This window comes from Rutidosis leptorrhynchoides, chromosome 9 (assembly GCF_046630445.1).
Source record: "Rutidosis leptorrhynchoides isolate AG116_Rl617_1_P2 chromosome 9, CSIRO_AGI_Rlap_v1, whole genome shotgun sequence".
Lineage (NCBI taxonomy): Eukaryota > Viridiplantae > Streptophyta > Magnoliopsida > Asterales > Asteraceae > Rutidosis > Rutidosis leptorrhynchoides.
In genome coordinates, this window is record NC_092341.1 from 6390018 (window position 1) to 6462106 (window position 72089).

The 72089-nt window shown below is 33.6% G+C and overlaps 4 protein-coding genes and 1 long non-coding RNA gene across 10 annotated transcripts; 3 read left to right on the top strand and 2 right to left on the bottom strand.

Annotated features, from left to right (window-relative positions):
• The first annotated feature begins 2453 nt into the window (after positions 1–2453).
• On the top strand, positions 2454–6109 carry LOC139867638 (PHD finger protein ALFIN-LIKE 3-like). 2 transcript variants are annotated; one of them, XM_071856000.1, is made up of 5 exons: positions 2454–2775; positions 2934–2966; positions 4045–4273; positions 5016–5151; positions 5625–6109. In XM_071856000.1, the coding sequence occupies exons 1-5, from the start codon at positions 2673–2675 to the stop codon at positions 5910–5912; spliced, it is 789 nt and encodes a 262-aa protein (XP_071712101.1). In that variant the 5' UTR covers positions 2454–2672; the 3' UTR covers positions 5913–6109. The 2 variants fall into 2 exon arrangements, with proteins under 2 accessions (XP_071712101.1, XP_071712103.1); XM_071856002.1 differs by having other exon boundaries at positions 5628–6109.
• A 4002-nt stretch (positions 6110–10111) lies between these two features.
• On the bottom strand, positions 10112–13738 carry LOC139866067 (uncharacterized). Of its 3 annotated transcripts, none has more exons than XM_071854194.1 (2): positions 12154–13738; positions 10112–10506 (listed from the first exon to the last, which is right to left on the bottom strand). In XM_071854194.1, the coding sequence occupies exon 1, from the start codon at positions 13250–13252 to the stop codon at positions 12167–12169; it is 1086 nt and encodes a 361-aa protein (XP_071710295.1). In that variant the 5' UTR covers positions 13253–13738; the 3' UTR covers positions 10112–10506; positions 12154–12166. The 3 variants fall into 3 exon arrangements, with proteins under 3 accessions (XP_071710295.1, XP_071710297.1, XP_071710296.1); XM_071854196.1 differs by lacking the exon at positions 10112–10506 and adding an exon at positions 10556–10646; XM_071854195.1 differs by lacking the exon at positions 10112–10506 and adding an exon at positions 11998–12041.
• A 1824-nt stretch (positions 13739–15562) lies between these two features.
• Positions 15563–18854, top strand: LOC139867395 (uncharacterized). Of its 2 annotated transcripts, XR_011765820.1 has the most exons (6): positions 15563–16048; positions 16213–16309; positions 16418–16462; positions 16545–16682; positions 17937–18199; positions 18653–18854. It is a non-coding gene; the product is annotated as an uncharacterized lncRNA (long non-coding RNA). The 2 variants fall into 2 exon arrangements; XR_011765819.1 differs by lacking the exon at positions 15563–16048 and having other exon boundaries at positions 16074–16309.
• Positions 18855–22025: 3171 nt separating this feature from the next.
• On the top strand, positions 22026–27342 carry LOC139866678 (uncharacterized). Its single transcript, XM_071854970.1, has 2 exons — positions 22026–23712; positions 23819–27342. Exons 1-2 carry the CDS (start codon positions 22026–22028, stop codon positions 27340–27342), a joined length of 5211 nt encoding a protein of 1736 aa, XP_071711071.1.
• A 1503-nt stretch (positions 27343–28845) lies between these two features.
• On the bottom strand, positions 28846–57120 carry LOC139867717 (midasin). 2 transcript variants are annotated; one of them, XM_071856080.1, is made up of 76 exons: positions 56854–57120; positions 56425–56768; positions 56158–56242; positions 55674–55978; positions 55257–55564; positions 54854–54963; positions 54640–54759; positions 54405–54483; positions 54197–54319; positions 54023–54107; positions 53771–53867; positions 53540–53674; positions 52994–53053; positions 52734–52910; positions 52197–52322; positions 50344–52098; positions 49797–49858; positions 49523–49718; positions 49320–49424; positions 48946–49236; positions 48294–48487; positions 48140–48203; positions 47897–48050; positions 47653–47726; positions 47375–47510; positions 47107–47205; positions 46863–46963; positions 46682–46771; positions 46507–46572; positions 46254–46418; positions 45551–45758; positions 44601–45454; positions 42681–44192; positions 42410–42578; positions 42241–42306; positions 42029–42111; positions 41705–41944; positions 41419–41554; positions 41255–41340; positions 41065–41150; positions 40692–40833; positions 40522–40593; positions 40308–40431; positions 40065–40219; positions 39862–39975; positions 39613–39762; positions 39331–39510; positions 39043–39231; positions 38847–38948; positions 38511–38741; positions 38311–38433; positions 38138–38219; positions 37917–38029; positions 37657–37824; positions 37354–37429; positions 37152–37264; positions 36900–36979; positions 36695–36808; positions 36499–36567; positions 36245–36380; positions 35986–36152; positions 35598–35701; positions 35296–35525; positions 34635–34901; positions 34174–34371; positions 33925–34077; positions 33192–33416; positions 32816–33097; positions 32592–32729; positions 32297–32491; positions 30429–32198; positions 29949–30230; positions 29668–29847; positions 29466–29564; positions 29235–29363; positions 28846–29126 (listed from the first exon to the last, which is right to left on the bottom strand). In XM_071856080.1, the coding sequence occupies exons 1-76, from the start codon at positions 56956–56958 to the stop codon at positions 29094–29096; spliced, it is 16236 nt and encodes a 5411-aa protein (XP_071712181.1). In that variant the 5' UTR covers positions 56959–57120; the 3' UTR covers positions 28846–29093. The 2 variants fall into 2 exon arrangements, with proteins under 2 accessions (XP_071712181.1, XP_071712180.1); XM_071856079.1 differs by having other exon boundaries at positions 47375–47513.
• Positions 57121–72089: the final 14969 nt, after the last annotated feature.

The window sequence follows — 72089 nt, forward strand, 5'->3', positions numbered from 1 at the left end:
AGTTCATATTCAAGCCTATCAAACCCTATCCAAAACCTCAAAATCAATAATCATGTTAGTGAAGCTTTCTTAATCAACCTACACATCAAAATGAAGCTAATGATGCTAGTAACACATTTAATACATGAACTTTTAACATTTAACAACATTTAAGCAACCAAATCACACAATCAAACACACTAACTTTCAAGTTCATGCTAGTTACACTAAAACACAAGATCGAGCATATAAATCATATATTCATGTTAGACTTGAGCCATAGACACTAATTAACACTTTTATAAGTTAAAAACATCAAGAACAAAGAATCTAGTGATTTTAGAAAGTTACCCAAATGCAATAAAGTTGGTATGGATTCGAAGAGGAAGTTGCAAGGATCCCAAATATACAATTTGTTTTGAAGAACGCTTGCTAGATTTAAAATGGATGATGATTCTTTGATTGAGGGTTTGAGAGTAAAAAATTGAAGTATTGAAAGAAAGAAGGAGGAAATGAATGGATGAGAGTGAGGTTGACCACTTTGACCTAGTCAAAACTTTAGTCATTTGGCAACTTTAGTCCCTCGAATTTAAAAGCGGGTGCGTGAATTACCTAAACGAGATAATTTAAAACGTGTATTAACGGAATATGTTATAATCATATAACGGACTTTAAATAATTAAACGGAAAGTAAACGAAAAAAGGCGGGATGTTACACTAACCCTAACCCTTAAACAAATCAAAGTAAAGAAAATCGAGTTTAGAACATACCACCACAATCAAAACGTAGCTAGTGGCTAGATGAACAAATTTAAAACTCGCGCTTAGACCCGAATCAAGCTTCTTCCTCCTTGATTTGAGCTTTCTCCCACTAGAACTTTATCTCTCTCTAAAATTTAAGTGGAAGGGATAAGGTTGGTGAAAGAGGAGTAAATGACACTCCTAGACTGATCTTGGGGCTTTAAAATCCGTCCATCTTGTGAAAATACGAAAATGCCCTTCATTTAAATAATTAAAACAATGGAAATTTTCGCCAGACACCAGCCGCGCCGATGGCCCATTGGCCGCGCCGCGGCCCAACGCTGAAAATGAAACCCGCCAGCAATATAAATATTTACATTATGTACATTTCGAACTTGGGTCTTACAATTTAGAAGGATGTTTTTCGAGTTTATGAACGTTAGTCACTTCCACTCCATATCTTGGATTCCGACGCCATGAGAACACCAATTTTTATGTACAAATCGAGATGCAACTGAACATTCCTTGTTTGTTTCTGGAGCGAGAATACGAGGGGAAGTTGAAGCCAGAGTGATACTATTTATCCACGGATCATACCAAATACTTGTCAAGGACTTGTCACCAATAAAAAGTCCAAGCATGGAAGTATCTAAAGTTTGTTGTTGTTAGATATTAATTATTACTCTAGTTATGGAGGACCAAGTACCTGATGCATGTGGCGAGCATGGAATGGTTGCACCTTTACTAGAACCATGTATAACACTGATTAAACGGGTCGAGATGGAGTCCTAATTTGAAACAAACCTCCACCCCCACTTGTACAAAAGAGTAAGATTAAGCGAGCTTAGGCTAGGGACACCTAAACCGCCACTCTCCAGAGGGTTATGAATCAGGCGCCATGAAAGCCAGTGAATTTTTCGGGAATTATCTTTTTCTCCCCCAAACATGTAATATGTCCCAACTGATCCGAGAACAAATTTGATGAGTGTGAGCCTTCCTCCCATTGAAATTAAATTCGATTTCTATGAAGCTAGACCTTTTTTTTTCTTTTCGCTTTCTCAATAATTAGGTCCTAACAACTTGACTTGTGCAGATTCCGGCCCACGGGGAGGCCCAAATGGTAAAAAGGGGTCGATAAAGCTAAACAACCCATTCTACTTGCTGTCAAATCAACACCAAAAAGTGATGACTTGTAAGGATTGATTTTTAATCCGGATACAACGTAGAAACAAGCCAAGATGATAAGCAAGTTGTCCGTTATTAAATCGTTCCATTCACCTAAAAATAAGACATCGTCCGCTATTAAATCGTTCCATTCACCTAAAAATAAGACATCGTCCGCATACGTAGAAAAAAAAAATCATAAGCACAAGATGGGTTACCGATTTGAAAGTTTAATTAGATTCGTGGATTTAAAGTTTCTTTATTAAATTTGAATTTATGATATACTCCGTATGTTTTTTTGTAAGAAATAAGAGGAGTTAAAAAGGGGAGGATATGAAATGACGATTTGATCCTCATGTGAAAGGCATATGACTAAATTTGACAGAGAATTTTAATGCTTTTTAACGAATGGACGATTCACGAAAAAAAATTACAATTCAAAACACTATTGATGAAAAAAGAAGTTTAAGCACAATTTAGATAAATCACAAGGACTATAAGCGTAATTATTATGTCTTTTTATAATAAATCGGACTCATCACCCAAGCATCAAATCAAATCAAATACATTTAAAACCCTCTTCTATCTATCATTGGAATAATAAAATCCGACCCCAATTTTCATTCATCTCTTTCTCTCAAAACCAGTAACTGCTCTGCTACAACACTACACCGTTGTCTCTAATTTCATAATAATTTGACCTAAAAATCTCTTCAATTTCTACATTTTACATATAATAATATTATTTATTAATTATAATTATATCAGCTGACCAATTGAAGAAAAACATGGATGGAGGAGCCGGTGCACAGTATAATCCGCGCACAGTTGAAGAAGTTTTTAGGGATTTTAAAGGTCGCCGTGCCGCAATAATTAAAGCTCTTACCACCGGTACTATTATTTTATTATATCTATATATATGTATATATCTGTGTATACATATTTTATGTTTTGTCCTTTACCTTCTTCGTTCAATCTCTTATTATTCATTATTTTTTTTTTTTAATAAAAACTGATTCTGAGGTTTTTTTTTTTTTAAATTGTTGTAGAGGTTGGCGAATTTTACCGGCAGTGTGATCCTGGTTAGGGTTCTTTATTTATTTTTTAACTTATTAATTAATTAATTACTAGATATTAACATTAGTATTTAAGTTGTTATGACTGTATCCTGCATGTCAAATTCATGCAATAAGCCAAAATCAGTAGAAAATTACTGTAGTAAAATTTTTAAAAAATTTACTAGAAAAAATCAAAATCAAAACCAGAGAGTGTTAATCTGTTAAACACTTAAACATTAATGGTATATTGGTATATGTTAGTATTATATAATCCACGGTCTCATCGAAAGTGGAAATTGGTATTTAATCCGTTTTGTGGTATCCCTTTTTACCACTGAGTGTTTACTACTACATCATTGTATATTTATAGTAATGTGGGACATGTTAGTTGTTAACACTTTGTAAATGAGGTTTGACTTATGGATCAATTGCTCAGTTAGGTTACTTTTAGAATCATGTAGATTTCGATATTAAGATTACTAGCCTAATACGCAGTACTCAACACTAGGATATATATGTAATTTCTGGAAATTGATACGGACTGGTAATTGTTTTTTTAAAGATTTATTTGGTGTTAAATACCAACAGAGGCTTGTTTAAAAATGTTACAACAAGTACGCGAGTATCATTTGACATTCCCTTGATGTTATCCTGTACGTTTATGCTCACTGAGTGACATGTTATAGTTTTCGTCATATGGTTAATAATCTCCGAATTTACAGTTGCATTAAGTACACATATACGAATTTCCTTAAAAGTTCTTTTTAATAATCTTACTCTCATTGTCCACAAAAGAAATGCAAGTTCTACCTTTTTATTTCATACCTAGGACTTTCCAAACATATAACTGATATGGATTCGGTTATAATTTTGTTATTTCCATCAAGTAATGCTTAACAACTCATATCAAGTATCGCGGTGTCAAACAAATGTATGCTTGTGGGTGAAATTGTTGGGGTCCAAACTCTCGAAGAGAGTTTAAATTAATGAGATTAATTAAAGAGGCCGACATTGTTAGCTCAATCTTAACCGGTTACATTACTTTTTAAGTTATTTTTTCTGCTCTTTTTGTGTGAAAACTTGTGGACTTTGGTTGGTACAGAAAAGGAGAATCTGTGTTTGTATGGTTTTCCTAGTGAGCAATGGGAGGTGAATTTGCCGGCGGAAGAGGTGCCGCCAGAGCTGCCTGAACCGGCACTGGGTATTAACTTTGCTCGAGATGGTATGCAAGAAAAGGACTGGTTATCTTTGGTTGCTGTTCATAGTGATGCTTGGTTGCTTTCTGTCGCCTTCTATTTTGGCGCAAGATTTGGATTTGATAAAGCTGACAGGTACCTCTTTTTACTATTCGTTCTAGTCTGAGGTGTCACTTTTCATGGAAGATAGGCCCACAAGTTATAAGCTTACAATCAAATGATGTTTCACTAAGTTGCTCTTTATGTATTGAATCATATTCCTATTAATTGATATTCGACCTTAGATAAGAAACCTAATCAGAATTAGAATGTTAGTCTTAGATGCATTTGTGGATTTTATATTGTTTTGATGTTAGTTTACCTCCCAAGTAGAAGGGGCGTGACTAAATATACTCGTGTTAAAGTTTCATGCGAATAGATTTGAAGCATATTTGGAAATCGCAGTCGAAAATTAGTCCAGTTATTGAACATTGCAGTGCTTATTTATTGAATATGTTATTTAGGGTAGAATGACTAGCATATATGTTACGTTATTTCATTAAAGTATCATATACTATATACACAGTTGACAGTTGATATGGCCCTTTCCGAAAAGTGTTTCTTATGCATGTGTTTTTTTTATTACCATATATTATGTGTGTATACGACTTAAATACGAAAACAATAGGACCATGTTTTCCACACAATTAAGATTGTGAAAAGGTGTACCCTTTTATCCTGGAATATATGAATCTTTGTAGATCTGATAAGTATCAAGTAAAGAAAACCAGTTTAAGATATCTATCATGAAAAGAAGTTTAATCCTTTTCTTCGATTTTTTGGTGCCAATTATCATAAGTTGAAGTGTTTTACATTCGTTTTCCACCCTATGATGTAGGAAACGATTGTTCAACATGACCAATGATCTTCCAACTATATTCGAGGCTGTAACTGGCGCTGCAAAGAAAAGCCTGGAGGAGAAAATTGCAGGCTCTAATCACAGTACCACCAAATCAAAGTCAAACTCGAAACCGGTAAACGGATCTAAATACATCCCGTTTCGGCTAGCAATAATTTACATTTATGATTATCGAGACCAGTCTTCACATTTTGCTTTAAGGCTGTTTGCTAAAGATGGCAATATAGGAAGACTGGATGGTTTGGGTAATAGGTCTCGTTGGTCAGAAACAGTCCAGTAAAAAAATATGATCTTTTTGGTACAGGTTGAAATGGGTTCAGACGTACAGTTGGCCTAAACACTTTATATCCAAAATATTGAATATGATTAGTTTGTCAAATATTGTTACAAATTAGTTACTATTTCAAAAACGATCTAGTATTTTAAAATTAAACTGGGTAAAATTACACTTGGTGTGACACTCGACCCGTTGACTTATTTCCTTTTATAAGTTGTTTTTAAATTTACCTGTTTGGTCTGCTAGACATGTAACAATGTCCCAATCGAGTTAATTGGACGTATAAATGTGTTAATTAGTTGGTGTCTTAGCAGCGGGAACCAGAGTCTTATGGGAAGTATCCAAAGCAGCAGCCACCACTACCACCAGCAATGCAAGATGATGATGATGATGATGGGTTGGATGATGATGATGATGAACATGGGGAAACGTTGTGTGGGTCATGTGGGGAGAATTATGCAGCAGATGAGTTCTGGATATGTTGTGACAATTGCGAGAAGTGGTTCCATGGTAAGTGTGTGAAGATCACTCCAGCTAGAGCCGAACATATCAAGCACTACAAGTGCCCAACATGCACCAACAAAAGAGCTCGTCCTTGATGTTTTTTTGTACTCATATCATGTTGTGTCTTAACTATTTACTTTGATACTCTCTAACTTGTGTCTTCGAAAGTCTAATGATGTTGTTAGCCCTTTTCTTGCATGCATATTTTGACCAGCGGATCTCAGTTACAGTCTAATTTGGTCAGTAATGTGGGTAAGTTATGGTAATTACTTCTCAAACTGTGCATCATTTCAACAATTCTTGAGTTGAAATAAGTTTTCATTTAATTTATACGTAGTATTATATTATTATATTATATTATATTATTATATTATCTCTACATTTTACAAAGTATGAAGCTTAATGCTGACGTGTCACTCAGATATTCATCCTCAGCCTCTTAATCCGGGTGTAATTTCGCTAATTAATCTGGATTAATGTTAATTAATCTAAAAAAATTACACCTGTCTCCTTTTAATACGGATTAGATTCAAAACCACCACTTATCATCTCAAAACTGTCTCTCTCTTCAAAAGTGAAACCCTAACCCATTTCACCAATACCCCCAAATCGCCCGAATCGGCCCGCCACCGCTGCAATAAACCGCGTCGCTACCATCAATTAATCCGTTGCATTTTTCTCTACAAAACCGTATAAATTTTGTATACTAACACCGGAAACCGCCGAAAGTTTCTCCGGTAATTAAGCCGGCGTGATGAAGATGAAGATTAAGTTTCTCCGGTAATTAATCCATTGTTAATTAGTTACTCCGTATTTCCTATTCTCGATCTCTATGTCTTTATATTTTTACTCAACTTTTTAATTTAAAATCAATTTACAATAGTTAATTAACTCTAACCACTAACATTGCCTTTCAAAAAAAAAAAAAAAAAAAAAAAAAAAAAAAAAAAAATTTACAATAGTTAATTTGCCCATATAATTGATATTTCTATTTTATCCCACATGTTCGTGTTACTGAGGATGTAACATCTTTAGAGAGATTTGCATCTTCTTGTATATGTAGAATATAAGAATCGAGTAAAGCTTTGGTGACATCATCGAAGTGGTGGTGTGAAGATTCGTTGGCCGAAACTCACTTATAAGATTTTTAATACTTGCGGACACAAAATTAATATTTCTATTTTATCCAACCGAAGTAATGAACGTCTTACCATTGAAGGTAAATAAATCAAAGTAGAAGTGATTAAACATATAATAAGCCATGGAATTGGCGAGATGCCCTGTTATATGTGATAGTTCAAGTTATTACAATATAGAAATGACAACAAAGCAAGTGGCTATTATCACATTTTGTTTCTTTAAATTTTATGATATTGATCAATTCACTATATTTGATTATATACTTGCATATTTAAAGTATATCTGATTTATGAGTTGTACGTTCATTACTTTGTTGTTACATCAACCAACTAGATGCTTACACTTATGATTTAAAAGGAATGAGATGAGATTTATTTATAAGGAATGAGATGAGATTGGAGAAGTTGGCCGATATTTTGGAAAGACGGTGGAGGAAGCTGCGGTTAGCCTTAAAAGGTAAGTTCATAATTTGTTAGTGATGTCAAGATGTGGCAATTTTGACCCATTTGACTACAATAACATATACGGAGTATTTGACTACAATCATTGTTGCATTCTAAGGTTATTGGTGGAAAGCGCTTACGAAACTCAATTTTACCATTTCTTTAATTTCAATACATATACTACTAGCCTGAAGTGTATTCATCATTTTACTTTTCAAATACTTGTGAAATTGTGTAATACGGAGTAATTATATTTATAAGCTGTCTGCTTATTCATGGTTAAAGTGTACTTTATTTGTGTTCAAAATACAATACATGTTCATGATATTCTTTTTGGTTTTGATGCTTTTTGTATATTGGGTTCCTGGACAACGGGCTCTTGCTTTGCTTCTTCTTGCATGTGTTCTTTATAGAGCACAATATAATATTTGCCAAAATCAAAGGGTTAAAATTGAAAGTTGATAATCAAAACAAGAATGTTGACTAGGAGGGTCTTTGGGGGTTTTCGTTAGGTCCAGAACCCGAACTTCCTCTATCTCTCAGGTAAATCTAAAAAATTATAAGCTTGAATTCCTGACTTTATTTTACAAAGGTTATCTGTATATGTGAATGGGTTTTGATATTTTTTGTTTCAAAAATAAAAATATATCCCTCTTTGGTGCTATATAGTAGATTGTTGTTCATTATCACTCTCTTTAAAGCTAAAATCATTTTTTTAGCTACTTCTGAGTTGTTATTTGATTTGCAGGATGTGTCTTGACGATAACAATAATTCGGTAGTTATTGCTTGTGCAAGAGTCATTCAGTGTGTCTTCAGCTGTGATTTCAACAAGCTCTTATTCGATATGTCTGAGGTAGATTTTTTTAATGATGAGTTAAGTACCATTTTCTTAAATTAAATTTCGTTTAGTTACTCACAAGATAACTATTTGCCATCCAGAAAAGTCTATGAGAAGGATATCTGCACAGCTCCCATATTCACAGAAGGATAACTGACTTTCCTGAATATCTTGCCACAAAATTTTTATCACTCTGTTTTTGACTATTTTAGTTTTGAACTATTATCAATAACTCATTGTCGCATTCTAAGGCTATTGATTCATAGCGTTTATGAAACTCATTTTACAATTTCTTTAGTTTTAATAAATATACTACTAAAGTGTTTCGTTATTAAACTGCTATCAACAACAAATAATGTTTTACAAATAGTAATGATTACGAAAAGTATTTTTTAGAGCTACCGTGCAACGCACGGGCTCTTAAAATCTAGTATTATATTATATTATATTATACCTATATCTAAAGGACATAAGTCAAATGAATAGTGCCCAGGGGTAATTCCGACTTTACACTTTTTTATTATTATTATTATTATTATTATTATTTAACCCCAGACTTTCTCCGAAAATTCAAATCGCCCCCCAAATAGGGGGTAAAGTGTCAAATAACCATTTTCATAAAAAATCTTAAACAAACTCCCTCCAAATCTTCAACAGGTCATGTCTTCTCGCAACGAGTTAAATTTTTCTAACACCATCGTTAAACTCGAAAAATTTTTAGGAACACAATGTCACTAACTATACGCAAAACGGACGCTTTTTAAAAAACGCTAAATATTTGGGTACTTTTCATACACGTTGATTTTGCGTTAAATTTTTAAAAGTCGACAACTCCATAACGAAACGCGGAGATGCACATATATTGTTAATTTAACATAACATTTAAATCTTTCACGAGCTATACCTTTTAGTTCGACTCGAGTTGCGCTTCAACGACATCATCGTTAGCCACAGAATAATTTTACAAACTAAACGCAATAAAATACATTGAAAACCGAACCCCCGCCGCGAAGAGAGGGCTTGAAAACTAGTTACTACCATCTTAAGATGATTTTTCGACTATAATAGTTAATGCGTTAGAAGGAACTATTTTTGTGTGTGTACGTGTTTGCACGCTCAAGCATAATTTGTGTAAGATTGTTCATTTTATAGAAAGCAAAAACCTATTTTGTAACAAAATTTATGAGATACTAGAATACTCCAATGTATTATGGAGTAGAAATTACTTGTAGTATTTCCAGCCTGCATTTGTATATTTTTATGAAGTATAGAGTGTCTTATATTTCATACTTACAATTTACTATATAACTTCGTAATGAAATTTTTTTATATGATCGCTAAAACCAGCAGAACTTAAAATACTTTACTTGTACATGGGTATTATGGAATTCATGGCTATATATCCACTTGGGATTACACAAAACTTTAGAAGTCCATCTATTTATTTTTTATTTTTTATTTTTTATTTTTTTTATTTTTGCTATAGGGAACTTTTTTTGTTAACAAATTTATATATACTAAGCTAAACGTGACAGTTACAAGAATCTAGATTTTACTCCTCTTGCTTCTAAGAGGAGTGTGAATGTGTAGAGTCGGAAATCTTGTTTGTAGCTACAGTTTATTATATTTGGCAAGATCGAAATGCTCGTATGTTTAAAGGCAGGAAGATGTCTATTGTTCAACTATTTGGAAATTTTTATGCTAGTATTAGTTTGAAGTTAACGTCTGTTCGATTTCAACGAGTTGTGGCAAGTTAAGCAATTAAAGATTGCTTGGAGTATAGGTAATTGGCAAAAATACACTTTTTTAAAAACTTTTCAAACAAAATATACTTTTTAAAAAAAAATTGGCAAAATACACCATCACGGCGACCAAAATTTTGGTCGACCACCTCATAACATGGTCGACCACCTCTTTTTCAAGGTGGTCGACCAACAACTTTCAAAGGCCTGGTCGACCACAATATAAGATTGGTCGACTATGTGTAGTCGACCATCCTTACATTGTGGTCGACCATTTTTAGTCGACCACCTCATAATCATATTGTTGCAGGTACTGTTCGAGAGTAATTATACAATTCTAAATCTCAAATTCTCAAATCACTCTCTACAAATCAAATTCACTTCAGATTTATGATCTATAATCTAAACCAAATATTGTTGTTCATCAGGTTACTCAAAAACAGCCTCTCTATTCATCTTCATGTTCGAAGCTTCATCTTCATAAGCTCAAAACTCAAAATATTCATTGATGATCTTCAACAAAATCTGAGTTCAGAAAAGTATTTACAGACTAAAACATAACCTTCGTGATTGATCAGGATCAATTAACAACAACAAATCATAGCTGAATTTGATCGTGTTCATCGTTCATCATAACGTCATTCCGGTTTAGTCTCCGGAAGAATCTGAGATGATATTGCAAAAAGTAAAAAATGTACAGTTGATCACTATGATCTAGTGAATCTTTCTGCAAATTGCCAGATCCTAACTTGCTATATTGAGCTTGAATTTCGAAGTCAAAGCTTATAGAAAAAAGTCAACAGCGAATTATATAAATCAATTGGAGTGATATTTTAATTTTTTAGGTGTTAAAACCTATAAACGAGTGTTTGTTGGATCATTTTGAATATTTTTCATTCAGTAACAAGTTGCTAATTCGATCAAAATCTTACAGAGTGATGTTTGGAAAAAAAGTGTCGTAGTCGACCAATCTTATATTGTGGTCGACCAGGCCTTTGAAAATTGTTGGTCGACTACCTTGAAAAAGAGGTGGTCGACCAAAAATTTGGTCGCCCTGATGGTGTATTTCGCCAATTTTTTTTTGAAAAAATGTATTTTGTTTGAAAAGTTTGAAAAAAAGTATATCTTGGCCAATTTCCCTGGAGTATAGCTTAATTGTGACTGGGTTTGGTGTTTGATCCAAATGTCTATATGATGTATTGGGTTTGTTTCTTGGGTTGCAAAGCACGATTGTAACTCTTGGGCTGATTTGTATCTGTTTTTATTATTTTTAATAGAAGTTTGGGTAACTCTTTACTAAAAAAATATATTCTATGAACAACTTTAATATAAAACTAAAGAAAATTAATTGCGTACGCATGACAAGATTGTGTGTAAGACAACCGTATATATAAACAGTAATTGTAACAATATAATAAACTTAAAAGATAAGGGGATGATTCTTACACACACTTTTTTTATCCTCACACACCAATTGAGTATTATTAGAAGAGTAAAATGTTAAAATAGGTGTGTGAGGATCAAAAAAGTGTGTGTGAGAATCATCCCCAAAAGATAACCTCTTAAATGTTATCTAGCCCCACCAAACTCATTGTTAAGGTTCCAAAATTCCAAAAACATTAGAAAAGTGGCCCAAATTTTCTTCACCCATCAACATCTGCTTATAGATAATGCTAACTTAATAAAATTTCATGAAATATAACAGAAGCAATGTGGGTCCTGATCCTTTACCAACCAAACTTTAATATTATTAGATTCCTACTTCCTAATCCATTATCTACTCCATGGATAAAGATCCAAGATCTTAAAAGCATTTGAAAAGCAAAAGTGATACTTATAAGTGCCAACCTAGTTGAGCATTCAATTATAAAGATATTGACATTTTGGGATATACTATAAGATAAGCTTGTAAAAGTGACGAGATATAAACATTAAAAAAAAAAAACTAAATAATATGTATATCATAGTAACAAGTTATACCATACTCATTAACAACTTATATTATGATGTGGAACAGTGGAAGCCATTTTTATTATGATGTACAAATCATTTTCCTAATCCTGGAATCACAAACATTGCAAAAACTAAGAACCAATGATCGATAACATCATAATAGGCAATATGTAACTACATGAATAGTAAAATATCCTAGAAACCAAGAGAATTGAATACCTTGGTTATCTTTTCATTGTATCAGGTCTTCTTGATTCTTAGTCGAAAGCCGTTTAAGAAGCTCATAAGTTGTTATCATGGTAGTTGCAGACATAGACATCGAAGCCCATCGCGGACCTAAACCTCTATAAAACGCCATCCATCCACCTTCGCGTACTAAATTTCTCACAGTTTGTCCAACTGTTGGACCTTTCCTCCCATTATTATCATCACTATTATCAAAAACCTGTAATCTTGTCTTAATTGTATCCAACGGCATTGTAACTAAAGCCGATACACCACCTGCCATAGCTGCACTAACACCTTGAACTGCCATTACAGTTCTTGAATCAGGTCTAAGAGCAATCGCACACCCATTTTCATTACTATCATCATCTTTCCTATACACATATGACCCAATTCCACCCCAAACAAGTCTTTGAGAAACAGAATACGACGCCCACCAAACTGCATTTGATGGTGCATATGTCATTACTGATATACCAAAACCTCTATATAAACCTCTAGGCCCATCAGTTCTAAGAATTTTTCTAAAAGCATCGATCCCATTCATATATTTACACGAATTCACCGAACTCGAGAATTTAAATTTGCTGTAATCATTTCCTTGAACCATGAGTCGTTGACTTACAACATCAATCGGTGTCCAAACAAGCTGTGCAGCCAATGAGGCGGTTAACCCAGCTGTCGCATTAGCAATTGTAGCAGCAGCAGATTCTGAAAACCCTAATTTAACAGTACTATTTCCAACATTACTCTTAGTAATCTCAAGTGCTGTCATGTATAACGCACGAGCTGGAATCGTTCCAATTAATGAAGTCCCAAACCCTCTATACAAGCCTCGTAAACCTTCAAACCTTAAAATCGGAAAAGCAGTTTTGAAACTCGATAAATGCGAGGAAGAAACTTGCTGTCTGGTTTTCAAAACCACTACAGGATAAAGTGTAGCTGATACACCTGAAAACAGCCCTGCACCTAGGAAGAAAAACTTCGTTTTATCGAGCATCTCCCAATCGATTTCTTCTGGTTTATGAACGATTTGATTCGATGAAGATTCATCCTCAATAGTACTTAAATTCATATTCTCTTTCGGTTTCATATGATTCCAACAACACTAAAATCACACATTCAATTATGATTTCACTTACCATATGCTTCTCTCTATAACTAATTACTTTCACCGAATAATCAATTAAAAAACAGCACGTAAACCTAAATCCGGAATCTATAACCGTAAATTAACAATCAAGCTAATAATCGGTTAATACAAGTCATATGGATATAACTAAAATTACATCTAATTATATAACCGGTAACATCAATAATTAAAATAATAACGGCTAACAGAATAATAAACGAGCTCCTAAATAAATCCTTTACCAAAACCTAATTTTCAGAAAAATCTAATAACGTCTAACATGTTTAAAACTGTTAGTATTACCGTTAATTTCGTTAATTGCCGTTCCGATGAACAAGTAACGGCTGTTAACGAGATAACGATGTTCGCCGGTGAGGAAAGAATGAATAGAATCAGTAATCAGAGTGAGAGATCAGAGAATTGTGAATTTTGATGGCAACGAACGAATACGATGGAAGAGGAGGGAGGCAAGGAGACTAAAAATGGAAAATTAAATAAAAATGGAAGAAAGAAAACAACCCGCATGTACTGACACGTGTAGGTTGCCGGTAACAGAAACTATTTTTGTCGTCTTCCTCTTACAGTAAAAATTCAATTAAATTTTTTGCGTAATGGGGAATTCAATAAAAATTCAATTCAATTCAATTTTAAATTAAAAATAGAGTTAATTATATCATTAGTCCCTGTAGTTTACCCTAAATTATACCGAAAGTCCTTTTCTTTCTAAATATATACCGGTAGTCCCTATGGTTTTAAAATGAACAGTGATGGTCCAAAACCTAATGTCGGTGGTCCCTATCACTAACAATTGTTAAAAAATTCCGTTAAATTCAATCACATGTCTAATATGCGAGGGTAGAATTGTCATTCTGTCTCATTTATCTCATCAACCACCTGCAACTATTTTCATCTTCAATAATGGAGAACCCTAATTATATCTTCACAACATCTAAAATCAAGAAATCTAACCCCCTTCACTATCACTATACTAAATTAAACAAATACTTGTACATCATCGTCACCAAAAAAAACTTTGACCTTTGTTCACACTTTCATTGCACCATCTGATTCTCGAACCACATAAGCATAAAATCAAACCCTTTTTTAACATAGAAACATAAATAGATCTAGGATTCATCTTCTTTGGACTCAAAGAATTATAACAAAATAATTTTATAACTTCTATGAACATAAAGAATCCAAATTCCAAAGCTCCTAAATTACAAAGCTACGACGACGACTAATTATCCGACACCAACGCAAGCTACGATGGTTGACGCCACTTCACCGTCATCTGAGAGGTGCGATAACTATAACTACGGTTGATTTTGGTACCAATCGCCGCAAATAACTTGATTTGAAACACGAAAACACAAAATCAATCTTTCATATCTCCGTTTTCTCACAACCAACAACTCCGGCTAGATCTAGATCCAAACGGTTCCTGATTTCGGTGACGAACAGTGGCATAAGAATTGTAATCTACACTACCACCGTCGATTTAAGGTTTTGGTGGTTGTTTTTTGGGTGTTCTCCGGAAATGAAAATCATCGATGGTAGGTGTTTTCCACAACGTCATGGTTGTCCTTTTATATAAATAATTGATTGATAAAAGGCGTGAACTATAAGTAAAAGTTAGAATTTTATGAGTGAGTTACAACTGTTTTTCTCTGCATCATCACCCGTAAGGATTAAATCTTCATCGAAAAATGGGAACAATTCTAATTTGTATGTATGAGCTGTTAGGTTTTTAATTTAATTGATTAGTTAGGTTTTTAATTCTAATACATTATTTGATTATAGGTGCTATAAAAAATGAAGTGACAGAGTGAAGATTTTAGGGTTTTTGAAAGAGAAAGATTTAATGACTAAAATACCCATCATGTGCAATGTACGTGTACTTGTTTAATGCCAAAACTGACGTTAGATATGGATCAACGTTGTGCATTTTAAAAACAATATGGACTACCTGTATAATTTTAAAAAGAAAAGGACTATCTGTATAACTTTGAGGAAACCATAGAGACCAACAGTATAATTAACTCTTAAAAATCTATCTATAATCTATCTATATCTATAATCTATCTATCTATCTATCTATCACCTCTTATAAATCGTGAAGGTCCACGTGTCAATTCTTAATTACTCCTTAATCATGAAATCCTATGTGTTAAATCAGTGATTAATCACAATTATCCCCAATTTATCAACAAATAATCCACGTATACATCTCAGATCGTGTATCCAAAATCAAGCAGAAGTATTCCCAAAACTTTCATCTCCCTACGGCTCATCTCCGATCCATCTACTACAAACCTGATATATTAATTGCTTCAACGTGTCAATAGATGGTTATATGAATTGTGGTAAATCAAATGCAATTGATCTAACAAAAAACCAAGCCCCATTAGAAGCTTTGATCATCTCTCTTCTATCAGACAATTCAATCATGCTTACAGTCAAAACAAATATGTAAGTAAAGATACATTTTTAATATCAATTCTTCACAAATGCATTGATGAAATCAATGTGTGTTTTGTTGTAATTCTAAATATTAGGGTTTTAATTTCAGATGAATGCAACAAATTTCTTCTTTTTTATCTTATCCTTAAATATAATTGCTATACTATGTAAGTTGATTATATTGTTTACAAAGTTGTGATGATGTAACTTCATTAACATTGGTATATGCATTGTTCTATCGAATTCATCTTTCTTGAGCAAAAGCAAGCGACAATTATCAACCACTTCATAGCGGTACGTCATTATTATTAGGGTTTATACTACATATTTTATTTGTTTATAGTAATTGATACATGAAATTAGGGCTAAATTTACAAGCTTATGGTTTGATTGCTTATTAGCTTTTAAAAGATATTATTTATATGTAACTGTCAACTGATTTTGTTACCGTCTGAAAGCATCTGAGTTTGGAAGATGCATTGCTTATGTTTCTGGAGGTTGATAGTACAGTCACAAGACTCACAACCATGATTTCAACTGATATATAAAGAAAAGGTATGAATATGTACTCATGCATGTCTCTTTGTAAAGATATGAATATGAATGTATAAATCTAAGGTTAGTTCATATGGGCAGATGTTTGATTGATTTTGTTGTTTTTAGGATCTTGGGGTAGACGTTAAATAAAATCTATGACACCAAATCAAGGTAACTTATATATTTTATTTAACTATGATTATCAATTTTGTAAATGTAAATGTATGTCACAATTGTTAGTATTGATTTGTAGATTGAGAGTTACGGGCTTCCATGACGTATTACTTAGATTCCTATATTTGCTCTTGGACGTGCTCAAGTTTTTTTTTAACTTATATGCATATTCTGCACATTACAATGAATCTCAAAGTTCCTACCTACCGCTCAACAGGTTTAGCTTCTTAATATGCTTTCTTTTGTTATTCATACAAAAACTACCATACCCATTTCACAAATTATATGATCATTTGTAACAAAAAAGTGTAGCACCGAGTTTGAGATTCATCTTTTCAATACGGAGAAGTGGAAATTAGTTTTAAATCATACATATTTTTATTGGATTGCTTATAATCCACTATATGTGACAGAGTATGACGCCTCTGCTCACACTATTAGTTCTCTGTAGGATGTGTTTTGGTAGACTCTCAAACAGTTAGCGGTAGAGGTTCTTTGTAATTGCATGTAAGGCGGTTAGGAAACCTGCCAAATTGGCTTTGGGTCAAAATCCATAACTCTATTACTTGGGAGGGCATGGGTTGGGTTGACCCAGAACATTTTGTTTGTCACTCGAAGTTCTTCATAGATAGTTAACTGTATCAAATGCTATAGTAAGTTTGACATCAAAGTAAATGTTCTTCCTGTTTACCTTCAAGGTTCTGTTACTTTTTAAGCTATTTTTCATTACCCATTTGCTAAGGCATACATTTTTAAACTAAAAAAAAAAAGCAATTCCTAAGTGAGATATTAGGACGGTTGATATATGTAATAGGTGTACAACTACTGTAACTAAAATTTTGCAATTCATTCCCGAATCATTTATAATGTATTTTCTGGCCTTCTCTAAACATTATTTTTTATAAATTGTCAACAGAATCTACCCATTCACAAGTAAATCGGTCGACATTGCCGTCTTTAGTTATCAAGTGAAATGGAGTACTAAAATTCGATTAAGAGCCACTCTATCAAAATAGAGGTTGCTATAATATTAACGGGAACAAGTCAATATTGTATTGCTCTAAAATTAGAGGTGCCACATATTTTGAGTTGACCGGTGGACTTTTTTATCCAAAGCTTTATGTTTTTTGTACTATTGACTTGTCAATACAAATTGCATTGCTATAATAATATAAGGATCATGATTACACATTCATGGAAGTAATGAGAGTAATGTTACACGGTGCAAGTTTGTTACGACAAAAAAAGACACATTGCTATATAGACTGGTTGTTTCCCTAATTTAGTTACTTAGCCAATGGTAGTGTTGCGTTAGTAGTGTTACATGGGCAGTACTCATGTATATATTTTTAAATTTGTGAAATCTCAGTATATATTTGTCGTTTTTCAGGAATTCCAGTATACATATGTAGATTCTACTTTATTTATTAACAATATTTTTGATAGAGCTATATCTTATTTATCTTTTTAGGCATTCAAGTTGAATATGTTAACTTTTGATGTGAAGTTGTAAAGCTAAACTGTGGGCAGTGGTTATCAAATGGATCAAAACGAAAGCATAGTAGTTAAAGCTCGAAAAATGGGCTCCAGACAGAATCTGAATGGCTATCAAGATGGGTCAAACATGTTATGTTCTGATTATACAGGCACGCTTAAATGCCTGAGGGCAAAAACCATAACATTTATCATCGTCAAAGAGTTATTGCAATGGTGCATCAGAGTTTCCTTAAACTGGTACGTATACTATACAAAAATATGCAAATTAATCCATAGTTTTATCATACATCTGATTCAAATTCATAGTCAAATTCTAATCAAGGTATTGACCACGATAGATGTGGGTATGATACTATGAACATGGATTAATCAATGTAAAAGGAATGGTTTCAACCAATTTTTAAGAAAGCATAATTTAATATCACATTTCGCCACATATAGTAGTCAATATACACAAATTTCAATTATAACATGTATATATTTTTTTTTATCGATGTGCATGTATGTATCAATATGTATTAGCAGGTATAAACAAAGGGTATGAAATTATCAATCTGTATGCATCAATATGTATAGTCAAGATTTATGAAGCCCAAATGGTTTAACAAGGCTATCATATTATTCATTTTTTATTGCACTCTGAAACTTCACTTACACTTGTATATTCTTTGTGGGTCGAAATGTGTTCAGCGCAAATGGATGCTCAACTTCTGGAGTAGCTCAACTAGCATTGGTGAAATGAACACATATATGTAGAGTGTAATTTCTTATTCATAATAACGGTTACAAACTTTTAATTGGTTCAAGTTGAACATGTTGTAGACAAATTTCTATACGAGTTTCTTAGTTCATTTACATACTTTGACCAATTTAGACAACTGACCTATTTGAATAACACCATTTTGTTTTACTTATGTTTGTACATTGTCACACCAACAATCTACGAAATATAATGCCTTGATCTCAATAGTGCAGCTTCACTAATGAATGGTAGTCATTGTAATTGTGTAATACAAATAATCGTTACCAGTGATAACGCATTCGGTACCAATGATAACGCATTCAAATACTTTTTTTAGTTGCCGTGCAACGCACGGGCTCTTAAATCTAGTAAATTATAAATTGTGAACTACTCCGTATATGTCAGAATCTATACCGGTACTAGAGGTGTCTTTTAGGCTTTTATCATAGGTAAGATAAGTAATCGCATAGTCTTAAATTTAGAAGGGTTTAAAATTTTAAATATATAAATATTTTTGTTTAATATATTTAATTAAATCAAATAAAAAATTGTCAATTAAAGTTAAAATACCTTATTTTTAATAGTTAAATACAATGTAAGTAAATAAATAGATAAATTGGATTATTATTTTTTTATGCGTAGTAAAAAATTTTAACGTATATATGGGCACATTTTTATTTTCGTCTAGGGCCTTTAAATTGTTGAGACGACTGTGCCGGTACCGAAATATCATAGTAACCGTATCGGTATATGTTTCTAATTTACACTAAAATTGGTATGAGTACTATACCGATTCGGTACTGATAAGAAAACTGAGGTACAAAATAAAAGGACGAAGTATTAGTAACTATGGTCCATATTAGAAAATAAAAAATATAACGGAAAAAATTCACTACTTTTTCACATTGAAGGAAAAAACAGTAACTTAGATTGTTCTGCTAGTCCATTTACATTCTTACTTAATGGACAAATCTTCGTTTATCTTTCATTACCCATGACCCTAGTGTGTCACTGCAATTGCGGTTAATTCGTTATCATTGGATAAGTTATTAGGAATATGACAGAACGGAAGACTAAGGAAAGAAAGAAGAATGCAACAAAATGCAGGCACATTCGATAGATATTATATGGAAGATGAATACTCATAACCACTGAATTAGATATACAATATGTGCATATTAATTAATTAACAACTATACACAAATTAAAGGGTTAGTTTAGCTACTTTAATACAGTTAACATCGATCAAGTAAAACTCGATATACATGTAAGATTTTGTTATTATATGGTATTGGTACCGAAAAACCGGTAACAAAACTGATACCAAACCAATATCGATACCGTTAATTCAGTATGTTATTCGGGATAAGGTTTGCTCTTTTTTCAGTATCGTACTATGTGGTTCAGTAAGGTGTTAGTATCGATACCATCCCAACAATCCGTAGTATGATGTAAGGAATTTTAAATGTTTCCCGTACGTAAATGTTGTAATTTGCACATGAGTAATGATATATCCACCAATTTAATTATCTTTATTTTCATCCTACTTAATTAATTGCTTTTTTTTTTCTTGACAAAAAACGTAAACTTTATAAACAATAGAACACTACATCAAACCAATGAAGACCTAACACGAGATACAACGCAGAACAAACAAACCAACCAACAAACACAATAAAAGCTAACAAACCGAGCAAAAACGAACTCAAAACACATCAACCAACTAAACTAAAAACATGCAACGAGACCCAAATAAACTACCAAAGAAAACTACAGATAGACGAGTAAAAAGCCGAATAACCAACGTGATTTTGTTATTGATAATTATGATCATTACAAGGTATGATATATATATAAATTACAATTACACTTTAATCCCTCTAATATATACACACATGCACATTTACTTAATGGTCTAATATTCCACCACAGGATAAATCTTGATGATGACAGTGGCTTGGCGAAAACATCTGTGATTTGATCATCAGTTGTTATGAACTGAAATGATAGCTTCTGTTGTGCGTCTCTATCTCAAACAAAGTGGAAATTCACTTCTACATGCTTTGTACGTGCATGAAAGAGTGGATTTGCTGATAAGTACGTGGCACTGATTATCACACCACAAAGTAGGAATCTTTTTAATTGACACTCGAAGCTCACACAATAAATCTTGTAACCATGTAAGTTCAGCAACAGTGTCAGCTAAAGCATTGTATCCAGATTCTGTTGACGATTGAGATACAATCATTTGTTTACGAGTAGACCATGATATAAGGTTTGATCCCAAAGACATAGCATATCCCAAATTAATCTCCGAATAACGAATTTTGCAACCTTGGGTATTAGTAACTATGGTCCATATTAGGAAAAAATATTACGGAATCAAATTTACTATTTTTCACATTGCAGGAAAAAACATATAACTTGAAAACATACAACTTGATTGTTCTAGTCCTTTTGCTTTCTTTATTACTTAATAGACAAATATTCGCTTGTCACATTCGAGAGATATGAGATATTATGTGGTGGATGAATACTTATAACCACTAAATTAGATATTCAATTTGTGCAAATGAGGTAACAACAATTGTACGCAAATTAAAGAGTTAGTTTAGCTACTTAAATACAGTAGTTTTGAGCTAACATCGACCAAGTAAAGTTCGATCGATATACATGAAAGATTTCGGTATTATATGGTATTGGTACCGAAAAATCGGTAAAGATACTAATACCAAACCGGTACCGTTAATTTACTATAGTAATCGGGAAAGGGTTTGGTCAACCTAACGACATGCGCCACGAAATAAACACGCCAACAAACCGATCATATATCACCCGCGCTGAAATTCTTCAATAATGATTGAAGAAACATACTAAAAACGTAAACTCAATTAATTGTTGACACTAGATTATGTCAACTAATAATCAGAGGAGAAAGAATAATTATTGGGATATAAGGGAGTTTTGGACCAAACCCATGTGAGATAAAAACTTAATTCCCAAACTGATGTATTCTTAAAAGTATTTCCCTAAAGCAATACATTTTTTATTTTAGTTATACTTTAAACCCGCATAAATATAATTTTATGTATTTAAAAAAATTTATAGTAGGCATTAACACTTTCGCTCCATCATTTCACCGTCCCCTCTCCTCTCTAAAATTACGTATCTTTCTATCATGCATCAATTCTTTTTTCCTCCTTTACCAAATTAAAAGCTCAGGCGATTTCTGGCGATCCATTGCCAATTATCATTCTGTTCAAACTGATCGTATTTTTCTAATCTGCTGCACTTCGATTCCCATCGATCCCTCTTTGGATCATGGGAAAAAATTCTGGGGGAAAGAAGAAAAAAGGGGCTGCTACTGCGACTAGGGTTTTGCGAAGTCGAACAATCGGTGGAGAAGAGGAATTGCACGATAGCGATGATTCAATCAAGTCTGTTAATAAGGATGATGAAGCCAATCACACGGTGATGTTTCAAACAGTGGATCCATTGACAGGTTTACCTATTAATTTACATGTTTATAAATCTAATGATGATGAGTCTGTTAGTGTCCATTCGGCCGACTTAAATGAAGTTATCCCAAAGCATGCGAATAAGGTTTTGGATGATTATGAGTTTCCAGAGCTGATCGGTAACAATAACAATTTTCGTAGTTCCTCCTCTTCAAGTGCTAAAGTGATTTCTCCGAATGGTAAAACCAACCCGTTGGCCAACCAATCGGGGGAAGTGCCGAAAGATAAGATTGTTAATGAGGAAGATATCAATGTGAATTCTACTCATGTCTCTCCACATGATTCACCTTATGCAGGTGTGCAAGGGAGTATGATAGGGTCGTTTGCTGAGGCTTTAAATGGGAACAGTCAAAAGTCAAACAAAAAAGTGAACTTCCGTTTTATTGAGCCATTATCTAATAAAGAGGAAGATATAGATATTGAATTACCAATTTCATCAGTATTGGAAGTAAATGAACGCTACAGTAATACTCTTTATGGTTACTTCTTGGGCAAAAGAATAGCATATCCGGTAGTGAAAAATTATGTTACAAATGTTTGGAAGAAATTTGGTCTTGAGAAAATCATGATGAATGCACGGGGTTTCTTCTTTTTTAAGTTCACTTCCGAGTCTGGTTTGAAAGGTGTATTAGAATCCGGTCCATGGATTATTCGATCAAGTCCTATTATTCTTAATGCTTGGACACCCGATGTTCCTTTAACTAAGGAGGATCTAACTCGTGTACCGGTATGGGTGAAAATTCATGACATCCCTATTGTTGGGTTTACAGAGACGGGGTTGAGTATGATAGCGTCAAATATTGGTACCCCGATGACTTTAGATTCTTACACAAGCACTATGTGCTTAGAATCATGGGGTAGGCCAAATTTTGCAAGAGCATTGGTTGAAATTTCATCTGAAAAGGAAATGCAGGAAACTATTCGGATGGCTATACCAAACATTAATGGCACAAGCAAAACTGTTTGTTCGCTAAGAGTGGAGTTCGAATGGAAACCTCCTCGTTGTTCGTGTTGTGTTACTTTTGGGCACAAAGACTCACATTGTCCTAAATCTGTGATTACAATTGATAATCAGCAAGTTAAGCAAGCCAAGGATAAGGATGGTTTTGAAACTGTTGGAAGTAAAAAATCTATTAAAGTGCTGAGTAAAAAACAAGTTGGGGCTACTGGTTTTGCAGTACAAAATAAAAAACAAACGCTTGTTTATCGCCCGGTGAAGAAGACTAACGAGGATGTAAATAGGCGTGCATCTACTAGTACTCCTAAAACCAGTACTCATGAATTGCCTACTGATGGTGTTGCCATTAAGAACCCTTATGAGATTCTGAATGATTTAAATAATGATGATGCTAGAGAGGGTGAGCATGTAGGATCGCCGAACGTGTTGGAAGATGAGTTAAGTGACTTAGAAGCAAATGTTGATGAAACCTCTATTTTTATGGAACAAAAGACTGGCGGGGCAAGCACTCCGGGAAAGAAGGTTTCCGATGGTTAGTTTCGGGTCCTGGAATATAAGGGGTCTGAATCTTCACCCCAAACAAAAGGAGATTCAAGAGAGTGTTCTTAAAAATAATCTATGTTTATGTGCGGTTCTAGAAACTCATGTTGATATCTCAAAACTAACGGATATTTGCTCAAAAGTCTTTCCAGTATGGAGTTGGGTTTCGAACATGTCTGTTTGTAGTGGTGGAACTCGTATAATTCTTGGTTGGAATCCAAATGTAGTGAATGTTATGGTGCTTAATATGACCCATCAAGTTATTCATTGTTTGGTCAAGACCCTAAGTGGAGGTATCCAGTCATTCGTTTCCATTATTTATGCTGATAACTATTATATTACTCGTCGTCAGTTATGGCAGGATCTTTGTATGCACAAGGGTTTTGTGGGAAATCATCCTTGGGTCTTAATGGGAGATTTTAATGTCTCTTTAGATCCGGATGATTCGAATGCCGGTAGTTCTCGAATTACTATTGCTATGAGGGAGTTTCGGGAATGTGTGGAATACCTTCGAATGAGTGATGTAAATCATGTTGGTCTACACTTTACCTGGAACCAAAGTCCTTTTTCGTTGAATGGAAAGCTTAAAAAGATTGACCGTATTATGGCCAATGATAAATTTATTGAGGATTATGGTAATGCTTTTGCTATATTTCAACCTTATGGAATATCGGACCACTGTCCTGCCATTTTGAAATTTCCCACTACTAATCGAGCGCGTCATAAACCTTTCAAGTTTGGTAATTTTATCGTTTATAAAGAAGGGTTTGATGATATTGTTATAAAGGGTTGGCGTAGAGTTGTGGTTGGTCATAAAATGTTTCAAGTAGTGAAAAAACTTAGATGGTTGAAGAAACCCCTCCGAAACTTAATGTGGAAGAAAGGTAACCTTCACATACGGGTGACCAAGCTTAAAAAAGAGCTTGACGAAGCTCAAACGGCGTTAGACAGATGCCCTTTTTCGATGGAGCTAAGAGAAGATGCAAGTTGTTTGTTGCGTGCATACAATGAAGCAGTCTTAGAAGAAGAAAGGTTCCTAAAGCAAAAATCGAAAATTGAGTGGTTAAGAGTTGGAGATAACAATAGTAGCTATTTTCATAAAATTGTGAAGGGCAAAATTCATAGAGGTCGAATCACTGCTATCGAAAATGCGCAAGGAACTCTGGTGGAAGATGTTGCAATTCCGAATTTGTTTGTTGAACATTTTACTCACTTTCTTGGTACTACTACTGTAAACGCGGGCAACTATATCCCTGACTCGCTTTTTATTAAAAAATTAACATCTAATCAGGCGTGCAGGATGATAAGGCCAGTTGTTCCTAGTGAAGTAAAATCTGTAATTTTTGATATGGGTAATAATAAATCCCCGGGACCAGATGGCTACACAGCGGAGTTCTTTAAGTCTTCTTGGGATATTATTGGCGATGAGATTGTTGATGCTGTTCAAGATTTTTTCCGTAATGGACAGTTGCTTTCGGAGTTGAATCATACTGTTATTGTTTTGTTACCTAAGGTTCAATCCCCTAGCAAGGTTAATGATTATCGTCCTATAGCGCTTTGCAATACTTTATATAAATGTATCAGTAAGATTATCGCTAATCGAATTAAAGACAGCTTGGATGATATCATTAGTGAAAACCAGTCTGCATTTGTTCCGGGTCGGCGTATATCTGATAATATTTTATTGACTCAAGAATTAATGCGGAACTATCATTTGTCAGCGGGTTCCCCTAGATGTGCGTTCAAGGTGGATATTCAAAAGGCTTATGATACCGTGGACTGGTCGTTTTTGAAGACTATTCTAGCTCGATTTGGGTTTCACACAAAAATGATCCGATGGATTATGAATTGCGTGTCATCAGTTTCTTTCTCGATAAATATAAATGGTGAGCTTCATGGTTTTTTTAAAGGAAAGCGTGGTCTTCGACAGGGTGATCCGATGTCTCCATATCTTTTCACTTTGGTTATGGAGGTTCTTACTCTTCTCCTGATTCGCAATGCTAATAATGAGTGCTTTAGGTACCACCCAAAGTGTGATGATCAGAAGATTATCAACCTTTGTTTTGCAGATGATTTATTTGTTTTCTCACATGCTGACATCAATTCAGTTCAAGTCATCAGCTCGGCTTTGGAGGAATTCAAAAGTTGGTCCGGTTTAATGCCAAGTTTGCCGAAAAGCACTGCTTTTTTTGCAAATGTTACGTCTCACATTAAAGAGCAGATTCTTATTTTGTTGCCTTTTGAGGAAGGATCTCTTCCCATTAAATATTTGGGTGTGCCTTTAATTGCATCAAGACTATTCTATACTGATTGTAAAGTTCTTGTTGATCAGGTAAAGAGTAAAATTAATAGTTGGAAAAACAAGTTTCTTTCTTTTGCAGGCCGGGTGCAATTAATAAGTTCTGTTCTTTCTTCAATGCAAATTTACTGGCATTCTGTGTTCTTGCTTCCTAGTGCTATTATTAAAGAAATTGAATGCTTGATGAGAGGGTTCTTATGGTGCCAGGGCAGCATGAAGAAAGGTAAAGCTAAAGTTAAATGGGATGATGTATGCAAGCCTAAAGAGGAAGGAGGTTTGGGCATTCGACGTTTGAAGTATTGGAATATTGCCCTTTTAACGACTCATATTTGGAGTATCCTTTCTCATAAGGAGTCTATTTGGGTGAGGTGGGTTCATTCATATTGGCTTAGAAATAGTAATTTTTGGGATGTCTCGATTCCTACGAATGCGAGTTGGGGTTGTCGTAAACTTTTAAGCATGCGTGATGTCTTACGCGGACGTTTTCTGCATGAGGTTGGAAATGGCGTATGTACATCTGCTTGGTTCGATGAGTGGTCTGATTTGGGACCGCTTATTTATGTTGTTCGTCGTAGAAATATTACTCAAGCTGGCATGCATTTATCTGATTCAGTCGCTGACATTATTAATAATGGAGCGTTTATTTGGCCGGCTGAGTGGGTTGAGAGATTCTCAATTCTAAATAATTTGGCGCCTCCTGTTTTATCGAATAATATTGATATTGTGAAGTGGAGAGATATTTATGATGCAAAATGTGATTATTCCATCCAACAGGTCTGGGAGTACATTCGGCCACGTGCAAATAAAGTCCCATGGTTTTCGGTGGTTTGGTTCTCCCAATGTATTCCTAGGCATGCTTTCATTCTTTGGCTTCTTATGGGAGAAAGGCTAAAGACTCAAGACAAATTGAAGGCCTGGGAAATTAGGCAAGGTGATATTATCATTTGCTCTCTATGTAACTTAATCCCAGATTCTCATGAACACACTTTCTTTTCGTGCCCATTTGCTTCGCAAGTTTGGTCTTTAGTGCTTACTCATATGGACTTTCCTATTAGTAGTCATAACTGGAAGGATTTTATGTTGTTGGTTTGTCCTTTTGCTAAAAGGAATATTGCGAGAATTGTTATTATAAAGCTTCTGTTTGCTGCTACGGTCTATTTTGTTTGGCAAGAACGGAATAGAAGGGTGTTCAAGAAGGGTAAACAGTCTCCGGTTCAGGTCTTTGAGTCGATATATTCTACCGTCAGACTAAAGTTGATGAGTTTTCGGTGGAGGTCGACTGCTAATTCGCTTAGGCTCAAGTCAGATTGGAAAATTTCTTAATTGTGTTTTTTTTTCTTTTTTCGCTTGTAGCTCGTGTTGCTTTAATCTGTATTTAAAGTTTGGTTGTTTGTGAGGTTGTAGGGCTTGTCCTATAACTCCGTGCTTCAGTTGTATATTGTTTTTTGATATCAATATATTCACCGGGTGAACCCCTTTTACGCAAAAAAAAAAAAAAAAAAAAAAAAATCATGCATTAGTATTACACATGATATGTACGGAGTATACACTATTTCATTTTATTATAAAAATGAATGATGATGATGATGAATTCTAGTCTAACTATGATATCACAGGACTCATTTAAGAACTTTTGCTAAAAAAAAATATTCTTTAAAGTGTCTAGAACACCACTAAATTTAATCGTATGACCCAACATATTTTGTCAAATTTATAGGATATCTTTTAAATTGAATATTACACCACTAAATCTATTTACCAGGACTCCATATATTTTTGAATTTATAAATTAATTTAAAGTAAACTGCCACTAAAATAACATTCAAATATAATTAGTAGTGAAAAAAATTTCGGGACCTCATTGAATTAGAATTCCCGAATCATCATTGGTGATGTTGATGATGATCATATTTTTATTTTTACTCTTTTACTTTCTAAGTATTATATTTAAATTCTTCTCAAAATCGTTCTTTCTTTATGGGTAATGATATATTCATCATTCAAATTACTTCATTCACCATAAACTGTGCATTAGTAGGTTGTACTGTACAATTAAATATTAAATATTTACGGTGGATATAGTAATTTTAATGGTGGATATATCATTATCCTTTCTTTATACTTATTTTCATTTCAATTTTATTTATAAGTTTTTCATTGCTTAAAGTGACTTGATTTTTATTTTATGTTTAGAAATATTAGTTGAATATATTTTAGAGTAATCTTATTTGGAGCACTCTAAATGATCGCTTGAATGTATTTTCAAACACTTTAATTTATTGAATAAGAAAATATATTTTTTAGAGCAATACGATGTGCAATTCGAAATATTTGAAGTAGTATAAACTTTAAGTCGATCATTATGGTTTTTGAGATATATAGCTATAAAAAATGATGTGTTAATTGATGTTATTTAGTAGTTTATACGAGAGCTCCTATACTTATGTCGATTTGTTAACGTACTATATATGAGGTCAATTATTGCTTACAAATAAAATGCAGATTTGTGTGTTTTAAAGAAAATATTAATGATCGGATGGTATGAATAGAAAATAACAAAGACACTTGTTTTGGATATATTTTTAAAGGAACATGGAATTGGAAAATTATGTTTTCACCACACATGAGTTTGGTCAAAAACTCGGATATAAGGTACCGCGGAAAAATGATATTCGGATACATTTCTTTCTATCTTCACTTTTGAATTTGACCTCATTCAATTGCACATGTTCCTGTTTCTTTTGGGTTTTCAAGTGACAATGGAGGATAAATGGGTGGAACAAGATATAAGCAAATACAACCACCAGAACAGAGAATATCACCAAGTGAAAACAATGGAGGCTTTTGCAGTTTTTCATATATATCATATAAAAATCAGGATTTCACTAACAGAAAAGTTCAGAAGAGGAAAAGCTATACAAATCATCATACTGTACTACCTTCCAAAACTACAAAACTGTATACATTTTCCTTCCCTCAAATGTTTTCAAAATCTAGATATTTTGTTTGTATGTGTTCTTCTATGTGATATGAACATCTTCATGTTTGTGTAAAAGCCAACCAAACCATTCTACTTAGGCCCCCGAATTTTGCATAAGCTCAAACCACTGCAATTAGATTAGTTACAAAACATGGTCATCAATCACCACCTTTTGAAAGAAGCAGAATGTATAAAATATAAGAAAAAAATAGATTAAAATTGCATGGCTGCTTACTTGTCTTAATAAATCAGCAAGTGTTCTTGGAAGATTTTCGATGTCCTTGAGGATGACATAAAATGGGAATGGGAAAGAATTCATATATTTGTCGAGATCACATTTTCCAGATTCATTAAACGAAGCTTTCTGAAAATAGGAATACATATGCATATCAAGAAGAGAGTATTATTACTATAACTTCCATTATATATGAACAATAAAAATAATATATATATGCACGCCAATTACCATAACTTCGGTTATGGATTCCTTTGGGTTATCCAAAATCAGAAACGCCACCATTCGTTTTTTGCTTAACATGTCTCTAACACAACGCTTCAGATTCTCCTATCGATACAAACGACAAAACAATTAAGACCTAAGTAGAAGGAAATAACAAAATTTTGATATGCGTACTACATCATATTAAAAAAAAAACCAAAGGGGGTACCTTTTCATGTAGACGACCATCAGCTATAATCAGCACAAGCTGTTCTAATGGATTTTGTCCAGATGGTAGTCGTGCGTTCATTACTGCAGAATCAAGTGTGTTATTTAAGTATTTCATTAGGTCAACCATCGGTGCATCTTCTATCGTGTTCTCTTGCTTGAATGTTAGACCCGACAGCATCTGATCCATTATAAAAAATATATACGGTTAGCTTAACAATACTACAAGTATATAATATAATATGTAATTTTTAAGTATATTATAGAAATAGAAATATTGACCTTAATTCCAGATTCGGAGGTGAATGGTTGATCAAAGTCATGAAGTAACTGAATATTTCCTTTTTTACCAAAACTTGCAACTGCCAAATTTCCAACTTCAAGTTGAGACATTGCACGACAAACTGTCACTAAAGCTTCCATAGCAACATTCCCACAATTGTTTTCTGACATGCTTCGTGAGTCATCGACAGCAATCACAACTTGATAGTTACGTTTATTAGGCCTTGTGCGTCTCAACCATATCTTATCTTTCCGATAGTGACTCGCGATATACGGAATTACCTGAAAATCACCATGCATAAATAAATTTCATATGTATAATGATGATAGATATAAAAAAGTTGTAGGCTTTATTAACATATGTGACTTTGGATCAGTTCCCAGGAGTCAATTGCATCTTAACTAGTTTTTGTTATTTATCTTTTATGTAACATAAACCAAATAAACCCATTATTGAAAGTGAAGATAAAAAGTTTATACCTTTTTCATGTTGATTCGTTTCCCGGTCTTATAGTCCCCTTGAAGCTTGCTAGCAAGAGTTGGCTCCATGACTAAACGCAACTGTTCGGCCAACTCTTGAGACAATCTTGTTGTCTGCAACTCATACTTTCTCCATAAAGCAGTAGCAGAATCTCTATTATCACCATAAACATATTCAAGTTTGTGGGACATACCCATATCATCATCATCAGCAACAGAAAGTTGACCAAAATGACTAACTTCCTCTGTCATATAAGATCTTTTTAAGTACACTGAACTCTCTAAATCGCTTTGGTCATAATCTTCACAATTGTTGATATCTTCCAAAGTTTCATCTGGGATTTCCTTTTCGTCAACTTCCATCTTATCACGACCCATATTTCCAATATTTAACGGTTTATTCTTAACAGGCTTAGCCTCAACGTTTTGTTCTTCAATGTCCATTTCAGAATCATCATCCATTTTGTCTGCAACTGCACCATCACCATTGTCATCATTAGGTTCTTTCCCTTCTAAATTTTTATCAATCTGTTCATTTTCTGCTGACCCAAGTGCCTGGGCGGATCCTTTATCCAACCCGGATGTAAACCCGTATTCATTTGCATCTTCATCTTCAACCTCCACCTCATCTTTAACCTCATCCTTATTCTCTTCCAAATCTACAGAAACTTTTGCTCTTTCTTTCCAGCTTTCAAGGGCATCACCAATATTACGTAACGGGTTTGGCTCGTTTTTCTGAACAGACGAATTGTCAACCTCGGGTAACTGTCTAACATGTTCGTCATTTACTTTCCCGCCTTTTGATGGGTCAGCTACACTAATTTCATTTTGTGTAGAATTAGGTAAACCTTGTATAGGCGCCAACTCACTTTGTGTATCGTTAGTATTAGACCATGTGGCTTCAGGTGCAGCACGACTCATGGATACTGTATTATTCGACCCGTTATTAGGTTGAGTGGCACAATCGTTATTTTCCTGATGTTCAGCAGCACTGAAATCATTGGCAACTGGTGCAGTGATGTCATTCTTTTGTTTCTCCATGTCAGCATCAGTGTTTTTATCTTGGTTATTATTTTCTTCTGTATCCATCTCATTATTTTCAGCCAACGAATCAGGTACGGTTTCATCCACGTTTTCTTGATTATTTTCGTCTCCACCATCGTTAAGCTCTGCTGACTCATCGACCGTTTCTGTACCACCTTCATTGTCATCTACATCATCATCTTGCTGATTCATGTCGATGTCATCATCGGGTCCCGCATCAGGCTCATCAGGTTTCAACCCTGTAGGTTCAGCAAACGCCTCATCTTTATCTAAATTCATAGCTTCAACATCTTCAGTATTTGCCATGTCATCATCTTGATCATCATTATCATCATTCGGTTTGTTGGATTCATCACGATCCAATTCACCAGCTTCATCAGTATTCGCCATGTCATCATCTTCTTCTTTAGCTCTAAGCTCTCTGCCACTAGAATCATCATCCTTAACTGACGGCCCAGTCTCGTACTTTTCCTTTTTATCAGGGTTATCATCATCATTTTCATCATCTTTTTTATCCTGAAGTTTCTCATCAACAACTTCACTGTCATCTCCAGTTTCTCCCATGGCAGAATCCAGTTCAGGCTCGTCAGCTTCATCATCATCATTTTCTTCATCATTTTCATCCTCACTAAGATCAAAGGCATCAGCTTTAAAATCTTCATCCATCTCGATACCTTTATCATTTTTACTCGGGACATTGTCCTGGGCATCTTGTTCTTCACCCCCCTGTAGTATCCAAAAATTAATAATTTTAATTATATATAAAAGAATTAATGCATCTGTTCGAATGACAATTAGAATATATATGTCACAAAATTAGGTACCTTTTCAGTTCCAAGTAGTTGATCTTCATCTTCTATTTGGTCACTGACATCTTTAATCCCAGCACCTTCACCCATACCAGTTCCAGTAGCATCTTGTGTACCATTTTCTTCTTCTTGGTTTTCAATGGAGCACCCAAAACCTTGCGAGTATAATGAAGCAAAAATCTCTGCAAGTGCATGAGTAATCATAGACAACTGCACCAAACAAAAAGCCAAAAAAGATAAATATCTAACATCTTTAATCATACATTATACAACATTTTGCCTTCACTGGTATACAAATTGTGAAACTTACGGTTCGGTGGGCCACCATGAAGTCATTAAGAAGACCATTGCCAAAGGTAATCATTAGGTCCAATAGTGAGTAAAGATGTTTCAACTGTGCCTCAACAACAAGATCAAGACTTGTATCTTCATTCCCATAAAGGTCGGCCTGGGTAAAATCTTTAAGATTAGAGATCCGAATACGTTCAAAATACAGTCCTAACAAAGAATGATGATAGAATATAGGTTACTTACAGCAAAGTCAAGTGTTTTAACTAATTCGTCATGAATAGTTTGCAACTGTAGATTCTCTACTCGAGAAGTAAACAAGGATTGCCAGGTGTTGATATCTTCTGGGTCAGGTTTATCATTGACTGACTTAATTCGGTCAAAGCCATCCATAACGAGTTTGCATACTTTCCTAACGGACTCGGTGAACTGAGACTCAGCGTTCAAAATGACATCGGCATTTTGAATTCTTACTGACTTGTTCTTCGCTTCCAAAGCAGAATGATAGTATTCATCTAAATTGATTCCCTGAAAGATTCAATGAAAGTTGCATAAGTAGACATGAAAACGTATAAGGCACAAAAGATAAGATTGATATTATTATAAGTTTTAAGTTATATACCTTGGTGACGATATCGCCAAAATGGTCAAGTAGAACGTGTTTTGCTAACCCTGCATGAACATCTTCATTACGTGTAACACGTAATTGTTCCTTGAAATCCCTGATTAACAAAAAGTTTTGTTGGACAAAGTCTTCCATTTGCTTTGTAATGCCATGACGATAGAGTACAACTGATGTGTTAATTAGACAGCTACCATCACCAAACAGATAATTATCCAACAAATCCTGTCCAAGACATGATGTTAGTGTTTGACTTCAATTTTAACAAAGATGATAAACGATAAAATTCCATAAATGCTCAAAAATGGGTCATTGTATACATAAAATAACTAAATTACCCTTTTCTCTTGTCGTTTTCGGATAGTTTGGATCTAAACGGACAAAGGGTACTTTAGTCAATTAGGTGGATGAGGGGCTTTTGAACAATATGTAAACTTATTGAACCCGAAAAGGTGGAAAAAGTATGAGTGACAGTTAGATGAATCAGTGTAAACCACAGGGACCAGTTATAGATTTTATTAAATATAATAGTAATATAGTTAATACTTATATAACAAAAATAATAGTTACTTTGGGGTATAACAAAAAACCATTTAATGTCTTCTGCTGTCACAGAAAATAATTGAATTAGGGAAAAGATGAATATGATAATAGATAAATATATAAGTCAACAGTTTGTAAAATATACATTCAGAAAATAATAAAAATTTTTGATTTATAAAAAAAGTAGTACCTTGGATATCTTGAATTCAGGACTAAACTTCTCGAGGAGAAGACGTATCCGACAAGCAGCAGCTCCTACAATTTTACAATCATGGTTGTTTTCAACAGTCGATAGCAGCAAACATTCATCATCTAAGGTGTTGCACAATGTATCAAACAGTTGCTGCAAACAGTGAATTAAAAAGCTGAGCATCTTCATAAAAAAAAAAGGTCAACAGTAGTTATCATTATATATAAAAATGTGCATTCATCGAACAACCTTTTGTCGCTGCATGCATTTATAAACAATTTCCTGATTGTGTGAAAAGGAGCACCCAGAACTGTTTGAAAACAAACTCTGTAGTGGCAAACTACGTTTCTTTAAGCGATCCAAACCCTCGGCTAAATTATAAGCTGCCACTCTATGTGATTTTTGTATCTCAACTAGATGATCAATGTACGAAACAGACCTATTAACCTACACAAAAAAAAAAAAAAAAAAAAAAAAATTAGGTACATCAAATTGAAAGCATAAACTTTGCACAAACTTTACAGATTACATGGAACTTAATGGTACTATAAAAGGTGGGGCATTTACACCCAAGGAGTTTTAATTGCGTAACCCATATAGGGAACACACTGAAAAACACCAGTTTTGACATGTTACACAATCTACTGACCCATAAAGGTGGAACATTTACACCAGTTTTGAAAAGCAAATTAATTAGGCCAACAAATTACCTCGTCGAGTTTAAAATCCTCATGAAAGTTCGAGCAGACTAGTCTTAAATGGACCAGTGAGGATATACTTTTGAAGAAGTACTCATTTGCAGTTTTCCAGTCGGTTTCAAGACGACTATCCATAGAAAGATTCCGGGCCTTTTCTAGGGCAGCAACATCAAGGTTTTCAGAAGACAGCCTGTTTTCTTTTAGTAGCAAATGCTCGATAATGTAGGATGGTTGTAGAAACCATCTGCCTGATTTGTCTTTGTCTGCCACTGACTCATCCTATAATGATGCAACCCCACCAGAAGAAAATAACTATTAAAGATACATCTACAAGATACTTTAATAATTATAATAAACTAAAGACAAAACAAATTATAAATCAAGTTCCAATTTCCTTATAAACGTGTTGATCAATGATATGTAACTTCTGGCTAAAAATGACACTCAAATAGGATGAGCACGTCATATATTAAATTATAAAAGTTAATTTAAAAGGAATGATATCAATTGTAATCATACTTAACACAACTGTTTATTGAGATTAACTAGACAAACAAGTATTCAGGACAACCCAACACGTTTATTAAGAATACTACTTAACACAAGACTTAACCAATTTTACAAAAGAATAATGATAAGTATTAAGCAAAACTAAGGACTCAAACTGTGATACCTCAGTTGAAGTAGATGTGTGTTTGGATAATCCTCTTTTCAATAGCTTTAGAAGTTCAGTATGAGCCCTTTGTTTTGCTAATTTCCTCTTTTCATCCTTCCAAATTTCGCCACAATCAATTACATTTGAACCGAGTCTTTGTAATGTGTACTGAACTTGTGTCCATTCTTCCTTACTAACACCACTTGAGGATTGAGAATCTATAAACTTGCTAACATTATCAACATTGCCTGCAAATCACCGTTGAGTTACAACCAATAGATAGATTAAGAAAAAAATTAATTGAATAAAAAATTTCGAACCTTTTGCTTCCTCCAATGAGACACATGCGTAGTCAGCTTTGATTCCCTTCACAATCTCTATTGCAAGATCTAATTTATTTCTCCAAGTAGAGGGCCATGTGAACCTGAAACTCATGTTAAATGTAATGAGAACATAAGCATAACAAATTATGTTGAGTAATGGGTCAAAATGGACTCTGATTCAAACTAGTCGGGTCAGCTATGAAACAATTTTTTTTTTGTCTATTTTCCTAGTACAAATAAATTCATAAGCTTTTAACAAACCATTTTGAAGCACAGTGGATTTCAACCGATTCATATTGTAGTTGGCATACAGGTTCAATTTTCTATGTCTAATAAACATATTCCATAAATAAATGTAGGAACAAACCAGAGCATATGTACGTACCTCTTTCTATCATCGAAATTAGTTTCGTGACATGCAACGTCAAGAATCCGCTTGTATTTCTCAAAAGAATCACAAAATATAGTACCATCATTAGCTGATATTGGTTTTTCTACACATAGAGCTGCTGCTGGACTGAGAATAAGCAATACAGGCTGTTTTAGCACATCCTGTGACATTAAAACATAAATGGTCAAAAAAAAAACAAGAAATAAACATGTTTAATAAACCCCAATAAACTAGTCGAAAGGTTTCCACTCACAGTATACTTCAGGATCAACTTTTTAAATTTCTCACGTGTCTTTTTTGAAGTTTCCATATCCCATTTGCGCGAGTTCTTGAGTTCTTTCAACTCCCCGTCAATATTCTTCCTATTAGATGCTAACTTCTCCAAAATACTACATTACAGAAAACAGTAGATGTTAATAAAATAAATAATGTACCCGGCTAGCTAGACCTCATGAGATTATGTATAAAAATATAAGAAATAAATTGTTTACTTAAGCTAAAACTCACATAGGCAAGAACTGTATGTAGTCGCCGAAAGTATTATACAGAATCTTCATATTGTCATCATGACCACGACTGCACAGCAAAAAAAAAAAAAAAAAAAAACGATATAAAAAAGAGACCTGCATAAAATAAACTTATCTTCTTTTTAGTCAAGCAACTTTTCGAATTCTGCATTAGAGGAGACATCACATAGACAAACCTTAAATTAGATTCCTGATTTATTGCGGTGCTGATGTGGCCATGGAAGGCAAACACAAGTTGAAGACGCATTCTAAATTCCCCAATGCTAGAAGTCTCAAAAAACTGGTTCAAACTGTGCGTTAATTAAAATGCATATGTTAAAAATCTTTCACCAATTCTCTATAAATTTTAATCTTAGTTACATCAAACATTTAAAAACTTGCCTCTTCATCGTGGTCTCACTATAGTCGTTGGTATTCGTAGAATGACTTTGCCGAAGAAGGGAGTATAAAGAAAACCACAACTGCAATATACAACCAATCATACATAATAAACATCTAACAAGATTATAATAACAATATATAAGAACTACTAAGACAGACAAATGATAATTAAGACACAATTACGAATCTTTCTGATCAAGCAAAAAAACCCAAAAGGGTGTTTAAATGGCTAATTAGTTAAACCAGTTTTACCTGGCCGGCATTTGTGTCAAATTGAGCTTGAACTTCATCAAGTAAAGTGGGCCATGTGTCAAGTTCCATCTTTTGCCATGAGGACACAAGGTCAATAAGCGGATCTAGTTGTTCTGCAAATTGTGATGTGGTAAAAAATCACATTAGAGATCAGGTATAAAAATTTGGTCTCAATGTAAATATGAGACAAGTAAATACTTACTAGAAAGGGGGAACTTCGAAACAGTTTCTTGAAGGTTATGAACCCTGTTTAGTAGAAACTGCAAGCCCGACATAGCCTATTATAAGAGAAATAAAAAAAAAAGAACAATAAACACATAGTGAGATGTAGTAAATATACAAAGCATTATTAGTAAATGAACACCTGCAATAACAATATAGGAGAAAAACCAACAGAATAATACCATGCTTAATAAAAAAAACACACATATATAAGGTCTAAACGGATAAACAAAGTTGATAGATGTATTTGTAACACAAAATTAAGATAGTAAGAGTGTATGACCTTAGCGAGAGGGGTGTTCCAAGGTATAGACAAGATCATATCAGTAATATCCACAATTTTCTGAAGAGCAGGGTGGTTATCATCCCGTTCGCTTAAAAGACGACGGATTTCTTTTTGAAGATCCATTACTGGATCCACCATGTTTTTCAATGATGAAGCATTTGAGTCCTATGTCACCACCAAACAAACACAAAGTTATGAACAAGAAATATATATGTATATGGTCTTCTACAAACATAATAGATAAGAGCACAAAAGACCTTATAGAAGTTGTAAGCATTAACGGATTTCCGATCATGCTCCAAGCAAAGGCGTAGTACATGTTCTGGGATAAGCTTTTGATCCAAACTCGAGCATAACAGGCCCTGTAAATCTGAGAAGAATAGTATATAGAATGATATAAAACGAATATCCTAAATGCAACTAGACACGTGTCGGGTAATCAAAAAAAATACCTTTACAGTAATCATAAAGTCAGTACCTTTGATAACCATTGTACCCAAATTATAGGAGTCCAAGAAAGAATTCAGCTTATCAGAAGCAGATACTTGAATATATCCAGTCTGAGTATAATAAGCAAACAACAATTAGAAGCCATTTCAAGCAGTGGTAATAATATAATAAAAAGTAGAAAGGTCCAAAAAGTCAACTCACAGGTTGAAGGAGATTTGCCGAACCAAATACAGTAATATACACGTTGACCATTTTGTTCAACATAGATTCAGCCAAGTGATTCCATTCTTTTTCTAGGACTTCGTGCTCTTCATCAGTATTTTGCTATATGTGGCAAGTATTTACATAAGAGCTATAACCTAAGTATTAAAACAAGTAATCAGTTACACTCAAAATGTTACCTTTTCAACAGATTCTTCGATTTCCTCAGAAGCCAATTCTTGCCACTCTGAGAAAGCTTCGTTTGTGATTGAACATTCAACGCTAGATACATCCAATTCAATAACGTTTTTAATATCAAATGTACGAGGCCTGATTCTGTACTGTTGAGACTCGAGTTCTTCTTTGTTTTTAACTTGAATCTTCATTTTCATCCAATCGTTTACAAACTCATTAAATATGTCATCCAACAACTGACATAATAAGAAACATTAAACAATAAATATAAGTACACATAAATTTGGGCTATCTCTTAAAAAAAAGTTAAATAAATGATCTCAGCAATAAAAAGCTACTACCTTGAACGATGCTTTGTCAAGAAAACGTGCTTGGGCCACATAATCCACCACACGAAGAAGAATATTGTGTTGAATTGAAGCTTTCAGTTGAAAATCAGAACCCTAATACATCCATGAAATATGCACTGTTAATCCCAAATTACTAGAGATGATGGGTCAGCATTATATGATGATTTTAAGATGTGTCTAAACAGACCTCGTGATCAGCATTATTATCTTTGACGGAAGTAATCAAAGTATTCATCAATTTTATATCGTCTTCACCCATATAAGTAGGGAACGCTTTATCAAAGTTTGAGAGTTTGGCATTAAAGTTATTTTCTTCATCTGAAACAAATTTTCTTGCCATGCCTCTAGGGAACCTTACAAATGAATGAACTGCCCCCTGCAAAGATTTATATTTATATATTTATATATCAATTACCAAAAGAGTATTTGTGAGGTAGTATTTCGGACAAAAGAAAAACAGATTTAAATATATTACCAAAACATCATCAACGTTTTTCCGACCAGCTCTATTCGAAAATCCTTTATGTAAACCGCTTGACAGAACCAGCGACAAACCTAATTTCATCTCATATATTGCAACCTGAATAGGTTGAACAATATCAACATACTCTGGGAACTCATTAGATAATCGGTCAACAAAACGTGTTGCAGTTTGCTGTGAAAATATATAAAAAGGCAATTGTTAACCGCAGATACAAAAAAATTGCCACTACTACTAATAACAATTATATTTCTCATATAGCTAAGCCATTGATACCTGCCAATTATACACTTGGTCAGCAACCTGTTGCATATTTAAACTTCCCATATTCTCTAAAAAAACAAATGGTTTTGCAACCAAATTCAGAAATTCATTACATTCGGATCTCAAATTTTTAAACTTCCCAGGATCAGAACGGAATACAACCTGAAAATCAGAAGTAAACATGTAATTGCAAGTACAAATTTAAGGTGGAGAAAAAGAAAAAGAAAAAAAAAAAAAAGACAATTAATTAATAATATATACCTGTCTTCGGAGCCTATCTCTTTCGGCTTTAAGATTATTCAGTAATTTTGCTTTCTCAGTATCAGCTTGGCTTAAGACTGAGATTCCAGATAAATGCACACACTCATTTCGCACCTACAAAAAATGATTTGAAGATTATAACAAACATTCAAAGATAAAAAGAAGATTCCAGAATCGAAGTTAAATGGGCCAAATAATAATACTTGTATATCAAGCTCAAGTGATGTAATCCTCTCTGTCAGTTGTTCATATTTGAAATTCTTCTTCACAGCTGGATCCACGTCATCACAGCATTGTAAAAGACGATAGCGTAATCCCCCAATTCGTAACCAAGCACAACCAACTTCAAACAATGAATCTATCAAACACACAAACATATGGTTAGACAACACAAGAAAGAAAGAAAAAAAACATATTTTGATGATGACTCATCATCAGGTGTTTACCTGTTGGATTATTATGAGCATATAGCTCACGAAGGAGTGGCTTGATGAATTTATCTATTGAAGAAACCAGAACACGGTGGGTTGATGATGTCAGAAGAGATAAGATAACTGACACGTCAGCTTTCTGTTATATATATAACATAGTGTTAAAATTTGGCCCCAAAGGAAGATCTAATCAATTAAAATATATACCAACATTTCATATTTCCATTACCTGAGCTGAAAAAATATTTTTTATTCGGGAAAATTTGTCAGCTTCGAAGGACTTCTCATGGGCGAGTATAATCTGAAAGAAAGGATACAAATGAAATTAGAAATTCGAAAACTCAATGTTAATGTTAATAGTATTCAAATATTTATGACAGTAAAAAAAAAAAAGGTTGCCTGCTGAAAAAGGGATCGAGCAGATGACAAAAAGAAACTATGGCATTCAGCAACGTGTGGCGAACTTTGCCAAAGGTTGCGTGAAGCAACTCCAAGCTTCAACTTATGTGCATCTTTATCTTTGATGCCAATTGGATTTTGCCTAATGTCGTTCATCAAAATTTAACATTAATAAAAAGGGATGAAGATAAGAAACTACCCTTTAAAAAATCATATATAATAAGTTTAACTTCAAAGATTCTTTGGATATAAGTATTAATATCAGTAACTTTATAAATAATAATTCAAAAACTTAAAACAACTTATATTGCATGACCATGTTGACACAAATTGACAGAGATAAAGGAAGACATGTATCTACAAAATTCCTTACATAAATTTGTCTAGCAACAATGTTGTCACCGGCTGAAAAAGCATGTCAGGTACCAGATCTGCATAATCATGCTGGCTCAACTTTTTCTGCAATCACATAATAGCCACAAACAACAATAAAGTAAAACACTATTTTATACCCAAATCAAAGAATCATCCTTAGAAAACCATAAATACATCATGTTGTATACCTTCTCACAATTCAAACGATGCGTCCACAAAGATGTATGCCAATTGAACCACAACTCAAGAACTGTGCTAGAAACGCTTGCATGTGCTGTATAAATAGAGAGATAAGTATAAGGTGAATGTTATAAGGGCAATTATCTGTGTAGAAAAAAAAAATTGCACTGACCAGATTGGACACATGTCCCAGCACCATGAACCCATGAAATTTTCTGATAAGGAGAGAAATCGGTTGGAGGCCTTGACGACATGTTTAGTGAAAACTCTATAGCAGATTTCAGAAGCCCACGCAAACAAGATAAACCCTAACATGTATGGTCAATTTATCTATGGTCAGAGCCTAATACATACATTTTATACATGTAACCATATTGGACACATGTCCAAATTCGAGCAATCAAATAGATAAAATCAGTAATGTGTAAGTAATCGGGTGAGATGATGATAAAACTTACAGATTCGGATTCGCTGTCATCAAGAGTAATAATATCTTTGGATAACATTTGAAGTAGCCTCATATCAAGACCAAAACTAGTATTATCATTTAAAGGTACAGTATCAACCCAACAGCTTAATCCACAAGGTTGGCACAACATGTCTGAATTCATCATGCAACAACTTAATGGATCTTGTTCATTAGTCCCTTTGTTCTTTTCCAGCTTGTCCTTTTCGTAATGGAGCTTATTTGAAAACATCTGCAAAAGTCAAATATAAGCATTCACTTTACTATACATCGTTTATAATCACACATCACATAATGAAACATCGTATAAATGTACCAGATACATCTCCTCCATCTGCTGTAAAACATCAAGGTTGTCTTCATCTACATTACTCATGATATATGTAGACATGCAAACACCTTCATAATGAATGACAAATAGATCAGAATGTGTGTGTGTGTGTATATACACTTAGAGAGAATAGTTGAGAGAAACAGTTGGAAGAAGGTTCTAGAATACAAAAACCAACAGAAATTTTGCAACTTTACCTTCCATGGCAAGACGCCGTATTTCAGGATTTGTAGAAACGGCAATCTGAATGGAGGCTTCATGGTCTACATATACACGTGATGTTACATAGACAGATAGAGAAAAGAAGAAGCCGTCAAACAAACTAGTGAAATAAAAAAAAAAGATATATAGACTGTAAAGAAATACCTAGTTCTAGCAAGTTGATATCTCTATTCCAAACGGAACGACAAAGGTTTATAAGCTGCTGTTGCTTTGTATATATCTCAAATGAAGAAGGTGAAAACGGATGACCACCATATGCCCACAGTAACGATTTCTGTGAATCTAAATACACCGATAAAATTCCTTCCAGATCCTTCATGTCACCCCACAAAATTGAACTCCATACTCAGTATAAGAAAAAAAAATAATAATAAAATAAAATAAAAGAGAAAAAGGTGAGTAAGAGAGAGGGTACCTGGACTTCTTCTTTAGCACAAAACTCTTTCAACCTTTTAGCAGTCTTCAACAACGAACGCCATGATATTGGCAAGGAATCAAAATGAGACGAAACGATCCCATTCCAAGCTGATACATGATCATCAATGAGCTTTCCATAAAGTTCAAAAAGCACATCAAACAAAGGAGAATCAACAAGCATATCAAGAACTCTTTCTTCAAGCCTCCTTAAAGATTCTAGAACAGGGATGAAACATCGAGTCTTATCACCATACTTAAACTCGCTCTCAGCATGCCATTGTTGATAGCTAACCCTTAAAAACCCGATACACTTAACAGCATTAGCAAATCGTTGACTACACGACTTTAATTCCAGTGAATTCAAATTGGCATAATCCAATGAAAGCATTGGAGTAGAATAAGATGATACCAAATTCTTATTCATTGTTTTATGACAATCTTTTATACAATTCCATATTGAATGACACAATTCTTCGTTCAGATTCTTTATAAAGGAAGAAAAGAAAGAACAGTATCCATTTAAATGATCACCGATCCATTTAAACCATAAAAGATAAAGGTTAAGGTCGTGTTCGGTGGTAGCCTGTTCAATAGTCCAGTTAGCAGCAAACGAAAGTTTCTTGTACGTGAGTGACACATCATCAGCAGCTCTTGTCTGGTTAACAACAACAGTACCCAACCCTGTGACATCAGCTTTTGGGTATGTGGTGTCATGCAAACGCCCTAAATCGGTTACATACGTCGTCATGGAATCACTGTTACATCCAACATGTTCGATTGAACGTCGACCCAAAGCAGCAGCAGCCTGGAACGAATTTGAAGCGATCTGAGAACCAAGATACTCGACATACATGCAGTTCTGTTTAACAGAAGATTCAATCGAGTACCATACATAATCGCGTACCATCAAGGTTGTGGGCCATCCGCCAGGTAAGCATAAAGAAGAATTTCGATAGGATTTATGATTGTAAAGTTCATGCATTGATAAGTAAGAACCAAGCACTTCATCAACAACATATTTTCCCTCTAATTCACCTAAAGAAGATAGATACGTGTGCTCAAAACTGATTTTCAAGCTCCAATAAGCCTGATTCCCATTAGTAAGAAGCCGATTAAATAACTGAACCCATCGCATAAGTTCAAGATTTGAAATGTTGACTTTATGCTGCAACCCACTCATTTTAGCACAAAGATGAGCTTTAGCCATTGCTTCAACTAAATGTTCACCGGGTATATTTGAAAGTACAAGAAATCTCTTTACATCTTTGAGTTCATTTTCATTTTCATCATGGGTCCCACCATTAATCGAACAGTAAGGCTGCATCAAATAGATTTCGACACCTCTATTACGCATGGCTCGTGATACTTCACCATAGGTTGGGTTAACCGTTAGAAACATCCGAAAGTTTGGGTGAGGACGAAGAACCATCGGTTTTCCATCTATAGAACCACATTCGTTGACCGTTATTGATCCAGATTGCTCAACTAGAGAGTTGATTCTATCAAGAACCTACAAAATAAGAGATAGGTGAAAAAAGTGACTTACAATATCAACAAAAGGCTGAACAAATGAATTCTAGATGTGACAAATGGGTGGGTTGCATAACAGGTAGAAAATGGTTCCATTTTGAAATCTTCACTATCTACTTATATTATGGGTCAAAAAGGGGCAACACGTCTATTTTATATAAAATTGAAGATCCAACTCCTTATATATGATGTATTCATTACAGATTGAGTTTTGGTGACTTTTAACCCATTTGACTCTTTTCCCTTTGAGACAAATAGACCCATTCATGACAATATGGGTAAAAATACAAACTCTAGTAGATATAAAGATATTAACTATCAAAAAACACATAAAGATATCAACTATAAGAACATAAAATTGATTAAAACCATTAAGTAGAACACCAACCGTTGGGTTGCAAAGATTAGCATTCTCGAGTACAATCCATTCACCATTCTCTATGGCCTTAATAAGCAATCCAGTTACCCATTCAAACTTTGCAGGATACAACTGTTTCTCTTGATCATCTTGCAACCTTTTAACAATCTTCATTAACCTATCGAGATCTTCAATATCTTTTTCCATAACCGATTTTAAAATCTCAATAATATCAACTAAGAAAGGAAGAGATTTGAAAAGTTCCTGTATCCAATTTTCAACAGATGAACTAACAAAGCTTGCAGAACCATGATCCATACGTGAGGTAAAAGACAGCCATTGGGCAATCAAACCCTTCTGTTTTGTAAAAGATTTGACAGACATGTATGCATTCATGTATCGGTCAACTTGTTCAATGGCCAATCGATAATGTCGAATAGCATTATACTGCTCGAAACATCCAAGTAACTCGGATATATCAGTAGCAGATGAAAGATTAAGTTCATTTAACACGTTTCCAGTTAACTGTGCCATTAATCTTATTAAAGATGTTTTACCAGATGCTGCAGGACCAATCAGCAAAACTAACCACTGATGATGTAAGCATTGTGCTATGGTTTCCAAAATTTGACGCTGACCTGGCAGAATTTTTAGGTCACATGAAGATACTGTGGATGATTGCATGTTATTCCTTTTCACAAATGTGTTTCCAATAATCAAGTTTTCTGTATCAAGCTGCAAACGAGGGTATAGATTTATAAATGGTTTCACGCCGAAAACTTGCTCGTATAGCTGAACAACTTGTTGACGGTCAGCAGATGAACGCATCCGTTGGACATACACAGTGTTGAGAAAACAGTCGGTTTTTGAACTTTCGGGAGCACCTAAAAAAAGTTGAAACATTTATTTATTTATTAAAAATGATTCTTGAAAGATAAAAAGATAGATGGATGAAGGGGGAAAGATATTAAGAATAAAACCTTCTATAATCTGGCATGAACGAATAACGTCTCGTAAATTGAACTCCCATGGTGATCCAGATTGACCAAATTTATGGTTTACCATTGTATCCTCGTACAAACGTTTATTGAATGTAATAAGTTTTGATAGCAAAGGCACTGGAATAGATGGGTGCAGTTTCTTACAGATGTGATTATGGTCTATCTCATCTAATTCATCAACGTATACCTGAAATAAAGTCAAAACATATGAGCAATAATGTCATCCCTCGAAAATGAGTATATACACGAGGTGTCAAAATGAGCAGGATGTTTAACATGTCATTATGGGTTGGAAATGTATAACTTCCAACTAATCACAAACTCGCCAACACTTTTTGTCCATTTATTTTCAAAACAATCAACTTAAAAAGTATTAGTAGTACATAATCATCAATAGTATTATGATAATATATAAAATCTGTTCATATAAAACAAATTACTACAAGGTTTAAACTTTTAAATAATAACGCTTTTAGCAGTAGGTTTACAAATAGATCTGTTTCATTGAGCTATGATCTTAAGCTGCAGTTCAAATTGAGCTATGATCTTAAGCTGCAGTTCAAACATATGTAACCCAAATTGGCCCATTTATATATAAGTATGTGTGTTCCAAAATAGCAAACGCCATCCAGCACATATGATAAATGTAGTCCCAATATATAACGGTGCACGTAATACCTACCTTAGTAAAACGGTTGAGGAAAGATTTGGGAAGGCCTTTTCTGCCACCCCCTTGAGTGGAAGGATTTTGACAAGCAAAAACTCTGAAAGACGAAGGGCACTTGAAGGTATGACCCAACTCTGGGATAAAAACTTCTGCTCGATGATCTAAAATTGCATTTAATCCCTGAAAAAAATAGATATATGTTAGTACAAATATCAAAAAAAGAATAATTAATGACTGTGCATATAGAATTATAAGATCAACTTAGAACCTCCAACACAGATTGAGGAGCAAGATTAAGTTCATCAAGCAAGACCCAAGATCCATTCTTTAAAGCCTGAATAAAAATGTTTCAAAAAAACGATATATTAAACATTAAACATACTTGGAAAGTTGATAATATTATATAAGTTATGCAAAACAATTTAAAATATAGTGTTTATAACCTGCAACAGGATACCATCAGACCAAGCAAACTGCATTCCATCATCACTTTCAACAGGCAAATCGGATCCCAGTAAATCCATCATGTCAGTCTATGATTAATTTAACAAACAGACAAGTTAACACCATAATAAAATAAAAAAAAGTACAAAAAAAATGGGATGAATGCAGAAATTTACTGACTTGCTCTGATAGGTTAATCCGTACAACAGAATGTCCAGAAAATTTTCCAAGTGCAAGGACTAAACTCGTCTTCCCAACACCTGGACTTCCTTCCAACAACACTACAAACCACAAATTGGAGAAGATGGTTAACTTCTCAAAAACCCATTTGACCTTTACCCGTTTGAACTGTTACCCAAGGTGCTACCTATTTGCCACCTTTAATAAATTCTTCAAAAACTCTACATCTTAACTTAATACATACCAGGTCTTTTAAGCTGCATAGCCCGCAACACACGTAGGGAATTTTCGCGAGTAGTTGGCGCCAGAAACTCAAATCCTTTAGCCTCAATACGCTTTTCACCTACGCGACACAAAAATGCATTGCATTAGGTAACTCAAGAATATTTCTATAACCACAAAAGACATTACAGAACAAAAAAAAAAGGACAGTAGACAACACAAAGAAAAACAATTTACTATACACACAATCCTTATTCAGATTACTACAAATACATACTCAAATGACTCACCTTTTTCGATATAGAAAGGAAAAGGATCAATTTTAAATAAACTGTCCACATCCATGTCATTACTAGACATTGCCTCACTAGACGTCAGAAGATCAGACCACCCCTTAATTTCTGTCTGATTCGATATCAGTGTACTCTTCTGGCACAGTCAACACATGAATTTCAATTAGAAGACATCGGTGTTAAGAACAGATGATCAAATAAAACCAACAGTTCAAAAAAAGATCAATGGACAACAGCATATATGTATATATGTATATATATATATTTACCAATACCTTTATCTTCTTAAAAAGAAACTCTAAACACTCCTCCCTCAAGTTGCCAGCCTCAACTTTAGAAATTCCGGTACCTATCGTTTTACAGCAATGACATTAAAGATTAAATGAATAAAATCGAAGAATACTTCTAAAAAAAAAAAAAACTATGAAACAAATGATGATTCAAACTATGACACTACTAAAACCGTCTAAAACCAATAGTGTTATTAAATGCTAAAAAGATTATCACTAGAGATCATACCTAAGCTTAGTCCATCAAGCAAAACAAGAAAGGCACCATGCAACAATGCAACTTCCGGACGTAAACTTTTCTCAGTCACGTTGATAAAATCTATCCAAGACAAAAGATCACGTACAGTAAGCATTCTTCCAGTTTGTTGTGTCTGATTAAACCACTGCAAACATAACAAATCATAATCAAAAACTAAATAAATATATGAAAGATACAATATTTCAACACAGAGTAACTTAAAGCAAAACACACCTCCCAGAAATTTATTATAACATTCGCCACCACACGAGAGAGTTCAGGATCTGAGATTGAGATCCTACATAACAGAACATGCATTAGACACTTACAATCCAGTTTAAATACTATTTAATTTACATCTTCTAATAAAAATAATAAACATACTTACTTTTCTAATGCAATAGACCTGAGTTCGGTTAACTCGCACACGGAAGGTACCCAAATCTCGGTAAATCGATTCCGAAGTGCTGGAGATAATTCTTTTTTACCATAATCACCACCGGGATTCATAGTCGCAAGTACAAAAAACTTTTCATGTGCTGTTATTTTCTCAAGTTCAGAACCTCCTTTTTCTGCCAAAGACTGTTAAAAAGGTAAAACTCAATATATATATATATATATATATATATATATATATATATATATATATACACTATTCAACATAAGTAAGAAACGAAGATATTTTTTACGCCGGTGGTCCCTCCTTTATACATCAAATTACATGTGGCGTTCCAGTTATTATTTTGAGCTCCAGTGATCCCTTAATTTAACAACTAGAGCCTTGGTGGTCCCTCCGTCTATTTTCCATTAAAAATGTCCGTTAAGTAGCATCACGTGATGTCGTTTAAGATGAATTAAACGTCATAAAACAACATGGATGGCACTTAACGGCCGTTTTTTAACAAAAAATAGACGGAGGGACCGCCAAGGCAACATTTGTAAAATTAAAAATAATGACAGAGACGTGGCATGCAATTTAATGTATACATAAGGGACCACTATCTAAAAAAGTAAAATAAAGATGATAAAAAAAACCGTACCAATTTCCTTTCGGGTTCCAAGACACTATTCAATCTTTCAAGAACGCTATCATCAGCCAAAGAAATTTCATCCACCAAAAACAAGTCACCATTTTTCATTGCTTGAACAAGAGGACCATCTTGCCAATTGAAAATGGTGCACCACTTTTGATGAAGAACAGATAGTTCTTGTCTAACTACTTTAAGAAAATCAACATCAGTTGATAATTGTCCTTGACCTTCGTAAAACTTTATCATCATTGTCACTTGATTAATAGTAGTGGAAGCTTGATTAATGTCAAAAGAGATTGCCTGCAATATTACATACCGTTAAACAACATAAAAAAGATACACATATACAACATATAGCTAAACATATGCATGTCAGAACTTACAACATCATCAGGGAAGTTGTTAAAAGCTTTTGAGTGCTGCAATCTCTCACACGAAACTTTGAAATCCGAAGCTAGTTCTGATCTTTCTCGAACTGGATAGAATCCCTGTAATATAGAAAATTAACATAAGTTAATAACCTGACTTGCCAATACGCGAGTTTAACAGTAAGACAACTTTTAACAAAAGAAAAAAAAACACAAACCCCAAGAAAATCAGAAGTTTCTGTGTATTGGTGACAATTCAAGATGTGTAACTTGGATCCCAAGGCAATACTCAACAACTGACATACAGTTGTCTTCCCACCACCAGTTTCTCCAACAAGAAGAACCGGTTCACGTAACTTATAACACCGCTCAACAAGATAGTACAACCGCCACATACTATCAGTCCAAACCACCCTGTATTACAAACATTAAGGCAATCAGCATATATAACAGTATAAAGAAATAAATGTAGAGGAATAAGGATATACATGCCTTCCAAGATCCTTGGAAGCATCCAATGATCCTTGAAGAGCTTCAACCCCGTCTGCCATTTCCTATAATAATAATTGATATTGATATAAAAATTTAGCAAAAATAAAATACTAAAATAAATAGATTATTAGTATCGGCAATAATCACAAGCAGGGGCGGAAATAGAGTAGGCCCGGGGGAGGGGGCTACTCCCAGTGGGCCTGGATTTTTTAAGCTTAAAATTTTGGATTTTTTAGTATTGCCCCCAACCCAAAAGTCCATGACCCAAAAGCCTCCATCTTATTCATTGTTGGACTCTTTAGCTTGAAAAAAAAAAGGTTGTATTTTGCCCAAAAGCCTCCATAATTTGCCCATGACCCCAAAGGTTGTATTTGCCCAAAAGGTTGTATTTTGCCCAAAAGGCTCCACATTTTGCCCCAACCCAAAAGCCCATGACCCAAAAGGTTCTATTTTCATGGAAGAATGGAAGAAAAATTTTTACGCTGAATGTGGACGTTTTTAAAAGATTTCGCCCACTCATCACAAGAATCTAAATCTAGCACATTACCTCCTTATACATAAGACTACTAGAAAGTTTAATTCGCAAATGTTTCTCCAAAACTTCTTGAACTATTTTCTTCTCTTTATCATCACGCAACCTTTCAGCTAACAAATAATATCCATCACGTCCCAAATCTTCATACGATTTCCCAAACATCCTATACCTATCAGCCCACCGAAACAAATCACGAGGTGTAATAAACCCGTGTTTTCCAGCAAACACTTTACTACTCTGCCTATGTACTTGCAAATCTTTCATGACATCAATCATTTTCTTCGCATACGTAGGTGCAATTTTACAACGTTTCTCCAAAATCGTAACTAGTTCATTTTGAGGTATTTCGTCCACATGGATCTCAACAAACCGATTCCGAAACGCCCTCGAAAGCATCTTTCGCCCACCGTAAAACGTCGGTGGGTTTTGAGTAGCAAACAGCATAAATTTTGGATCTGCACGGATCGTTTCACATAACTCGGGTACATAAAGTTCACGGTTATCATCTAACAACCTATTCAACGCTTCTAGAACATCAGATGGAGCCAAATTAAGCTCATCTAAAACAATCCAATACCCATTCCTAACCGCCTTAACTAACACCCCTTCTTGAAAAACTAACTTTCCATTTGCATCAGTTACATAAGAACCCAAATATTCTTGAAGATCTGTGTGTTCGTGATTATTAATCCGTACAAACTCGTGTCCAGTTATCGCAGCAAGATACTGAACAAGACTAGTCTTCCCACTAGATGTGGGCCCTTGTAACAAAACAGGATACCTTCCTATAAATATAGCACGTGCCAAGTTACTAAGTTTCCCCTTAACACTATCAGTTAACTGATAGTTATCTACAAAATCATTAGACTTGAAATTCTCTGCAACCTTAATGTACTTATCAAACGGGACATGGTGGGCCACCTTTCCATCCAATAGGTGTTTTGTAATTATATCTTTCATTAACTTAGCACTGGGAACATCTAACATGGTAAGAAAAAACATCGAAAACCCATCATAAATAGCTTTCAATAATCCAAAATCTTTTCTCGCCTTTTTCACATATTCTAGGGCACGATAAAGAGACCTTAAACTGTACTGTGGTTTTTGATTAGCCCCATCTTGCAACCTCTCTTCAGATTCCTTCTTTGCAAGTTTATAAAAGTTCAACACTTTAACAGTTATTTCCTTAACCGAATTATCAAATTCCTTAAACTGATTATTAATGAAGAGAATTAAATCATCATCTTCCATTACATCATCCATAAAGTACTCTGTAAATCGGCTTCTTAACGACAATGGAAGATCTCGTTTACCAGCATCAGTAGCTGGATTCATACATGCAAATATTCTGAAACTAGGATCTCTTGATATATAATTCATGTCTCCTCTTTCAGCTAAACAAAGGGACCCACATTCATCTTCAAGAACACCTAAAATTCTTTGAAGAGTTTCAGGGGGTGCTAAATTAACCTCATCCAGTAATATCCAATGACCTTTTCTTAAAGCTGTTATAAAAACTCCCTCAACAAAAGAAAATACCATTCCATCTGAAGAAATCATCTGCGCATGAGCTGCCTCGAGTCTTTTTTTTAAGTTGTCCCACTTTTTTATTAATTCTTCACTTAAAGGGCGTTTTCTTTTTGAACCGGGCTTTTCAATTGCAATTTGAGTCACCTTTTGGGCACCCTTTAGAAGACCAGTAAATAACCTATTCCAATTTTTGTCGCTGACAGATTTTCTAATGGCAGCAAGGAATTTCTCATTATCCTGCATTTGATTAATGAAAAAAAAATGTATAATTAATCAAAATTTAAAGATAAAGAAAAAAAAATAAAAACACCTACCTTTAAAATAAAAACACCTACCTTTGATGAGAAGGTACTGATAAAGAGATTTTCAAACTCCTTATAAAGAGGAAAACATATAAATTGTGCATTCATAGGTTTAAAACCTCCCAACAGGTCCGCAATATCACTTTGCTGGCTCAAATTCTGCATCATAAATTAGACAAGTATATTATTATATTTAGGGACAGGATTAGATTATCATACTAATAATATCAATCATCTGAGACTAGAGTTGGCAACTTCAACCCATTTGCCCAAGTATGGATCAGTTATAGAAACTTAGCTAAACTACAATAAGGTTAAAATGGGTCACCATGGTCACAATTCACCCAAAGTGTTTTTTCCTTTTTTGTATCATCATCTCACGATACAGCCATTTAATTCACGTATTAGAAATTTAGTAAGTCCAATAAATTGGACAAGATGGCAATAATTACCCATTTACTAGAAATTACACCTTATTTTTCACCATAACCAGTTAACCCAACACACCCAACCTGTGCATTTTACCAACTCTAACAATAAACATGTAACCAGCTTTTAGTATGAACATACCAGAACTATAAGTTTCTGACCGACCCGTGCAGCCAAATTTTGTACCAGTGTTGTTTTCCCGGTACCCGTTTCACCAACCAAAAGAACAGGCTCATTATACTTAACAGATCCAGCAACTCTTTCAAGGATATGCAGTGAGGTACGAATCTCAACAAATGACTTGGTCGCAATTGAATTCTTTAAAAAAAACATTAAGATAATTAGACAATTAACCAAATAACTACAAAAGAAAAAAAGAACTATTAAAATAGTTAACCCACAGGTTTTCCTTTGCGCTGAAGAGCTACTCGTCCAATATTACATATATCATACTTCAGGTCCTGCAGATACAGAATTTTAAAAAAAGAGTAACCAAGTCTGGAACTATACCTGGCAATCAAGACCCATACACCAAAAATTGGGTCCATTGGTCTCGAGAAAACAAAAAGAAAGGGTCCAATATGGAACCATCTTTAGTCCATTAATATATTAGAAGGTCCATATAGACCCGTTGAAATCCATTTTTCAACCCAATTCAAGTTAAAAAAATATAATAAATTTAAAAGTAGTATTTTAAAAAAAAAATTAATTTTATTACAAAAAGTAAAAAAATATTTAAAAAAATAAATTTTTAATTATTTAAAAATACTTTTTAGTTTTTCAAGAAAAATGGTCTCAACCCGACCCGTTCGATCCGTTTGAATTATGAGACCTGTTCGACCCATGACCCGTTTTGACCCAAACCCATATGGGTGTCGACCCAACCCGACCCGTTTGCCAGGCTTATCTGGAACCTATATATCTGATTTAATAAAGAACCTTCTAACCTGAACAACAGGTTTATCAACAGGATATAACGTATTTACAGATGAAACCGGTATTCCCCAAATCTCTGCCAACTCTTTCATAATTCTTAACCGCATGTCGACAGAGCTTGAAGAGGTTGCGAAAACATCAACAGCCTATAGAACGCAATCATATTAATCAGCAATGAAAACGAAAAATATAGATCAACATATAAAAAGCCTTAAACAAAAAGCAACACAATAATATCAGACCTCTTGATAAATGCACCTAGCCACATAAGTAGACAAATCATCCCCCACAAAACGAAAACCCAAACCAACAATTCTCTTGCACCACTTCAAAAGATCCCTGCAGTGCCAATTATTATATATAAGTAAGAAGATTCAATAAAAAGATCATCACAAGAGAGACTGATCTATAAAGTTGGATAATTGCAGGTTGGGCTATGGGGGAACGGGTCAAAAATTTGCAATCTTTAGTAATCTACAATCAAGGATCAGTACCTTAAAGAAAACCTGCCAACAGATGAATATGCAACAGATGATCCAAGTTGAAAGCCAGCAGGCTGGTTAAATTTTTCAAACGTTTCTGTAAATTAGGTAAAGATAATAGAATCAATAACCGTTCTATGCCACAACGAATGAACCATTCATTAAAGTGATAAACCTAGTGTATACCTATAAGTTTCTCACAAATAGATTCCAAGTCCGGGTACCAGGCTTTCACAATACTTGACAAGTCATCACTACTTGGGGGACCCACCATTACTCTCCTCCACAGTGCACCAAGGGAGTTTCGAGCTGTGTATCAGAAAATAACGATAACATATACCAAACTTCTCTTGAGAATATCAATTATCTAATATTAACAGAAGACAACATATACCTGCTGTCACAGTAAATGCGTCTAAACTTGAGCTTGATACTGTAGAAAAAAGCCGAAAGCCTTCACCGACCCTTATTGCCTGCAGACAGTATAAAGTTACTTAAAATGTTCTTCCTCTCACGTAAAAATGAAGAAAAAATAAGTAAGTTGTCACACTAGGGATTTTGGAATCGATTCCATAATTACTGTAACAAACGATCAAGTAAAAATAGTAATTGGAAAATAAAAAAAGTACCTCCCCATGGCCTGTTAAGAATGAACTAGAACCCTCAAGTAAAGGTAACAAGATGGATTGTACATCTGCAGGAGCTTTATCAATGTCCTCAAACACAACCCAAAGTCCTTGAAGAATAGCCTGTAAAATGATCAAGGGTCAAAACTCAATAAACTTAATGGCAATAGAAACAAAATATAACAAAACAAAAAAAAAAAAACTTTAACTAACTAACCTGAGTGAGGGACCCAGGCTGCCACCTAAATTCACCAGGTTGTTCAGCACATACATAACTCCCGATTAGTGTTTTTCCATCAATTTGCTCATCCATGTGAATAGATAGAACTGGAGAAACAACATCACATATAATCAAAGAAAATACATAAAGCTCAGAAATAAAGATAAGAAATTTAAATAAATTAAACATAAATAATGGCAGATCTTGAAGCATATATGTCAAACCAAGAAAAAAGTATTGTAGCAGTCTTATTTCTTGCTATAAGTGAACAACAGTAAGAAGCAAATACACCTAATTGTTTCTATGGATATGACTATATTGAGCAAACTAATAGTAAAACAATGTTTTCTTTAATATTTGGGATCAGTTAGATACAAGTAATAAATATATTTTGTCATACCTCGACTCCCATGATCCTGGGCTAACCGGCTAATGAGGGCAGTTTTGCCTGAACCAGCAGGACCATAGAGAAGAACAGGCCACCTCTGACTCACTGCCAACAGTACCATCTCAAAACTTTTCTTAACAGCAGACGTCAAAACAAAAGGCCTTCCAGTTTTAGGCATGTCCCTAAGGCTCAATAACTGTGATTTTTGTCCTTGATCAACACAAATGTCTTCCTCCGAAGAATCCAAGGTGCATTCCCTGAACGGTTCAAGGTACCAACTAGCCTTTTCAAGAGACACGTCCTGAATATATTCCTTCCACCTAAAAATGGGGACCAAGAACAGAACCAAATTAACACACAAATGACGTCATCAAAATAGAACATTGTCATTGTTATATAATGAATGTCATTGTTATATAATGAACTGACCGCAATAAACACCAAAATGCTTTTTCTTCATCAAATCCAAAGTCTGAAGTTGACATGTCACTCGTGTTATTTTTTCGGACAAATCTGTCACTTGTCTTCAAAACCACTGTTAGTATTTGCACCATGCACCATCGCGTGTCCATCAAATTGTCCATCAAATTCTCTGTTTTTTCTCCATCGAAACTAGAGATATCGTGTACAAGGTCCAAAAAACAAGACCAATCCCATAACCTAGAAAAAACCTCAGGTTCTGCTAAAAGTAGACGATACGATACTCGCACAACATCTAATATATGCGCTCCTTCCTGATAAAAACACAAGCACAATAAAATCATATAAGTGCACAAATAATAGATAGTCCAATATCTATTAAATGGTAATTCTCCATGAATATCAATATTATTTTCGTAACTGACCATGTTGGAACTGAATATGATAATATAAAGTTGAAGTATACAAAACAGAGTTAGATTTACATGTGTACCTGCACAAATGACTGAGATATAGACTCGGTTTCCATAAACCTTTTAAAAGGAGATGGCGCAAATTTGAAGTATTCCCTCACAGACCTGCTTGAAACAACCACGGTTAGCCAGAAACAAAACATGTAATTTAAAGAAGGTTTTTATTAAAGAACTTTTCAGTAAATTTAGTGGGGAAACTATACATGGATATTATGTAAAAATTTAAAGAACAGAAATTCATTTTATATAGACAAATACAACACACAAATGTATCTACGTAAGCTTACCCAGATAAATAAGGTACCAAATCAAGCGTTCTTGAAAACGCTAAACAAACAAGCTCGTGAAGTCTCAGACCTCTGTGACAATTAACATATAGATTAATAATACGAGTATCTTCTTCACAGTCTGAACTTGCAGTCTCCTCAAATAATCCTCCTCCATCGAACTCAAGCATCGAATCATTAGAGTTGGATGTCAAATCAGGTACCATATGAAGCAAAGCCACAACTCGATCAACAATCTTTCGTACGATCGGACGAAAGCATCCAACTAATGGAATTGTGTAACGAGGATGTAAAAGTAACTGTGCAACTCCATCAATCAACTCTTCCTCTGTCAATTTCTTCCCCTGAAAATTAACCTTATTATATTATAAACAGAGTACCAAATTAATAACAGATATTGGCGAAGACTGAATAAATAAACCTAAATACCTTGTTAATTAGGTTACTTAAGTGAGGAACGGTAGCGAGCTTAGGGCACCGAAGAAGAAACCGTTCCAGCTCGTGTTGGACGCGAAAACTTCCATCAATTGCCATTTGGAGCTCACAATTTTTAAACTCAACGCTGCAATAAATAGATAGATGGATACAGATATACGTTAGTGTATGAAATATCAAAAACTGACCTGAATTGCAGAGGCGGCAATCAAATGGAAGGTGTTTGATTGAAACTAGGGCTCGGAACTTCAAGTATCAGAAAAGCAGTGATGAAAGAAAAACGGAAAACGGAGAGTTTTGTGTGACTTCTTCTTCCTGGCTGGCTTCTTTCAAGTAATTTGAAGCTAGGGTAAGGGTTTAGGGTTTAAGGCAAAACTCTGATTACATACATTTTCTCTGATAATTACTCCGTAAAAAATAAACTGAAGCTGGGCCGGATCTAAGCGAGTAAGCGCCTGTTTCTTTTTAACTTATTGGGCCGAGTTGAATGGACTCCTTATGCGGTCACCAACTATGTCCGTTTACACCAGTTTTCTTATTTTCGGTAATATATTTCATTTCGCTATAAAAAAGGAGTGTATTTTCAAAAGTTAATCTAAAAGAAGGGTGTCGTTAACTTTTGTTAACTTTCTCATTTAAGTGTCAACTTTGCATTACACGTCAAGTCCTTTATCGACCAACGTTTTCTTTGACGCACGTTATCGACGCGTGATTCCGACACGCATTTTCGACTGGCTTTTTCGAGGCGCGTTTTCAACTAGCGTTTCCAACTCGCATTTTTCAAGGAGCGTTTTCGATGCGCGTCGATCGTGGAACGTTTTCAACTCGCTATTTCGACGTGCGTTCTCAAGGCGCGATTTTGACGCGTATCGAAATGTTGACATTTTCGATCATGTCTTTGGGAATTACCTTATATGGGAAAAACACGCCTCAAAACACACATCGAAAACCACGCCTCGAAAATGCGTGTAGGAATCGTGCGTCGAAAACATGCGTCAAAATCACGATTTGAAAACGTTGGTCGATAGAGGACTTGGCATGTTATGCAAAGTTGACACTTAACTGAGAAAGTTAACAAAAATTAACGACACCCCTCTTTTTGATTAACTTTAGAAAATACACTCCTTTTTTATAGCGAAATGAAATATATTACCGAAAATAAGAAAACTGGTATAATATATTACCTTTTTATGGAATTTGCCCAAAAGAGAAAGAGAAAGAAAAGTTAAATATCTTATATGAAACTTCCATTTTCGTATCAAAAATCTCGTACAATCAAAGCTATGAAAGCCCAACTATAGATGGTGGTGGTTAGATTATGTTTATCCTTTTGGTGGTAACGGTAGATATAAAAGGGTTTAGATGGTGGTGGTGGTCTGGCGACGGTGGAAAGAAAGCTGAATGGTTTAGATGGTGATGGTAGTATATCACAATGAGTATTAAGAATCTAGAATTATCTATTTGAGGACACGTTGACACTCTTCCATTTTCACATTATTAAAATAGCCATTTTTTTTTTCGAACGGAAAAAAGATAATATTAAGAAGCTAGTAAAAAGCTACAAAAGGATTACAAGGAGTATAAGGGGCGTTGAAGCCAAGTCGACCAGTTGATTCTAGCCTTGGAAAATCTAGAATACAACCAATTAAAGGCAAAAAGAACAATGTTATTCAAAACAAATGACTTTCTGAAGCTAGAATCCTTAAAAATGATGTTGTTTCGGAGCCTCCAAATGTTCCAGAGGGAGGACAGAACGATAGCCTCCAAATAGCCATTTTAATCTGTTGGTTTATTGTTGAGTTTGGATTTTATAGAATGATCCATAATTCATAACTTATTTGGCCCGTGTTCGGTTGATTGGTAGTATAGTATAAGCATGTTGTTTTATTTTTTACTTTGGTTTATATTTTTGTATTTGATGATATGGTGATTTGAATTATTATTAACCTTATATACTAAAAGTGGTGGAACATGATGTAGTTAAAGTGGTGGAACATGATGTAGTTTTAGCTACATTTGCGTGTAGTTTTGAGTTTACGTTTACATTACAAACGGTCCCTCAACTTTGCCTATATTTTCACATCGGTCCCTCAAATTTACACTTTTTAGGAGTTAAAAGTGTAAATTATATAATTTAATTAAAATATAAAAAATTAAATCCACCCGAATTTATAACGGGCCCTATCTTCTCGCTGGGTGCGAGTTAAATTTTTCAGAGACCACTGTTCAACTCGAAAAAATCTTACCAACCTAACGGGACTACCTATACGCGAAACGGACACTTCTAAAAAAAACGCTAAACACAACGACAACCCGTATCTTCCCGCTCGGCACGAGTTAAATTTTTTCGACGGCAGCGCCAGACTCGAAATAATCTTATGAACAAAACGAAACTAACCACGTTCGAAACGGGCACTTTTTAAAAAAATGCTAAACACAACGACATTCCGTATATTCCTCCTCGACGCGAGTTAAAATTTTCTGACAGCACCGTTATACTCGAAATAATTTTATCAACAAAACGAAACTAACTACGTTCGAAACGGATACTTTTTAAAAAACACTGAAGACGACGACACCTACAGCGACGCTTAACACATGGCCCGTTTTCCCCTCTGTAAATACACAACGCTACATTAAATATGAATACGCAGGCCGAAAGCCCCGCCGCAACGCGCGAGCCGGTCCGGACTAGTTTAGTCTAAGGGTAAAGTTGTCTTTTTAGTTATTCAGGCTATAAGTAAACAAGAATATTCATTAACTGATTACTTCATATGGTCATTCTATATCCATACATCTTTATCCATATATAACTTAATGTCGGCATGAAATTTGTTGTTGTTGTGGTTCGGCCCGAATGTTGTTATGGGTCCAGTTTTGGTTTACAACTTGGAATAATATGTTTTTTTTGTAACTTTCTTTTTCAAAAATTTATTAATGCATCGTTTTAAAAATATTTCATATTTTATCTTTTTTTTAAATATGTATCTACACCAGGCGTTCATGTTCGTTGGTTCACACATGTAAGGACGAGTTCGACTACCGACAATATAACACTTGTAAACAATAAAAATTGCTTCGAACTCGGAGTCCAACTGAGACATTTTAGAATAGGCTAAGCCCCTCTTAATATCTTTTGAGTAAGAGCAAACACCGTTCACCCCATTAGTGTTTCTTCTTATAATAGCTTGCTATAGTGACTGAATACATAATATCTTAATCACATATCTCCTCCTCCTCCTCACATACATTATCACTCAATTTCATATTATGTCCAATAACCTTCTTTCTACTATTGAAGGTCAATGGTTTTCAAACTCAACCTTACAAACCGAAACGATATAACTCCAAACATTTAAATTATCATTACTAAAACTAGGCAATTCTTAGGTAGATGTTGTTTTTGCCTGTCTTCGACTTCTTATTCTCAAAGGATCATTGTCGAATTCTCTCATGTGAAACAGCTTTGATAATACACACTTAACTAAATAATTATCACGATGATCAGTTTCATGATGTTTGTGGCTAGTATGTGGTGAGTATTTTAAAAGGTAAATTTTGATTGTTCGAGTATATGTGATCGAAATCTAAAAAAACCAATCATGTTTCTTAACATCAAGTGTTTAGAACTTGCGAAATTGATGTGAGTTCGCACAAAGTAAGAGGCATTTGCACACGCCTTGGCGTTATCGTGTTTAGTGTACGAGGGACAAACAGTAACTCCGTGTTCAATGCAATCCTCCTCGTTCGAAAGTCCTATTTTTTATGGTAACTAAACTCAATCCACACGCGTCAAAGATTAAGTTTTGAATACAATTTTCAAGTACGATATTTGGATCAAATTTTCATATTCAAATGAAATTTTAATTTGATTTTTAAAGTATGCACGTTAAAATCATGTAAGTTCATTATCTTCTTTGGTTTTTTGATCAATATTCTTATTTTGACTGGTAATTGATTTTTCAACCATATTAGTATATTTTTAGATACACATTTTCATCTTTCCAAACACATTTTTTATTCCTCCTATTAACCCTTTTAGAGCAACTGTCTTTGTTTGAAACAATTCATATATCATCTTGTTATCTATTTCTGTTTTTTTTTTTATTATTGATTTTTCAGTACTAGTATATCACTTGTATTTGCAATTAGCCAATTACCAATATTACTCCGTAATATTGTTTTACTATCTATTGATATGATATTTAGGGTCACTATCATCATCATCATCATCATCATCATCATCGTCATGGTTATGTTTGTGATTTTCGTAAGTAGTCTATTTACTCTCGGATAAACTTCAACATGATCATCAGTTATTTTGTGCTATTTATAAGTAGTCGTTTTACTATCAAGTAAGGCATATACATTTTACTTCTCGCACACCCTCTTTTGGGTAGAATTAAGTATTGTCATTGTTGTTATTATCAATCAAATCAAATAATCAACTAGAGACGGCATGAGATTAAAATTTGGGATATGTGGTAGTCTCGGGTTTGTAGAAAAGGTTTGATTTTGCTATTGATAACATTAACCTAATATTTTATTTTTGTAAGAAAAAAATCTTTGAATTACACTTTCGCCCCTCTATATTTTTTGTAGGGTTTAAGACTTGAGTCTTCAATTAATTTACAGTCTCAACCCTCAGTGATCTATTGTCCAATTTAGCCCGTCCATATTTTTTTGTTTTGTTCCTCCCATTTTGTTTAAAATTTAAGTCCTCTTACTATCAAATCTCGTTTTATTGCTTATTTTAAACCCTCAAACTTTTTTATTTTTAGTTACTTTTATTTATTTATTTCTTTACACACATACTCTGCATCATATATATAATTAGTTACAGTAGTATATAATTAAAAAAGAAAAAAGTTTCTTTTAGAACAGCTGAATAAAATAAAAAACTAGCAAGATGTTAGAAAAATTACAAACAATTCATAGGATGTTGGAGCCAGACGTTCCAATCAACCTTAGAAATCGAATATCTAGAAGAAGAAAAAAAAACCAAACAAAATCATTAACAACAATGAAGTCTAGAATATGACTCTTTTTAAACGATCCGGGACTAAAACAACACCATTTCTAAATCTCCAAATAGCCTAAAGTGTAGCAATGCAGATACAATGAAGAACAAGAAAGATCTTTAGATTCGGAGAAAATGATGCTAACCAGTTTCGGAGCTCGAGACCATCACTCCATCTTGGCAAAGAGATGTAAATTCATAGAGCAATATAAGACCATACTTGAATTGCAGTAGGGCAACGAAAGAAAATGTGAGTTGATGTGTTCTAGAGGGTGTGTATGAAACGACTATCAGTTTTATATTTATTTACTACAGGAAATCACCTAAATTAAACTAAAACACAAAAGGCAAGTATACCTATCGTGTAATAATATTGCTAAGGTAAAGTCCGGGAGGTCGATCCGTGGACACTATTATTGGGTGTCTTACTAGGTCAAATTTCTAATAACCCGTCCTAATCCATCTGGACGAAGTCCATATCGATTACAAACGATATACAATAGTTGATTACATCGCGAGGTACTTGACCTCTATATGATACATTTTACAAACATGCATTCGTTTTTAAAAGACAAACTTGCTTTACATCTAAAGTTGACGGCATGCATACCATTTCATAATATATCCAACTATAATTGACTTAATAGTAATCTTGATGAACTCGACGACTCGAATGCAACGTCTTTTGAAATATGTCATGAATGACTCCAAGTAATATCTCTAATACGAGCAAATGCACAGCGGAAGATTTCTTTTATCCCTGAGAATAAACATGCTTTAAAGTGTCAACCAAAAGGTTGGTGAGTTCATTAGTTTAACATAAATAATCATTTCCATCATTTTAATAGACCACAAGATTTTCATTTTCAGTTCTCATAAATATACGTCCCATGCATAGAGACAAAAAATATCATTCATATGGATTGAACACCTGGTAACCGACATTAACTTTAATGCATAGAATATCCCCAAACAGAACCTCTTGTCTGTTTAATAATAATCTCGAAGTACTAAAGCATTCGTACCCCGAATGGGACTTGTCAAGGTCCATAGATCTATCTTTAGGATTCGCGTCAATCAGGGGCCATTTCCCTAAATTCTTAGGTTACCAGACTTGAAGGGCGATATTCGGTTAATAATCCAACCATATAATGTAGTTTTGATTACTTGTGTCTATTCCGTAAAACATTTATAAAAGCAGCGCATGTATTCTCAGTCCCAAAAATATATATTGCAAAAGCATTTAAAAAGGGAGCAAATGAAACTCACCTAATGTATTTTGTAGTAAAAATACATATGACTATATTGAACAACTGAACGATGCAGGGTTGGCCTCAGATTCACGAACCTATATCATTTGTATATTTATTAATATACATAATTGTAATCGAACAAATATATATGTATTTACTATTAGTGATTTAACTTTTATATTATTAACTTATATATATTTTTTATTATTTCATTAAATGTATTCTTTTTGTATATAAAAAGCATTGGTATGGTTAAGTTATGTAAGTTAAAAATATATAAATATATATATATATATATATATATATATATATATGTATATATATATATATATATATATATATATATATATATATAATTTGTTTGTCAAAACTAGTAATTGTAATTATACTTAAATTAATATTTGTAATGGTAAAAAATGATAGTACTTGTTATTACTAATAAAAATAATAATGCTTGTGAAAAATAATAACATAATGTATTGTTTTCAAAATGGTAATATTATTAATAATCCTAATTCTAATATTAATAATAATAATAATAATGATGATAAAAATAATACTTATAATAATATTAATAACAGTAGTTTTTAATAATAAAAAAATAAAGTTTACTAACTAAGATAATGAAAATAATAGTCTTGATAATAATACCTAATACTTAATAATAACAATCTACTTACTAATACTACTAATGGTAATAATAATAATAATAATAATAATAATAATAATAATAATAATAATAATAATAATAATAATAATCACAATAATGGAATTTATAATTATAAATGATTACTAATACTTATGTTAATAATAATAATAATAATAATAATAATAATAATAATAATAATAATAATAATAATAATAATAATAACTAATAATCCATAACTAATATTAATAATAACTATGATAGTACTAATAACAATTATGATAATAAAAATAACAATTACTAATAATAACAATAATAATTTTTAGAAAAATAGAACTACCTCATAAAGGGTTTAAAAAATATAGTTGACACCAGCAAGACTCGAACCCGCGACCTCTCAAACACCCATAAACACCTTTAACCAACTGACCATCCTAGTTTATCTGATTTAAACCGTACCCAATTTAATATAACTCATTTTTCCACTTCCATCATCTTCATGATTTATTGAAACAGATTTCGGCCCACTGGAACACACCAACCTAACGGCCCAACTTCATTACTTGGCCCATGTGTCTCGGCCCAACAGGAAAAATCAAATAAAATGGCAGCCCAACAGAATTTTACGGTCCAATTCAGAATTATTGTTAAAAAAAAAAAATACTCCATCCTGGAATCGAACCCTGATCCTCTCGCCTAACACAGCACCTAGAACCATTGCTCTACTGACGACATTTCTGTTTAAATCACAGCTTATATCAATTTATCCATTATTCCCGTGTCATTTTTCTTCTTCTACACAACACCCATTTCGTAATCAATCTTCATCGCCACTTCACTTAAACATGATCATCAGCACCCATCATCATACTCATTGTTTGCATCCTCCCAACATCCTCTCTACTTTACATAAGCATTCGTCTTTCCGTTTACTCTTCTTCATCATTCGAATTAATGAAAAAAAATATATATGTAATTACAATAATAATTCATCTTGACTGTCACTATGTAAACCTCATCTTTTCTTCTTCGTTATGTAACACCGAAATAGAAAACTTAATACATCATTTGTCGATGGTGGTGGGTTTTGTAATCGTTCGAAGGAAAAAATTATAAAAGTAGCAACCGATAGCGAGTAAAAAAAATGTGGGGTGGTTGTGATTATATGTGCGAAGTAGAAATAGAAAAGAAGAAATCGTGCAGGTGGTTTCACGATGGCGGCTCGGCTGTAACAGTTGCAGGTGTAGGGTAACTTACGGAGGAATAGAGAGAGAAGTTGATGGGTGTTAGCTGGTGGTACTGATGGTGTGGTGCTGGCGGGTTTACTTGAAGAGGGAGAGTGGACGACGGTGGTGATGGTGCACGGGTGAAGATGGTGTCGATTGTGTGGTGTAAGGTTATTGATAGAAGGTGGTCGGGTTGTGGTGGTGGTTAGCCGTAGATGAAATGGTGATCATTAGTGGTTGATGAGAATGGTGGTTGTTCAAGGGTGATTCATGGTGGAGTGGAGAAGGTTTAAGTTGAAGCCGATGGTGGACTAGGTGTTATGAGGGAAATGAAGTTTAATCATATGTATATGTATATACATCTTATATGCACCTATTTCAAATATAAATAGAAATTAAGATAGATAGAAAAGTGCTACAGTAATCCCAAATCATTACTCAATTATCACGGGTGTTTAACTATTAGATCTACCGACACTCTCAATCGGGTACAATATCGTGCTCCGTTGATAATTAGTGGCGGATAAAAGTGTTCAGAAAAATTCCATATTTTTAATTTAACTATATTTATTTATTTTTGTTATTATGGTATAAAATTCAATTATTAATTTAATAAATAAAAATTACATCAACTGTCCCTCTCAATTCTGAGTAAAATATAAAAGGTGTTAAAACTTTAATAACTAGGTCCTAAATATATTTTTAGTAAGCCTAAAATTTATAGAACCCATTTTCGGATCACCGTTTATTTTAAAATAATATAAGTTCCTTTTTAATTCGTTTACTATCAATTGAATGACAAATGAGCGTTTCCGTTGTTTACTAAATAACTTCGAAATTTCTTATATATCTATATAGCATACTTTATATATTCACTTTTATAATAAATTTTAATATATCTTATATTAATTTACATATTTATTTATAACAAATTGTATATTGTATATAATAGTTTATTAACATTCTTATGCATAATTATTTATATTTACTTATTTATATATATTTATTTATTTACAAATAATGGTTCGTGAATCGTCGAAGATGGTCGAGGTTAAATGATTTCATAAATCAAATTCAAAATTTTGAGATTTTATATTACAGACTTTGTTTATCGTGTCAAAATTAAATAAGAATTAAGTTTAAATTTTGGTCGGAAATCTCCGGGTCGTCACAGTACCTACCCGTTAAAGAAATTTCGTCCTGAAATTTGAGTGAGATGGTCATGGATGACAATAAGTATGTTTTCATGACTCATATGAGCTGATAAATAGAGTTTTATTACCATTGAGTAATAAGGGTAAAATAATTCGATTGTTCGAAGAGTACGAGTGAAGCTATCACAAAATAGTGAAATGAAAAAGACAAGTTTCATCATAACTTTTGACTAGTCATGGTTGAATTTAGGAAAATAAGGTTCCTCTTAACTTTTGACGTTGTCTCGATTGAATTTCGGAATTCAAGGGATATAAAGAAAATCTATGAAATCTATAAGATCTGATTCTTCGGTAAATGAGAAAATTAGGATCTCTTTAATTAAATGTGATGATATGCCTCGATTGCTCTGTCTGATATTTCCATTATAAATTAAATTCTTCCGTTCCATTATTCTCATCATTCTTATACTTTCTTTCTTAGTTCATACATCCAAATGATTGTGAAAATGTTTAATCCAGTTCTAATCCTTGTCCTCATCCTTACTATCGTAACAATCATTATCCTTTTCCAACTTCTACCAGAGGAATCTGCTTACTTCTATTTTGCTCTTGGGGTTATAGTGCTTTTAATTCTCCCGTGTCTGTATGTTGCGATAAACATTGATATTCACGGTTTGTAATTTATATGTTGTTATCGGGCTTTGTATTTCCCCTTATTTTTTCAATGTCCCTATTTCTGTTTCCTATAGTCATTGTCATCCACCGTTAATACTCCCTCCTATTTGCTGCGATTTATACTCTAATTTCTATTTTGGAGCTTTGTCCCTTCGTTTCTTCTTCTTGCGGTTAGGCATCTCTTGTAATGGTCCAGAATTCGTAAGTATGGAGTTTCGAATGAACTTAATGTTCTAAACTAGAAAGAACGTAATAGCACGATTTGATTTATCAAATTACCAGAATCCTGAGGATAGAACTATCAAGAATATATTTTCTTGATATGTTCAGAAGTTAAGCAAAATGAAAGAGTTATGTAACATGACACGTGATGACGTTATGATCTGTGAATCATCACGTTTCATTAGAAACTCAGCATGACTTACTGTAATATAATCACGTTGATTAAGTGTCATTATATTATACTAAATCATGCATCAATTTTCAACATTACTTCAAAATCATTCATAATTCAAACTCGAATTTTAAAGAAATTTAGAAACTAAAGTAGTTTCCTTTATGATGTAATATAGATAGCACGAAGAAATAAATAATTTCGGACATGAATATTTATGAAAATATCTTCAAAAATATCGAAGATATTTATGATGATATTTTGGAATTTTCAAGTTCGATGGTTGATGAAGAAAGATTTTCTGCAAGATTTTAACATGACTTCGGAGCAAGATATTCTCTAATGATTTCAACGGATCCAGAATTACCTGGATTCTTTGAATATAGGGTATGGTCCTTGTATTTGTACTTGGTCTCCTTCGTGGTTAGCTCAATCCGTTTTTCAGTTCCAACTTTTCTGAGCTTTTCTAACATACTATTCTTTATCATAAAACTTCCAACAATTAAGTTCGTTTACGGTTTTTGCTGCTTCATCAGCATTTCGATGACTAGTTCGCAGTTCGGGATGTTTTTCAAAAACTTCACATTCAAGCATGTAAGTCCAGATGATAGACGTTATATGAACACATATAACTGTTGACATAGGCATGCTGCGAGACTTCAAAATACTGATTGCTAATTCTCGATGATTCGTATGGCAATTCTTGTTACAAGATGCAGATGAGTAAATGATGGGTTTTTGATAAATATAATGATTTTTCTGAAAATCCTAGATCATTACAGTTGCTGATAAGTTTACTGCTAATGTGGTGGAATATAAATGGTTCCCCGGTAACGATGGTGAAAAAGCAACGTATATATCAAGGTTATAATAAGGCTGTTTTGACTGAAAAGTCGAAGTTGACTTGCTGGAGCTGTGACAAAACTGACTAATTTGAAAAAGAATTGGAATGCTATTTTCGGTAATAACAATACCAAAGGAGCTAGCACAGATACGTGTTGAACGTTTACTCAGGTTTCGAGTGTTTTTCAGGTGCATAACTATATGTATCAATCTTTTCTTCCGTAGATGAAGTGAGGTTGGTTCATCCTCTCGATTGAGGTGTTTTCAAGAATCATGAAGGGTTTGAACGCAAATTGTAATTGTCAAGATACAAATGAGGTTTAAGATGAAATCAAGTGGCAAACTTGAAGAAATGTTTAGTTTCATATGTTATAATCAATATTTTAATTCATTTTAATTGTCCAATGTTATTAGTCCATAGTCCACAGTCCACAGTTAACAATCCAATGATTCATATATAGTTTAATATATAATATTCGAATTAATTAATACGTTTCGTGACCCGTATACGTCTCAGACTCGATCACAACTCAAACTATATATATTATTGTAGAATCAACCTCAACCCTGTATAGCTAACTCCCGCATTATTGCATATAGAGTGTCTATGGTTATTCCAAATAATATATATAGATGCGTCGATATGATATGTCGAAACCTTGTATACGTGTCCCGATATTTTAAGTGCGTAAAATAAATAACAGAAATTAAATGACGATAAATAAAGTGCGTAAAGTAAATAACAGAAATTAAATGACGATAAATAAAATTGCGATAATTAAATTGCAATAAATAAAATGTGATAAATAAATTGCGATAAATAAAAAGTAATACGGAATTAACAGTTAGCTAGGAACAGTTAGCTAGGAACAGTTAGCGTGGATTCTTAACAAAATTTCTCATAGTTAATTTGTTTGTTTCTAACAAATTTTATTTTGTCCAATATTTTCTTCATTATGCCACTTGTTGGATTCTGAAAAAATCAAAATCCAAATATGAAATTGGATGAAAATAATTATTCTGCGGTGAATGGATTCGTATATCTGTGAATGTAGGTAGGATAGTAAATGACTGTTGAATCAGATGAGAAGAATGTACAGTGTAACTTATTAATGTGAAATCTAAATATTCTTCGGGTATTACCTACCCGTTAAAATATTTTCACCATTAACAGTTTGTACAGGAGAATTTTTAATTACAATCTTTATGAAAACATATATATACATACATATTTTCTTCAGATGTAATCATGAATTTAATGAGTTAATATGATATTAATCTCATTTGCTTTTCGGTTTGAGCTAGAATAAATAATCTCTAAGACTTTAGAGATTACATAATCGCCATGAAGAACGAAGGTAATTGATGTAGATCGATACGTAGAACCGTGATTGTACTCGAGGTACAGAATGAGATGTTGAGGGGTGTGTTGTTGATGGTATGGGTGCTATTGCTGGTGGTCATGTTGATGTCGGTGATGTTGCTGAAGCTGGTAAGTTTGCACCATATTTTCCAAAACTATTACTCGAGCGCGAAGTTCGTTGACTTATTCTATTATTTCGGGATGATTGTCGGTCGGAACGAGCGGATGAGTAAGGTTTAGTATTTTAGATAGAATATAATCGTGGTGAGGTATTCAGGAAATGAGGGTGAAAATGGTGTTTCGGACTGGTTCGCCAGTAAGTGCTTCGGGTTCTCCGTCAAGTGGTGAATTCGGTTGGTGGAAAGGATCGCCTTCTTCTCATCTCCATTAATTAAGTCGACTACGAACCCATCAGATGAATTGGTTGATTCATTCTGATGATGCTGCTTTTGGAGCTTAGGTGAACATCCATGTCGGAATAGCTGCCGGAATAACTATCGGAATAGCTATCGAAATCTGAAGGACTCGAACTGGTTGAGGGATTCATCTCGTGCGATCAGATGAAGGATTTTCGATAAGAATTAGATTATAGGATGTAGATTAGTACCCTGCAATACATAATTTACATATGCATATATAATACTAAAATCCCATAAGTTACGGAGGAATCTACGGAAGCTGTCAGGCAAAGGTAATAATAGCGGATACGCTAAAATACGAATTTATCTATACACTGTCTATGCAATAGAGGCAATAAGACGTGTCTAGACTTTAAGCATGATAAGTAAATAATTTTTGACACTTAAATAATAAGCAAAACTTTTGACATGCAGACACGGTCGAAGTCCAGACTCACTAATGCATCTAAACAACTATCAGTTAGACACACTAATACAAGACCTGGTTCACTAAGACCACCGCTCTGATCTCAACTCTAATAACCCGTCCTAATCCATCTGGACGAAGTCCATATCGATTACAAATGATTCCGCGAGGTACTTGACCTCTATATGATACATTTTACAAACATTGCATTCGTTTTTAAAAGACAAACTTGCTTTACATCGAAAGTTGACGACATGCATACCATTTCATAATATATCCAACTATAATTGACTTAATAGTAATCTTGATGAACTCGACGACTCGAATGCAACGTCTTTTGAAATATGTCATGAATGACTCCAAGTAATATCTCTAATACGAGCAAATGCACAGCGGAAGATTTCTTTTATACCTGAGAATAAACATGCTTTAAAGTGTCAACCAAAAGGTTGGTGAGTTCATTAGTTTAACATAAATAATCATTTCCATCATTTTAATAGACCACAAGATTTTCATTTCCAGTTCTCGTAAATATACGTCCCATGCATAGAGACAAAAAATATCATTCATATGGATTGAACACCTGGTAACCGACGTTAACTTTAATGCATAGAATATCCCCAAACAGAACCTCTCGTCTGTTTAATAATAATCTCTAAGTACTAAAGCATTCGTACCCCGAATGGGACTTGTCAAGGTCCATAGATCTATCTTTAGGATTCGCGTCAATCAGGGGCCATTTCCCTAAATTCTTAGGTTACCAGACTTGAAGGGCGATATTCGGTTAATAATCCAACCATATAATGTAGTTTTGATTACTTGTGTCTATTCCGTAAAACATTTATAAAATCAGCGCATGTATTTTCAGTCCCAAAAATATATATTGCAAAAGCATTTAAAAAGGGAGCAAATGAAACTCACCTAATGTATTTTGTAGTAAAAATACATATGACTATATTGAACAACTGAACAATGCAGGGTTGGCCTCGGATTCACGAACCTATATCATTTGTATATTTATTAATATACATATTTGTAAACGAACAAATATATATGTATTTACTATTAGTGATTTAACTTTTATATTATTAACTTATATATATTTTTTATTATTTCATTAAATGTATTCTTTTTGTATATAAAAAGCATTGGTATGGTTAAGTTATGTAAGATATATATATATATATATATATATATATATATATATCATTTGTTTGTCAAAACTAGTAATTGTAATTATACTTAAATTAATATTTGTAATGGTAAAAAATGATAGTACTTGTTATTACTAATAAAAATAATAATGCTTGTGAAAAATAATAACATAATGTATTGTTTTCAAAATGGTAATATTATTAATAATCCTAATTCTAATAATAATAATAATAATAATAATAATAATAATAATAATAATAATAATAATAATAATAATAATAATAATAATAATGATAATGATAAAAATAATACTTATAATAATATTAATAACAGTAGTTTTTAATAATAAAAAAATAAAGTTTACTAACTAAGATAATGAAAATAATAGTCTTGATAATAATACCTAATACTTAATAATAACAATCTACTTACTAATATTACTAATGGTAAGAATATTAATAATAATAATAATAATAATAATAATAATAATAATAATAATAATAATAATAATAATAATAATAATAATAATAATAATAATAATAATCACAATAATGGAATTTATAATTATAAATGATTACTAATACTTATGTTAATAATAATAATAATAATAATAATAATAATAATAATAATAATAATAATAATAATAATAATAATAATAATAACAACTAATAATCCA

Excerpts from the sequence above, each read along its gene's own strand:
- LOC139867638 (XM_071856000.1), top strand. The coding sequence starts at position 2,673 with ATGGATGGAGGAGCCGGTGCACAGTATAATCCGCGCACAGTTGAAGAA. Across the intron at positions 2,967-4,044 it reads TTACCGGCAGTGTGATCCTG|AAAAGGAGAATCTGTGTTTG; the intron begins GTTAGGGTTCTT and ends TGGTTGGTACAG. Across the intron at positions 4,274-5,015 it reads GGATTTGATAAAGCTGACAG|GAAACGATTGTTCAACATGA; the intron begins GTACCTCTTTTT and ends CCTATGATGTAG.
- LOC139866067 (XM_071854194.1), bottom strand. The coding sequence starts at position 13,252 with ATGAAACCGAAAGAGAATATGAATTTAAGTACTATTGAGGATGAATCT.
- LOC139866678 (XM_071854970.1), top strand. The coding sequence starts at position 22,026 with ATGGGAAAAAATTCTGGGGGAAAGAAGAAAAAAGGGGCTGCTACTGCG. Across the intron at positions 23,713-23,818 it reads GGGAAAGAAGGTTTCCGATG|AAACTCATGTTGATATCTCA; the intron begins GTTAGTTTCGGG and ends GTGCGGTTCTAG.
- LOC139867717 (XM_071856079.1), bottom strand. The coding sequence starts at position 56,958 with ATGGCAATTGATGGAAGTTTTCGCGTCCAACACGAGCTGGAACGGTTT. Across the intron at positions 55,565-55,673 it reads GCATTTTGGTGTTTATTGCG|GTGGAAGGAATATATTCAGG; the intron begins GTCAGTTCATTA and ends CCCCATTTTTAG. Across the intron at positions 32,492-32,591 it reads TCATGGTGGCCCACCGAACC|TTGTCTATGATTACTCATGC; the intron begins GTAAGTTTCACA and ends TGTTTGGTGCAG.